The 72,089-nt window shown below is 38.5% G+C and overlaps 1 long non-coding RNA gene across 2 annotated transcripts; it reads right to left on the bottom strand.

The window, feature by feature from the left end:
• Positions 1 to 42,685: 42,685 nt before the first annotated feature.
• LOC142656518 (uncharacterized) lies at positions 42,686 to 52,874 on the bottom strand. 2 transcript variants are annotated; one of them, XR_012849706.1, is made up of 4 exons: positions 52,717 to 52,874; positions 48,093 to 48,296; positions 44,652 to 44,837; positions 42,686 to 43,914 (listed from the first exon to the last, which is right to left on the bottom strand). It is a non-coding gene; the product is annotated as an uncharacterized LOC142656518 (long non-coding RNA). The 2 variants fall into 2 exon arrangements; XR_012849707.1 differs by lacking the exon at positions 52,717 to 52,874 and adding an exon at positions 49,471 to 49,572.
• Between the last annotated feature and the right edge of the window lie 19,215 nt (positions 52,875 to 72,089).

Genomic DNA, 72,089 nt, shown 5'->3' with positions numbered 1-72,089 from the left:
TACCTGAACTAGTCCAGACTGTAGATGTGGCTTCAGCACGGATGGAGGTCGGTGTAGCAGGTTGCGCCAGACGTGGCAGACCATACAAGACGTGGCAGACGACACTGGACGTGGCAGAAGACACTGGACGGGGCAGAAGACACTGGATGTGGCAAACGATACTGGACGGGGCAAACGACAGCAGGTGTAGTAGGGAACGACTCCAACACTAAGAGGCTCAGAAACGAGGACACAGCATGGGATACAGGATACGGGTAAAAGGGCACGGGTAACAACTGGAACGGGAACTGAAAGGATCAGGCAAGGATCAGAAGGGCAGAGCCCTTATTATAGTCCAGGAAATCATGTGTAGTTGATGATGATTATTGTTCACATGTGCCCGATATTAAAGGGCCAGCGCGCACACAGCGGATTGGAAGTGAGCGCTGGCGTCTCCTAGGAAGGAGATGAGAGCCAGCGCTCACTGATCCATGGCTGCGGGCGTTGGGAGGTGAGTAAGCCCGACGGCCCACGGCCATGGACACTACAGTATCCCCCACTCTTACGCCCCCTCCTCTTGAGGCCAGAGCGAGAGAGAAACTTCCTAATGAGAGCAGGGGCACTAAGGTTCTCTTCCGGCTCCCAGGACCTCTCCTCAGGACAAAACCCTCTCCAGTCCGCCAAATAGAAAGTCCTTCCTCCTACCCTTTTGCAGTCCAGGATCTCCCTCACCTCAAACACATCAGAAGAACCACTGGGAGCAACTGTGGAACTGGAAGTCTTACTGTAGCGGTTCAGGACCACTGGTTTCAGGAGGGACACATGAAAGGAGTTGGGGATTCTGAGGGTAGGAGGCAGCCGCAGCCTAAAGGAGACAGGGTTTATCTGTTGCAGAATCTCAAAAGGTCAGAGGAACCTGGGAGCAAACTTGTATGAAGGCACCTTCAAACGAATGTTCCGAGAGGATAGCCAGACTTTGGTACATGGAAGATCTTCTCCTTGTATCCGCTTTTCGCTTCATGCGATCGACTGCCAGCAAAAAAGAGGACCGGGTCTTTTGCCAGATTTGCAGAAAGTCCTCAAAAGCAGAGTCAGTAGCGGGTACCTGAGATGTAGTTGACACAGGAAAAGGGACTCTAGGATGCTGACTGTACACAATTAAAAACGGAGTGGAAGTGGTGGACTCGCTTGTGTGGTTGTTATACGAGAACTCGGCCCATGTTAGAAGCTGTACCCAATTATCATGCTGCAAGGAGATGAAGTGGTGGAGATAATTCTCCATAATCTGGTTGATCCTCTCGACTTGCCCATTGGGATAGTCCCATGGCGGACAGTACAAGACTTGGCAGACGACACTGAACGTGGCAGAAGACACTGGACGTGGCAGAAGACACTGGACGTGGAAGAAGACACTGGACGTGTCAAATGACAGCAGGTGCATTAGGGCACGACTCCAACACTAAGAGGCTCAGAAACTAGAACACAGAACGAGATACAGGATACGGGTAACAACTGGAACGGGAAAACACTAAGGGACCATTTGCAAGACAGACTTGGGATACACTAACAACGCTCAGGCAAGGATCAGAAGGGCAGAGCCCTTCTTATAGTCCAGGAAATCATGTGTAGTTGATGATGATTGTTCACATGTGCGCACGCTGGCCCTTTAAGATCGGGCACGAGTGTATGCGCGCACCCCACGGGACACGGTGGATCGGAGCGGCAGTGAGCGTTGGCATCTCCTAGGAAGGAGATGAGAGCTAGCGCTCACTGATCCATGGCGGCAGGCGCCGGGATGTTAGTAAACCCGAGGGCCCGCGGCTATGGACGCTACAGGGCCCACCAGAGATAAGATTCTGATGGCCCATTCTTCGTTCCAGCAGAATAGAACAAAGACATGTCCCAACACATTTTCTGCTGATGGGTCCTGTTGTAGCTGGGCCCACGTGAGGATCCTCTGGTGGGTACACCTTACCCTGTGGTTGGGTATTGAATAAGCTGGTTTGGTTAAAAATAGTAATCAGCAATACTGAGGGACAAACAAAGGGTCAAAGGAAGAAATTGGTGAAAAATTTTAGAGATACTTGCACTGTGAGTGCTATGCAGGGCCGCCATCAGGAATTTCAGGGCCCCCTACAGCTAAATTTTCTGGGCCCCCCTACCGTGGCACCGCCTGTTAACGGTACTCCGTCCAGCACTATATCATGGTACCCAGGGCCGCCATCAGCGGGGGTATTATGGGTACTGATGTGAGAGGCCCGGCCAAACCTAATTGAAAGGGGGGCCCGGCAACTGCCGCGACTTGCCTTTGGTAGAAAAGAAAAACAAACCCCTGCAATGGGGCTTGTTTTTTTCACCAAAAGAATGTCGTGAGCTGCGGGCCCCCCTTTCAATTAGGTTTGGCCGGGCCTCTCACATCAGTACCCATAATACCCCCCCTGATGGCGGCCCTGGGTAGCATGGGGGTCGTCATGGGGGCCGTCAAACACTGCCGCCCGTGCGACCGATCGCGCGCACCCGCAAACTCCCGCGCATGCCCACCTGCGACCGCCTGGAACCGCGCACCGAATTTTGAGGCAGATTTTGACCTGCCCACACTATCTTGCTGCGTTTTTTGTCCGCGGCGATTGAGGACAGCAGACAAAAAACGCAGGGAAAAATGCATTTTCTACCTCCCATTGATTTCGATGGGAGGTCAGAGGCGGAACCGCGGCAAGAAAGGACGTGCTGCTTTTTCTTTTTGCCGCGACTGGCTCCCATTGATTTCAGATTAAATCAATGGGAGGCGGTATTGGAAGTTCTTTGGTGCTGATTCTGACGCAGTGTCCGAGTCAATATCAAGGCCCAAAAACTCTGTGAACTGGGCCTTATTGCTAGGGCTTATTCAGACGAACGTGTAATACGTCCGTGCAATGCGCGTGATTTTCACGCGCCTCGCACGGACCTATGTTACTCTATGGGGCCGTGCGGACTGTCAGTGATTTTCACGCAGAGTGTGTCCGTGTGTCCGCTGCGTAAAACTCACGACATGTCCGATATTTGTGCATTGTTCGCGCATCACGCACCCATTGAAGTCAATGGGTGCGTGAAAATCACGCCCAGCACTTCCGCAGCCGTATAAACTATGAATGAAAACAGAAAAGCACCGCATGCTACAAACATACAAACAGAGTGTCATAATGATGGCGGCTGCGCGAAAACCACGCAGCCGCGCATCATACGCTGCTGACACACGGAGCTGTTATGGACCTTTTGCATGCGCAAAACGCCACGTTTTTGCGCACGCAAAAACCACACACTCGTGTAAATCCGGCCTTAGGGTAGGAACACACTAGGCATGAACACTGCGGATTTTATGCAACACATTTTATTGTGGAAAATCCGCAGCGTATTACAGTCGCAGCAGAGTGAAAATCACTGACAGTCTGCACGGCCCCATAGAGTAACATAGGTCCGTGCGAGGCGCGTGAAAATCACGCGCGTTGCACGGATGTATTACACGTTCGTCTGAATAAGCCCCAACAATAAGGCCCAGTTCACAGTTTTTGGGCCTTGATATTGACTCGGACACTGCGTCAGAATCAGCACCAAAAAACTTCCAAAACCGCCTCCCATTGATTTAATCTGAAATCAATGGGAGCCAGTCGCGGAAAAAAGGAAAAGCAGCACGTCCTTTCTTGCCGCGGTTCCGCCTCTGACTTCCCATCTAAATCAATGGGAGGCAGAAAATGCATTTTTCCCTGCGTTTTTTGTCTGCTGTCCTCAATCGCAGCGGGCAAAAAACGCAGCAAAAAACGCGGCAAGATAGTGTGTGCAGGTCAAAATCTGACTCAAAATTCTTTAAGGAATTTTGAGGCAGATTTTTTCGGCCTGCAAAATACTCTGTGTGAACAGGGCCATACATAAACAGCACTTTGAGACACTTTACTCACCGTGTCAGAAGAGCTGCTCCCACTCCAGTCCTCTTCAGGCGATGTCTTCGGTCCAGATGTCGTCCTTGACCTCCAGGCTCCAGAAAATGGCGGGGATCGTAGAACTCCTGCCGCCGCGCAACAACTAGACTCCTCCCCCTCTCCTTACGCAGCTACGCTCTGGAGAAGGAGGACGAGGCGGAGTCGGACGAGGAGGACGATGAGGAGGCGGAGTCGGACGAGGAGGCGGAGTTGGAGGCGGGCCAGCAGGTAAGTAAACTGTGCGCCGCTGTCCCGGTGTGGCTGTCCTTCCCCGTAGATCGGACTTGTGTTGCGGGCGCACCGCCTCCCTCTCGGCGGCGCGCCTGGTCGTTCGCGCGTGGGCGCGCGCTTGCGGTCATGCGCGCGCGTGCAAGCGGTGTTTCGCGGCGGTGATGAGAGGGGGGCCCGCAGCTCACGGCGGTGTTTGACGAGAGGGGGGTCCGCAGCTCACGACATTGTTTTGGTGAAAAGAACAGGCCCCATTGCAGGGGCCTGTGTTTTTCTACCAAAGGCAAGTCGCGGCAGTTGCCGGACCCCCCTTTCAATTAAGTTTGGCCGTGCCCCCTACACTAGTACCCCTAATACCCCCCTGATGGCGGCCCTGTGTAGCGCGAATCACGCGCGTCACCCGGAAGTGCTTCCGTGTGCCGTGCACGATTTGCACGCACCCAATGACTTCAATGGGTGTGTGCTGCGCGAAACACGGGCAAGTATATGACATGTCGTGAGTTTTACACAGCGCACACACGCTGCGTGAAATTCACTGACAGTCTGAACGGCCCCATTCACTAACATAAGTCCGTGCGACGTAATAAGTATCACGGACGTATAACACGTTCGTGTGAATAAGGCCTTATATTGTCATTTGTAGTGAATTTTCAGTGCACAATCCGCACCAAAAATAGGAGGCAAGTAAGTGGCTTATTCAGATGTCCATGTTCGGTCTGTGATATACGGAGCGTGTATCGGCCATATTTCCCGGACCGACCACAGTTCAGGGAGCCGGGTTTCTAGCATCACAGTTATCTATGATCATAGTCCCTCCCTTCCCGTGGGAATACTGTCCCCGGTCCCGTACTGAAAGCATCATTACAGTATGGGACAGTATTCCCGCAGAGAGGCAGGGACTTCCAGAAACACTGATAACTATGATGCTAGGAGTGCGGCTCCATCAAGCTCCGTATGTCACGGACCGAATGCGGCCGTCTGAATAAGGCCTTAGTCTAGTTACACAGTGCGGTGAAATCCAATTTTTTTGCCACAATTTTTGCAAAAAAACGTGACTTGACCGCACTGTGAGAATATAGCCTAACAGCACTTTTCATGTTTTGTATCTTTTTTTTATGCAATTTTCGTAATTGCGGCACAAATCACGCGGTTTTGCCGCGATTTTTATATAATCGCGGCAAAACTGCGCCATTTTTGCCGCGATTATGAAAATCGCGGCAAAAAAGCGCTAGGAAAACGAAAAAATACCAAAAAACTTTTTAAACAACTTTATACAATCTACAAATGGGGTCAGGGGGATGGGAATCAGAATGGATAGGGGAACATACTCACCAGCCTGCAGGTCCGGTCGGCAGTGTAGAGGAGCTGGGGGGCGGGATCTCCACACGCAGCTTCAGCACATGCTGCATCTTCCTCTCCAGTGAAGCTACAACAGGTATGCAGGGGCTGCCGCGAGTGTTGCTAGGGGAGTGTCATAGGGGGGTGACGCTAGGGGGGTGCCGCGGGCGTTGCGAGGGGGGCCCGTGAGCGTTGCGAGGGGGGGGCCCGTGAGCGTTGCGAGGGGGGGGGCAAAAGTCCGAAGGGGGGGGTGCGACGGCAGCCCGGCGGGCCCCTTTTACTTCATTCATGTGGCCGGGCCCCTGACGGGAGTACCAGTAATACCCCCCTGATGGCGGCCCTGGTGCTATGCATAGAAAATATTTCCACAAATCTTAGAGACATATTTCAGCTTTTTCTGTAAGACATAAAGGAAGACACTGAGATGAAACAGTACGAATGCGTCACAAGAAATATCTGAGAGAAATATTTCCTTAAAGGCAGATGCCCAGGAAAATGAGTAAACTCTGAATGTCTAGCCTTACATCGAGTGGCGACAAAGTATTGTGTAAGTTTTAGCTTGAAAGGGTTTACTGGAAATTAAAGCACAAGAGTTACAAATTGTAAATTTACAAAAGAGAAACACATTGTCTTGAGATTATGGAAACAACACTGATTATAGGCTTCTATAGATGGTAAAACATACACCCATCTTTCCTGTCCCCAACACCGCAGGGCTCCAATTATTGCTATAAAAATGCTGTGCAGATTAATTTCTTAATGTATCTTTATAGCGGTCAGATCTTCATATTTCAAATACAGAACTACAAATCCTCTGTATAGCCATAAAGTTAAATGATAAAGTTCTAGCTGTCTGCAGTCACCACTAGGGGGAGATTACTGCATACTATTAATACATAGAACTCAATAATAACACAGTATGCAGCAAGCTTACAAGCTCCCCCTAGGGGGGACTGCAGGCAGATGGAATTTTATCATTTATGTCTGTGTAGGGGCTTTGGAACTCTATATCATAAAAATGGAGCTCTCATGTCTAAAAAGATATATTAAGACATAAATCAACACAGAATGTTGAAACTGAAAATAATAAAGTGTTAAAAGGCTGATGTATCCTGCTCACAAATGGATCATGGTCAAATGGATTCTTCCCCCTAGCTTAGTCTTAGGCTTCGTTCACATCTGCGTTGGGACTCCATTCATGGGTTCCGTCTGTCCTTTCCGTCAGGGGAACCGCTGAACGGAATCCAAACTGTAACAAACGAAAACCATAGGTTTCTGTTTGCATCACCATTGATTTCAATGGTGACGGATACGGTGCGAATGGTTTCCATTTGTCACAGTTGTTTAAGGTTTCCGTTGTTTTGACGGAATCAATACCGTAGTCGACTATGCTATTCATTCCGTCAAAACGACAGAACCGTTACACAACGGGGACAAACTTTTTGGAGGGAACGGGACAAAGGTTCTAGAATTAACCCAACTATGTTTTCTCAGGCTTACCAGACTGTGTGAGCCCTAGACAACCATCATAGGTTCTTCTTACTAGACCTGCACCAACCTTTCCCATATTCAAGGCTGGTATATGTTATGCAAATCTTGGTAAATTTATTAAAAGGCGCATACCACTTAATAAATTTGGCACATTTTGAATCTGACAGTCAGAAGTTAAAATCTATGCCTGCTATGAGCAGCTGTGGATTTTCGTCATTTTACTCTATTTTTCTTAATAAATGCACCCTAAACTATTTCTCCTTGGAGACCACACACACATTTCGGGGAGAAAAGTCGAAATGTTAAAATGTTTACTGTTTGTGACTTTTTTTTGGCGCAGTTCACACCAAAACCTGGAGTAAACTACATAATAGAGGTGGACCATTCTGTATTGTTACATATTTATCTCTATGCCAGAGTATAATCTCACACCAGGACTACTGTTGTCAGAAGGAATTATCTTTCAATACTGAACATGTTAAACCAATGCGCATAATCTTCTGGACAGAGAATTTTGAGGCACTATAATATGTTGCCCACTGCGGTAGGTTGTAGACCGGGAGATCGAAACAAAATAAAGGGAAGATCCATCTTTGATGAACATTAGCAATATAGTCAGTAGATGTAGGATTAACCCTCTTTAATATTTGTTCATTATTGTTTTCCATTTTTATTTTGTTTACTCTAATGCCTCATGCACACGACCGTAGCCGTGTGAACGGCCCGAGATTGCGACACGGCCGCCGCGGAGTGTCATCCGCAAGCCCCTCGCAAATCACTGACCGTGTATCCATTGATTTCAATGAGCCCAGACTGCAAATGTGGCCCGTATATTGACATGTCCTATCTTTTTGCAGTCTGGGTTCCCGGCCAATGCACAGAATGCACGTGTGCATGGGCCCATAGAAATAAATAGGTCCTCAATTCACCCGCAGATTTGCTGGTGAATTGCGGCCGCAAAGACACGTTCGTCTGCATAAGGCCTAAGAAAAGTTCTCATGTTGCTATCTAGAACTGTCAACAATCTACTGTTGATGAATCTTTTTATTTTTTATTTTGTTGCTGTACTGTTATCAAATATAAAGTCCTGGAATATATTTATTAAAGAAACAGTCCGGACAAAACTTTTATACTGTATTATGCCTAGAGCAGGGGCTGTGGGAGCGGGGCATGACACAGGTTTCCAAAGAACACCACAGAGAGAATCCATGTATCATTCACCAGCCACTTGGCGCATTGAAAGTCATTATGCCCCTTTCCGACAAGTCATGCCGTTCCCTGCTAACCCAAGCACCATTTGAAAAAGTGTCTAGTGAGGTGCAAACATCAAAAGTGAGCCAAACTACGACAATTTGTGCCAATATTTGGCACATGTTTCGGCACTTTCTAGATCCAGACACACAGTAAATCTGCCCAGTGTATCAGTTTTGGCTGGAGTGTTCTAGTGCTGCTAGCTAGAAACTGTCGACAAGCTACTATTGACGGATCTTTTATTTGTATTATGTGGCTGGATAGTCAGCAAAGGTTTTTGTGATTTATTTTCAGTATTTTATCATTTAGTTTTAGCAAATAAATCACTGGGGTAGGACTGGAGTTGAAAAAATAACTTTTACTAGTATCATATTTAAAAATGTGTAGACATAAATACATGAAAAAAATACTTTCTCACTGTTGCAAGAACAATAAATGAGACTGTTCAGTCTTTACCGTGTTGGTCAAGTATGCAATCAGTAGATGTTATTGTACATCAAACCCTTGAATTGGTACACAAGGTATGTGAATGCTCCAAAAGATAAACAATATAAATTTATATAAACCGAAAGGTGTTTCCTATTTCGCTCGTGGTTTGGTATATACAGCTTTTTCTGGGGCCATTAACTCCACTACCCGTTCCGTAGTACAGCAGTAAGGGGACTGGGAAACCTTTTTATCTGATTTGGAAAGCGATATTTTCTTTCTCTCTATGAGTTTCGTTACATCCGAAATTCATCAGGGGAGATATGGCCAAAGTAGCCTGAACAAGAAGTCAGGCTTTGCAAACTGTGCTGGAGCAGCACATATTAGCATTCAGAATTTCTGCAGTGGCAGAGGGTTTTGACAGCACATATTTCTCCCGTGCTGGTATGAGCGCCGGTGGTGGCGTCTGACGTTATCGCCCATCTAGGCTTCATCCGTCCTATTTGACTTAGTCTTCCCTCCAAATCTGTACACACCTCAAAACGATATCATGTCGTTTTAGAAATTATTTTTCTAGAAATGGTCAACAAGCTGCTGTTGATGGACCTTTAATATTTATTCCTATAATATCAATGATATGGTACCCAGCTGTTAAGGGGCCGTAAGTTTGATTGGCTCATTAACACCTACCTATTTTCTCTAGCTCATTAACACATAAATATTCATTATAAGTATTAGGTATGCATATGTTAGTCAGAATATTTGGTTGTACCTGTATTAATGAGGAATTAAGATAGAAATAGATTTTGAAGATTTGGTTTTTCAGAGCTTGTTGTAAACAATTAAAAGGTTGAAGGTCGAACAGTGTGAGAAAAAGGCATTCTAGCAAATAGGTGCAGCACAAGAGAAGTCCTATAGTCGTATATGGAAGGAGGTTATGATAGAAGATGAGTGAATAAATTCTGTTTGTGATTTTGCAAAACTCTTCTTTGCTACAAATCTTGAGTATGGTGAATCGATTCTATGATCTCTAGTAGCAAGTCTACCCAAAATTGTAATGATTCAGTAACTAGCAACAGGGTAATATAAAATAGGCTCATCTGAATCTAATGTACACTTGCCTATTACACTGCCTAGCCCCTGTCAATCAATTAAAGAAAGGAGAGAGGGTTGGACTGGGAAAAGAAGACATAGCATTTTGGAGCAATGGTGACACCCTCGTTGCTCCAGAATGCTTATTTGCATATACTGCATAAAATTATTTTCTCTGCAAAGGAGGCGCCCATGTGAAAAAGGTAATAAATGTTAGATTCAGGTTAGCCTACTCTATATTACCCTGTTGCTAGTTTTATAGGTACATTTCTGGTGACAGACTCCCTTTAATAGTTACACCTAAGAACTACACAATAATCTCAAAAGTATTCAAGGGTTGGGTCATTTCTTAAGACATAAAAAACTTTTTAGCCAATAGCGGTATTTCACCACATTCAGTTATAACACTTATTTTACGCTGCCTTTAGTGGCCTGGATTGATCTATGTTGTTAATTATTCTTAAAAGGGGGTGTTAGGCTAATAAAAATAATATATATATATATTTATTTTATTTTTTATTTTATTTTTTAATGTCAATTTTTTTAAAAAGATACATATTTGACCTATTTAAAAATATTTTTAATTATTCGGGGTCTCTTCCCACAAAGTAGTAAATTCCTTAATTTGGATCACAAATTTCCACCGCGATTGGCTTACACAACTCAACATTTATCGGAGAATTCAATATTTGGACTTTAGAAAACACCAATTCTCACTGTCTGGAGTGGACATTTACCAATGAACATAACCCCTCTCAAAGGGGATATTCACTTTTGACATTCTCTTTTTGGTTGAAGGGTCACCCTAACAATAAGCTGATCTCCAAGTGTCTCATTGGTGGAATCCCCAATTATCAGTTGTAATCTGCGTAGGAAACTATTTCCCTACAACACCACCACAAGAAAAATGAAACATTGCATGGCGCCCATTGAAATGAATGGCATGACCAAATTGGGTATTTACAATTGGGTTTTCTAAACCAGACAACCCTTTAAATGCAGAGTAATGCTGATGAGGTCCAACAATAGTAAAACAGTAACTTATTCCACCAGTTTAGATTAATTTGTATATTGGGGAATAAATAAATATGTTTTTCTGGGTTTCGCCTTTAAAAATAATGTTAAGGTCAGATAATAACCTCTGTGTGCCTCTAACAGGCTTTTTTTAATTTTGCAATGTTTTTGTGAGGTATGGCTATTTTCTTCTGTTTCACGTTTGGTTTTTTTTCAATCCAAAAACTTTCCAATTAACTTAATCTTCATATTAATGTTCAAGCAATTTTATATAATTTTACAAGAATTTTCTGTAGTCCGACCGTTTGCATAGTTTCCAGTGCCATATAATAATTAGAAATTATGGGGGCAAAAATGTTGTGTAGAAACTGCATGAATACAATGTAACTCTAATGTGCTCATTTTGAATGGATTCACAAAGTATGATACTATTAATATAATAATAATAATATAAATATTAAAAATAAATAATAGTAGTAGCAATACTAGTTATAGTAAAACATAAAATAATAATAAAATAAATCATAGTAGTAATAATCCTAATAATAAAAAAAAGGTATAATTTAAAAAAAATCATAATAATAAAATAAATAATAGTAACAATAATAGTTATAATGAATCTTAAAATAATAGAATTAAAAATTCAGTAATAGTAACAATATTAAATATCACAGATAAAAAAGTAATAATAATAAAAAAAATTGTAATAATAATTAAAAAAACAACAATAATAAAAATTTTATACGTTTCCAGAACTCAGTATATAAAAAATGAAAGTAAAATTATATAATAAATAAGTACCCACTCCTCATTGTCTGGAATGCAGGACTTCACTTTGTTCAAGTGACCCTTTATTTGAACCCCTCGGGTACTGGGTTGGGACACTGATTTGTACCTAAGGCCAGAGAATGTCCTCTGATGTGTCTTACGGACACATGCATGGAATGCAATGACACACAGAACAGCCTCTATATGGGCTGGGTCCTTTGACTGCTGTCCAAATAGCTGGCAGCATAACTCACCTGTAAACCTGAGACTTAAGACAGCCTATAAGTACTGCTTTACACCTGAGCCTCTCACCAGTGTCCACCTTATGGTTCCAAGGACAGGTGCATACAGCTGACACAGACAGTAAGTGATCTGGAATTGGCCTTTCATGTATTAGTGGAGACAATTTTTGTCTATATACATAGTTAAATGAATCCTACACCAAATAGATGGATTATTATTATTAAGCAATTTTATGTGGCATACTTTCATAAGATTCTTAATTTTTAGTTTAATTTCAGTTAAAAATTGATTTATTTATTTTTTTAAAAACGTTACATTTTTATTTTTGAAAAAAATTAACATTGCGATAATATTTGAAGAATAATACAGTTGCAATTAGATCATTTGAATTGTATTTTTTATATATGCTAATATGGTATGTATACAAAGTGATAGGCTGATACTATGTATCAATGGGAGAAAATTAAATTAATTCGATGAATATGTTAGTGTCCAAATAATTTATTTAAAATAATTTCGATTTTTACAATAGATAGCCTGGGCAGTACAAGAACTTAAAGACATCAAATCTTCATCTTACAGTATTTAAATAAGACATGATGATATTTTTGAAAGGGGGCACTCGCTTCTTTGCTTTGATATATATGGGTAAAAAATATATATACTACTGATTAGCGAATCACCTATATCTGAACTCTTGCATGGCTCTACCAAAGGCCCAATCTGAAAGTTTAACCCAAGAGTTGGCCCAGAACCAATTTCTTTAAATCTTCTAGTTTTATTATATACAATCCATCATAATAGGAACTATCTCTTGAAGGACCTTAGAATTAAACCCAATTAACTCTTGAGTGGCTATCTAAGGGAGGCACGTGGTCGCTGGGACTTACAGATAGAAGACTTGGGCACTACTACCCCACACTTAGGCTTGACATAACACCTTTATGGACTTGGTAGAGGTCTCATAATATGGGATACTACTGTAAATCCGTTTCTTTATGGTAACAGTCAATAGTGATGAAGAGAACTGGCCTTCGTTGGTTATTTGAGGGTCTCCTCATATGAATAAAATAGTCTTAATGTTAAACATGTCATGTTATTACCTTTACTGTTATGAGGACTTATAGTTCTAGTCCTAGTTTCCTGGAACTTCCTGTTCACTATTTCAGGTGCTTGCAAAAACATAAAAACTATTTTGGGTTTTGGATATCTGCCGGGCTTACTGCAGTTCCTTGGTTTATTTAGTTTTAGATTTCTACAGGTTGTTGTTTTTTAGTCATTTAGGTAACTATAGGGTTTAACGGATTATATTTATATTTAACTTACAGGAAGAACGGAACCAAAGTTTTAGCCGGACAGTCAGGTGTCTGGCATCATGGGGAGGGAAGGGGTGATATCAGTTTTGCTATTGATAGCAGGACTCCTGCTTACTGGTAAGTGTTCTCAATGTTTTTTGGAAAAATATTTTTGGTCTTGGGGCTTATAAGTGGACTGTATCAGAGATTATGTGCAAGAAAAAGTGTTACACTTTGATATATCCATAGTGCAGACATATGTGTATAATAGCTCTATATGTAACAGTAAGACCACATTCAGATGAGTGTGTCCGTTTTGCGTGTGTAAAAAACGCAGCATTTTTTCTACATTTCATATCAGTGTGCTTTGCGTGTGGCATGCGTTTTTAACGTCCATGCAAGCACTTACTTTTTTTTTTTCAATGTTATTGATGCGTCAAACACGGACAGCATACTGATGTGCGTCCGTGTGCTGTGCGTCTTTTTCACGCACGCATAGACTTCAATGGGCGACAGGGTGCGTGAAAATGCACCAATATGGGACATGCAGTGAGTTTCACGCTATGGTCATTCGCCGCGTGAAAACTCACGCATGTCTGAATGGCCCCAAATCAATGAGTCCGTGTGCTGTGCGTTGTTTTAACGCACAGCACACGGATAAGTATTACGCTCGTGTGAATGAGCCCTAAAAGCCATATGTACGATGTACAAGTGTAAAAGGGCCTGGCTATAAATGTAGAAGGTGAACTTATAGGCATTTACTGTAGAAATATTTTTTACATTGGAGCTGTTTAGGCATTACTATCTAAAATGTTTTTAGTCACATAGGAAATTATGCTTAAGCAACGGTAGGGTTAACATTTTTTAATAAAATAAATAAATTAAAAATTAAAAAAAGATTAATATCCTTGTTGTCATCTACTTTAGATCAAGGGGCAAAAGCACAGTCGACTGTAAGTATCAAGCCAACATGTACTTGTTTTCTAAAGATGTTTCTCAAATCAATTATCTATATTAGTTATCCTAGTTTCTATATGTGCCTAATAAATAGACACCCAAAAAAGCTAATAATATATGAAAGATTTTTTAAAAATTGACAAAAAAAAAATACATTGTAAAGTTCACATTCACATGAGGAACACTTGTACTAGTGATGTTAACGAGAGTTTGAGCAGAAGACGACATTCCACCATAAACATTGACCGAATGTCCTGGTATGGTCAACATTTTTGTCATGGTCTTTAGCTTTTTTCTTAATAAAACGTCCTATTCGTAGAGCTGTTAAACCAGGAAAAGACCATAACAATTTGGAGGAAAAGTAGAAAGATAGAAATTTAGTCAATTGGTCATAAAGTTGTCATTGATTGCCTGGAGTTCTGTTCTATAATATGGCTAAAGGGTCATTTCACCATCAAAAATTATTCATGTTGGACAGGTGTTCGTTTTTAAATACAATGACAGAGTAGAACAATGGCCATTCATACTCAACATGGCAGAGGATCCCACAAAGGATCGGAACCCACCAGAATTTTACTGGTAACATTAAAGAGCTTGAATTTATTACTAGGGGTTGTGCAGGATTAAAAAAAAACATGCTGCATTTTTTCAAAAACATTACAACATCTTTCCATTAGTAATGTGTGGTATTACAGCTCAGCACTAATTACTTCAATGGTACTCAGCTGCAATACAAGACATAACCCATGAATAAGTGCGGTGCTATTTCTGGATGAAAGCAGCCATTTTTTTTTCTAATCCTGGACAACCCCTTTAAATCCTTCCTTAATTTATTGGTACCCTAATCAATCAAAAATGTAAATAACATCGTGATAGAGCTGGGAAGCCCAATCACATAAATTGCTGGAAATGATCAACTTTTAGACAACAATAATTATACATTTTAAAAATAAAAAATATTAAAGGGTAACTAAACATTCAACAAATTTTGAAAGAAGTTTAGATTGGTGGGTGTCCGAGCAATGAGACCCCCACCAATCGCTAAAACGAAGCGGCAGAATCAATCGATGTAGCGGTTTACGGGCTCAATAGAAACTCTATTAGCCCGTACTCGGCTACATCGGCATTACGGAAAAAGCCAAACAGACATGAAGCGGCTCTGTGCTCACACGAGCGCTTCTGCCGCTTTGTTTTAGCGATTGGTGGGGGTCTCAGTGCTCGGATCCCGACCAATCAAAACTTCTGACATGTCACTATGACATGTTAGAAGTTTGTTGAATGTTTAGTTACACTTTAAAAAAAAATGAAAAATAAGAAAAAGAAAAAAGTAGAAAATTGTCAAAATAAAATAAAAAATTCCACTAAAAATAGGGCATATTCGAGGGTTGTTACCTTCCACCTATTAGACTGTGAATTGCCACAGGCGTCATACCAGAAAGACTTTACATTTTTTGGTATGTATAATTAATTGAAAAAAATGAAAAAATTTTGCCTTGGGGCTACAAGAGAAAAGCAAATTTGAAAGAATTTTCCACACCCTTTGTTTAAGTACTGCACAGTCATGAGAGGCTTATATGTATTCACACAATTGATAAAAAGAAGTTTTTTGTTTAACAAGCAGAGGAAGTATAAACATTACACCCAATTTTCTTTTTATGGGTTCACTATGTTGCATATTGGGATGTGCTAACATAGCAGCATCTATTAAAGTGACATTAGGAATTTTAATAAACAACCTTTCCATAAATTATAATATAATATACGGTACGTACTGCAGACCTATTATTTAATAAAGGTGCAGAATATTCTCCTACTGACCAATATAAAGTACAAACTATATTGTAACAGAATATTTAAAAAGGATGATTTGTAAAATAATAATAACAATAATAATATGAATATGAATAATAATAACAATAATGCTATTAATAATAATAATATTAATATTATTAATAATAATGTTATTATTAAACAAAATGTATCAGTGCCGTTATTTATCTTCCTTACTACAGAGTACTTCGGAACCCAAGACCACAACTTTAATATTTGAATCAACGACAACGTTGGGACTTGTAATGAGTAATGATGCTGTAAGGACCCTCATTCTCTTTCATACCTAATTTCTTAATTATGTTTAGGTCCATACAGAGCAGGATATTGTCTAACCTTAGTTCTACGTGGTCAAATTCCATATCTTTCAGAATAAGGTGCACCAAATAATATGAAACATGATAGAAGGATAGATAGAAAGATAGATAGATAGATAGATAGATAGATGGATAGAAGGATAGAAAGATAGATAGATAGATAGATAGATAGATAGATAGATAGATAGATAGATAGATAGATAGATAGATAGATAGATAGATAGATAGATAGATAGATAGATAGATAGATATGAAATAGATAGATAGATAGATAGATAGATAGATAGATAGATAGATAGATAGATAGATAGATAGATAGATGATAGATAGATAGATAGATAGATAGATAGATAGATAGATAGATAGATAGATAGATATGAGATAGATAGATGAGATAGATAGATATGAGATAGATAGATAGATATGAGATAGATAGATAGATAGATAGATAGATAGATAGATAGATAGATAGATAGATAGATAGATAGATAGATAGATAGATAGATAGATAGATAGATAGATAGATAGATATGAGATAGATATGAGATAGATAGATAGATAGATAGATAGATAGATAGATAGATAGATAGATAGATAGATAGATAGATAGATAGATAGATAGATAGATAGATAGGAGATAGATAGATAGATATGAGATAGATAGATAGATAGATAGATAGATAGATAGATAGATAGATAGATAGATAGATAGATAGATATGAGATAGATAGATAGATAGATAGATAGATAGATAGATAGATAGATAGATAGATAGATAGATAGATAGATAGATAGATAGATAGATAGATAGATAGATATGAGATAGATAGATAGATAGATAGATAGATGATAGATAGATAGATAGATAGATAGATAGATAGATAGATAGATAGATAGATAGATAGATAGATAGATAGATATGAGATAGATAGATAGATAGATAGATAGATAGATAGATAGATAGATAGATAGATAGATAGATAGATAGATAGATATGAGATAGATAGATATGAGATAGATAGATATGAGATAGATAGATAGATAGATAGATAGATAGATAGATAGATAGATTTTGGTAATCTTGTAACAGTTTCTTTATTTTTTTTATTTAGTGTCCATCATATACAGCAACTCGTGAGTATTCCTATCATTAATATAATCAAGATTTAGCTTTCAATACAGCAGTAATTAATTACCATATTTTCCTGTCCAACAGGTCAGAGTCTGTGTAGCTCAATAGTTGGAACGTGAGTATGTTATATATTTTATAAAGCAATGTTTCATTGATAAAGAGAAATAATTAAACATACAATGCCTCACGAAGACAAACAAAACAAAAAGTGAAGTTGTTCCCACAGCAACATATAACATCACTTCTGATCTCCTTGAAGAAATTATATTGTTTTTTATGTTCTTGTTCATTGATTTATGTTTTTGTTTTCTTTTTTTCTTTAGAAGTGATATAAATGCTTTTTTGGCTTCTGGTGATTTGACCGATGTTTGCCTCAATTCCATGTTACAGTATGGATGTGCATCAGTAAGTGTCATTATTATTTGTATATTTCTATGTTATTAAAGGCAATTCAATATTTGTATTGATGTGGCAGACATGAATTTCCCATTACATTTTTTATATATATACAAGAATATAACTACTATAATACTGCCTACTACATACAAGAATATAACTACCATAATACTGCCTCCTATATACAAGAATATAACTACTATAATACTGCTCCTATATACAAGAATATAACTACTATAATACTGCCCCCTATATACAAGAATATAACTACTATAATACTGCCCCCTATATACAAGAATATAACTACTATAATACTGCCCCCTATATACAAGAATATAACTACTATAATACTGCCCCCTATATACAAGAATATAACTACTATAATACTGCCCCCTATATACAAGAATATAACTACTATAATACTGCCCCCTATATACAAGAATATAACTACTATAATACTGCCCCCTATATACAAGAATATAACTACTATAATACTGCCCCTATATACAAGAATATAACTACTATAATACTGCCCCTATATACAAGAATATAACTACTATAATACTGCCCCTATATACAAGAATATAACTACTATAATACTGCCCCTATATACAAGAATATAACTACTATAATACTGCCCCCTATATACAAGAATATAACTACTATAATACTGCCCCCTATATACAAGAATATAACTACTATAATACTGCCCCCTATATACAAGAATATAACTACTATAATACTGCCCCTATATACAAGAATATAACTACTATAATACTGCCCCTATATACAAGAATATAACTACTATAATACTGCCTCCTATATACAAGAATATAACTACTATAATACCGCCCCTATGTACAAGAATGTAACTACTATAATACTGCCCCCTATATACAAGAATATAACTACTATAATACTGCCCCCTATATAAAAGAATATAACTACTATAATACTGCCCCTATGTACAAGAATGTAACTACTATAATACTGCTCCTATATACAAGAATATAACTACTATAATACTGCCCCCTATATACAAGAATATAACTACTATAATACTGCTCCTATATACAAGAATATAACTACTATAATACTGCACCTATGTACAAGAATATAACTACTATAATACTGCCCCTATATACAAGAATATAACTACTATAATACTGCCCCTATATACAAGAATATAACTACTATAATACTGCCCCTATATACATGAATATACCCACTATAATACTGCCCCATATATACAAGAATATAACTACTATAATATTGCCCACTATATACAAGAATATAACTACTATAATACTGCTCCTATATACAAGCATATAAATACTATAATACTGCTCCTATATACAAGAATATAACTACTATAATACTGCTCATATATACAAGAATATAACTACTATAATACTGCCTCTATATACAAGAATATAACTACTATAATACTACCCCCTATATACAAGAATGTAAGTACTATAATACTGCCCCCTATATACAAGAATATAACTACTATAATACTGCCCCTATATACAATAATATAACTACTATAATACTGTCCCCTATATACAAGAATATAACGACTATAATACATACTCTCCCCTATATACAAGAATATAACGACTATAATACATACTGTCCCCTATGGGCAAGAATTCTAACATTTAGAATTTAATCTTACAAAATAGTTTACAGTTTTTATAAAATGAGCTTTTCTTTGTTTTCTTGTCTACAGCTTGAAAACATCCCACCTGCCACCATTACGTCAATCCTTACCTGCTTCCTCAAAGATGTCAATGCTGTCACCTCACAGCAGTCCTTTTCCCTGATCATATCTCAAATCAGTATAGACAATCTTGGGGTAATCATTAACTCCATCAATAACATGGTAAGTGCAGTGATTGTTACTTATGCACCTATTTATCTCGGGTAGAGATGCAGCATATATCAACTATACATTGACCACTATAACACAGTGTCCTACAAATATCAAGACTTTCCAAAAATCCACATTGTCTTTCAATATTACCCCATTAATGGCAGTGGGATAATACAATGACAGGCCTAACATAGATCATAGGGTCAGCTGAATGGATGACTCCTGCCATCAAGCTTACATATGTTAGCTATGGATGCTGTTTGTGGGGTACCTACCATAGAGACAAGACACGGAATCGCTCTGTGGCCCGTTCTTTAGTAGGGGAAAAATTTGGTAATCTTAGGGATACTATTAAAGGTTATGATTTATACAGTGATTAGTATTGCTCTGTATTAATGCGTTCAATACTAGCTGTATAAATCTATACAGCGTTCGCTTCCCCTAGTGGCTATTTTATTATTTATCAAGTCAGAGCTTCCTTATACAAATATATTATAGAACTAATCAGCACAGAATTTTGGACATGAAAATTAAATAGGAGACATTAACTTTATTGAGGGCATATTGGAGATTTTTGGGGCCCTATAATTTCTGTGTATGTCCCTGGTTGCTGTATATCTTATTGTATAGTACCAGAAATGTGGGCGTTAGTAATAAGTTTCATGACGGTATAAAGACCAGGGGTCATAGGCTTTTCTACCTATCACCTATACCCAAGGTGTATCTTTATTTACCTGCATCTTTATCTTCCAGGTGCCTTCTGCTTCTATATCAGAAGTCAAGAAGACGTACCTGTTAAATTCTGTGTGGGAAAGACTGCATCAAAACCCGGAAATTTTGAGCCCAGGTTTCCTAGCTGCATGGTTCCAGGAAAAGCTGTACACAATTATTCCCACTATAAACTTGGATATCCTGAACTGCATGATTAGCCTGCCTTTGACATGTGATGGATTTGAAGCTGTGTAAGTATAGTAAGTCCATGTTGAGTGGACAACCTCATGAAATATGTCCTACTATTGTCAAGTTTTTAGTAAGTCGATAAGTTGACTTTTTATTATTGATGTATTGCTAATGCTTCAGATAAACACATGGCTGCCTTCATCAGGATGAAAAGAATATTGTTAAACTTTGATTATCTTTAATTTGACAGTGTCGGTGCCCTTGATGTAGCTTATTCCAAATTTGATATACTGAAACAAGAAGAGATTGCATCATGGATCACTCGATTCATCAAAGCACTTTGTGAGTTTCATAGTAATGTATCTGCATAGTGTTTACTCAGGGGTGGGGCCAGAGAACCTTGAGGGTGTGCCCATTTCTAGTCATGACAGTCGATAGCAGATACAAATAATTCAATCACATAGTCTTAATGTTACTATATTTTAATTTTATTAACCTTATTCTTGTTTGCCTTTCAAGCTTGCAGCAAAGCAACAACAGCAGAGTCCATCAATGCCTACTACAAGAGTTACGTGAAAAACATCAACGTTAATGACTTTTCTGTGGCTTGGGCCAATACAGATCTGGTAAGTTGCAAATGGAAGGGATCAAACCTCTTCTTGCTGGAGTGGACATAGATAGTAACGTAACATATGATTGGTCTGTTCATATCACAGGGATCAGCAATAGGAGCTTTCACGGACTTCCAACTGGCCCAATACATCAAAATTTCCGGCTCCTTTAACAGCTATGAAACAGCTTCACCTATTCTGACATTACTGGAGACCAAAGAATTTAGTTTCATCTTCAATTTCTTAAATACCTTAGAAGTGGGCAACTATAACCAAGAGATCTTGTACTCCCTGTTATACATCTCGCTGAGCAAGATCGATGCTTCCAATGATCCTCTTTGTAGACCAAAACTAAAGGCAATCTTCCAAGGAAACCTCAGCTACCTCTTTAAGGGCCTCAATAGTACTGTCTTCGATCTGATTGTCCCCGTGGATTGCTCAGATTTCCAGGATGTGTAAGTAAACCTTAGATGTGCACTTTCATCTTCTTGAACCTACAAACTTACACAACTAGCGTCTGACTGATTGTTTCCTAATTCGTGTACTATGTGGTAACCTGGATTTTGTCTGTAATCTGTTTTCCCGCAGTTACCAAGCCGTTGATGAAGTTTATTCAGATTTATCAGAAGAGGTCCACCAATTATTGTTTAACAAAAGATTAGATTTCTTAAATGGAGAATCACTCAAGTCAGGTAAAGATATTATTTTCTGTATACAAATAGAATTTTACAGAATTCCCATTAAAGGGATTGTTGGGTTTAGAAAATCCATTTTCAAATAGCCTATTTAAGAACTGTGAGTTTATAGGGGGGGGGGGGGGGTTGGTCTCTCCCGTTCAGAACCCTCATCCATTAGCCAAGAGCAGAGAACACTTTCAAAGAGAATATCTTGTTCTGGAGGACCCAACATTACCCATGTATTACACAGGTAGTGCATTGATTAGAATGGGCAATGTGCAATGCTTTATTTCCCTTGTGGTGGAACCGCAAAGAGGTATTATCCAAAGTGGACCACGCCAGCGTTGGTTCTCATTTTGTGATGCATATTGAGAACTATTTAATTCATTTAATCTCAATCCTATGTATAGTTGTGGAAGTAGAGGGAGTTTCTGCTTCCTTCCTCCTTTGGTCGCTAAGGTTGGGGTTTTCAAAGAATGGAAAGCCATATGCAGGGTGTAGCTTTCAGTAGGAAAGCAAGACAGGTGCAACTCCTAGATGGATTCCATTCAAGGATCTTTTAGCATCTGAAGGAACTGCCTCTATGAAGAGCAAAATGCAGAAATTTAAGGATGAACATTGTTTCATTTTTCTGTCGGTCTCTCTGAAGTTATGTCTTAATCTCTCTAGTACCTATGACCATAATAAATAATTTCCTATTTATGCAGGATCTGGATGCACATATGGTCTTTCAAGTGCACAGTGGTTGCAGATGAACTTTGGAATGTCTGCCGAGTTCCTTACTTATAGTCAAATGCTGATTCTCAATCCCAACTTCAACGGAGTAAGTTTTTCTTCTTGTATATGTGGCCAAACTTCAGAAACTATGCAGGAAACGGCAAAATCTTGTCTCTTGAAGAGAACCTCTGTCTATATGCCCTATTAAGGCATATGAACATCACATAGGGGATCCCCTGCACGGGTGCATTAACCATGTCTCCTTTTTCTTTATTCCCTAGTATGATGCTCTTGAACTACTCAGTTTAAACCAGACTCTGGATCTTATCATTGATTCCAATCTGCTCACTTCTGAATCTCCAAAAGACTTTGCGATACACATCTCAGCTCTCATCACCGTCTTAAGGGCCAGGGGCTTTGAATACTTAAAAGGATTCATGATACAATTAAGGATTATTCTAATCCAGGTGAGTGGTGTCCTACAGGATAACAAAAAAAAACAAACATATCCAATTGAAATTCAACTATCTTGAGGACTGCCTCTAATACGGTCTTTTTGTCTACTTTCTTCACAGCTGAGAATACAATTTATTGTCAACATTAATGTCCGATACTTATTTTTAGAAGGAGTTTGGGGAATATTGGAAAACCAGTTCATCATGTTCACTAATAATGACTTTTACACGTGGTACAATGAATACTTGTACATCTTCCTGCCATCAATTACCACCAAACAGCTTTCCATTCTGTCCAACACTGTGGTGAAAGATTGCTTCAATTTACAAACTATGTAGGTAGAATTTTTCTTGACCTGGAAATGTTTTATGTAACTGGTTGTAATAGGTTGCAATGGTATCAATGGTCTAAAACAAGGGCTATTATTTTTACTGAACACACCGGGCATAATTTCACATTAAAGCCAATTAAAGACTTGGTAAGGATGTTGTTCGGTATTAATTCCTCACGATTTTCAGGATCTCTGCTTTCTGTCAATCAAAAGGAACCTTTAATATTTAATCCCATTTGATACAAATCTGTCTCAGGTGACAATCACACAAGTGCATGGCTTGTAAGAAGACAGAGCTCTGTGTAGGTAAATGCAACGAGCCCTGCACCTGTGTGTCCATCACCTGACCAGGACATATTTTTGTGCTCTGGTAGTAAATGACTGCATCCAGAGATCTTGAAAACCGTGAAGAATTGTTATAGAAAGTATATTGGAAAATTGTATAACTTTTAATTATATTAAGAATAACTTTTTATAAAGCTAAAATCAGAATACGGACTTCTTGGAGGCCTATCGGGTACTAGGAATTTTATGAAGAGCAGGAAATGGATATTTTTTCTTGTGTTTCTTCTTTAGTGTCGGAGGATTTGACAATGGCTTTGAGTACATGAGCCAAGAAACTAAATCTGATGTTGCCAATTGGATCACAGACACCCTTAGGAATCATACAAGTAGTAAGTGCGCTGATTTTAGCAGACATGTATTTGTGTTACATCAAGTGACCTTAAATAAAACCAAGTTACAGGGAATACTTTATGTATGTAATGTTACTTTCTTTGGATGTCAGTCTGTAGAAGAGAAATTACATTTTTGTTCTCTTTTATCTAATTTTGTAGCTATTTTTTTTTATAATTTTTTTTTTTTAAATCGGCCCTAGGGCTGCGCATATTGGAGACTCACTCCTTTCCAGTACTGTCTGTGCAGCAGAATGTGTGTGCTTTATGGCAGCTGCAATGAATAAGACTTAATAGTCAGAATAGTGTCCAAAGATGAATAGAGTCTCCAAGAAGTCAGGGAATACAGCCCCCTCCCCAGAGACCGGGGAGTGACAGGGTAGCTGCATACAGGGCCTTATCTGTTTGTATAGTATTACTATTCTAGGCCTCCAGAAGTGCAATAGAAAAGGTCATTAAATCCCCAAATCTCCAATGATAATGAGATCACTCTGATTATTATGTCCCAATCTATACAACAAAGCGGAAAAAAAGGGCTACAGAAAGCAGGAAATGACAGCAGTATTTTTGTGTTGTTTTTTTTTATAACTACATACAAAATATATGTGTATAAAATATTTTTATGTTATTTTCTAATTTGTACATTTCCTTGAAATATTATGTGATCATACCTTGAATATCCTGTACTAAATAAAGTCATTTTTAATATTTATTTTTTTCTTTACAGAATGTCTGGGCGATAATTGGTTGACTGTGAACTTCAAACAGTTCAAGGCATTTGTTTCTATTACTGTGATCAAGGAATTGAATCCTAATTTCAGTCTGGTAAGGGTTTCTGACAGATAAAAAGTGTTCAATGACCGCATAATTTGCACAAAAAACTTTCAGGCTGTCTAAAGCTTTATAAAATAATATCAACAGTAAATATTTAAATACATTTTTTTTCAAGGCTTCCTACACTTACCAGAACCATCACTGTCAAATATCGGTCTCCTTTATTAAATTGTTGCCAAACAATTGGCCTTGTTACCTTTAAGAACAAATCAGAGCTTAGATTTTTTTTTTCTTAAACTCATCTGGAAATATATGAAAGCTGCACTGTGATTTTTCTGTTTTTGATTTTTGATAACGAAGGGCCTGTTCACATCAGCGTTGGCTTTCCGTTCCGTGGTTCCGTCTGAGGTTTCCGTCAGGTGAACCCCGCAACGGAAAGTCAAACTGAAACCACAGCTTCCGTTTCAGTCACCTTTAATATCAATGGTGATAGAAACATCGCTAATGGTTTCTGTTCATCACCATTCCGTCAGGTTTCCGTTTTAACGACGGAATCAATAGCGGAGTCAACTCCGCTATTGATTCAGTCAGAAAAACGGAAACCAAATGGAATGGTGATGAATGGAAAACATTAGCAATGTTTCCGTCACCATTGATACCAATAGGGACGGAAACGGAAGCTGTGGTTTCAGTTTGACTCTCCGTTGCGGGGGTTCACCCGACGGAAACCTCAGATGGAACCCCGGAACCAAATGATGTGAACAGGCCCTAAGGCCCATAACTATACACCGGCCATAGCTCAGTTAAATGTTTCCTTTGATCCTACATGGGGCACATTTAGATGACCCATATTTCCAGTTGCTCAGATTAAATGATTGGAGGATAACCACATAGGCAGCCTAGTATTCTGCCATTCCGTTGCCTTATAACATCAGCATATTTTTCATATTCACGCCTCAACGCATAATCACGTACAGTCATGGTGTGGAAAGGCAACCATTCGTGCGTTCTGCCATGCATGTGCGTGATTGAGATCGTGCGGGTACAAAAGATGTGCCGAAAAGATCACCATGGGAGTCCGGCTGTGAATGACAGCTGGGCACCCGTGGCATTGGTTAGGATTGGAGAAACCTCCAATCCTCATAAGTTTACCCCTTAAATGCGGGCTTTAATAGCGAATGCGACATTTAAGTGGTTTGACAGAGGGAGGGGACTACCTCTGTCACCCATCTGCAGCCCACAAACGCAATTGCCGGCGCTGACAGTTTGCCATGGCAGCCGGGGGCCTAACAAAGGCCCCCAGGCCTGCCCTGGCTATATGCCTATTAAGCCGTGCCAGAGGTATGCCGGTTTTACACTGACAGGCAATAATGCTTTGTATACCAAAACATTATATCTGCGATCAGAAAATCCTCTAGTGGGACTAAATAAAAAATTTAAAAATACAAATAAAACAGTTAAATAAAGTTTATTAAAAAAGAAAAAAAGTTTACAGTAAAAATGAAAATAAAGCCACATTTTCCATAAAAAAAAACAACAACACACATATTTGGTATTGCCGCGAGCATAACAACCCCAACAATAAAGTTAACACATTAATTAAACAGCGGGGTTAACGCCGCACAGAAAAACACAAAAAAACAATAGCAAAATTGTTTTACTTTTTCTATTCTGCCCCCCAAATTTTTTAATAAAAGTTAGTTAATAAGTCCCATGTACTCTAAAATAGTACCAATGAAAACTACGTCTCGTCAAGCAAAATACAAGCCCACATACAGCTACAACGACGGAAAAATAAAAAAGTTACGGCACTGGGAATGCGGCGATGCACAAACAAATAATTTTGGTTTCAAAAATTTGTAATTGTGCAAAAGCAGTAAAACAAAAATACATATTTAGCATCAGCGTAAACGTACCGACCCATAGAATACATTTAGCATGTTATTTACACCGCACAGAGAACGGCATAAATTTGAAACGCGAAAAAAAAATGCTGGAATAGCTGTTTTTTGTTTTCAATTCCATCCCAAATTTTTTTTTTATACAAGTTAATCAATATAATATATGCACCCAAAAATGGTGCAATTGAAAAATACAACTCGACCCAAAAAAAACAAAACCACTGTATGGCTATGTCGACATAGACATAAAAAGTTATGACTTTTGGAAGGCGGGGAGAAAAAAAATGAAAACGAATGCTTGGTCATTAAGGCCAAACTAGGCCTGGTCCTTAAGGGGTAGTCTTTCTATTAATGTGTTGTTTCTTTTTTTCTTCAACAGACTGAATCAATACTGGAACTTACTTCAGCCCAGATAGGACAAGCAGTGGTAACCGAAACATCAGCACTCAGCAATGTAACCTTCATAGAATATGTCTTTGAAGTCATCACAAATAGTACAAAGTCCATCGAGAATGTGGCAGCTTTCTGGGACGGTTTTAATATTGCATATGAGAAGGTAAAAATTTTAAGCCATTGTGTTATATGCTTTCCATTCAATTGTTCAAGTGCCATTTCAGAAAACCCGGGCAATCCTTTCTCTGTCCAAAACATTGGTAGTACCTGAAAGCTAGTGATGATAAGTGTGCAAATCATCGTGGGCGATTCCATCCTTTTAAATTGTAGATGTTTTGCTGGCCTTAGAAACCATACAAAACAACAATGGAAAAATATTACAGCAAGCACCCATATCACTATAACCGAGGAGATAGAGCTATAGGTTAGAATGTTGATCCACTATTGTAGCATATGCTGGGGTGCGACAGGTTTACTACAATTTGCCATCAAGCAAAATAACAAACACATCTATAGTTGACAAAAAAGAAAAATCCAAATACTCCCTTTTGATAGGAAAAAGGACTACATTTACAGACTCCCAAAAGGAGACGAAGGAGGTCTCTTTTCCAGGTAAGATGTGGTCTCATCAGCTATTGATCATCAGGTGTCACATGGGGCCCTAAGTTTCTCTTTATGTTCTTTTGCATTGTATCTACATTGGATTTACAGTGATACAATAGAGGGTATTTCTTATTTATACCTTTAGCCAGATTACTGTCATGTCATGTAAAAAGATTTCCTTCCAGCATGAGGGTAGCAGGGAAAAGGCTTGCTAATACCTATGGGCCGATGAGGACCCCATTGCGGTCCCTAAAAAAATCATATGATCTATTTTTTTGTGGATTGATTATTTATTTTCTTTGTATAAAAAAATGTTTGACAGTAACAACAATTATGATGCATATAAGAATATATATAAGGTATCTAGATCCTCAATCAGCCCTGCACCTTCTTGATGCCAAGGAATGTTTTACATATCTCAGATCTTAGCAATTCAAATATTCCAAACGTTTGATCTCACAATAATTATTGGTCAGCTTTTAATCAGTTATTGTTGGCAAACATGCTTTGGGATTGTGTCTTCCTCATAAACAAAGTAATTATCTTATGGAAAGACTAATTTGCAAATATTACAATCAACCTCTGAAAATCAATGCATGCATTATTTATATGGAGTAATCACGTCTTTCTAATAGTATAATTAGCTCTTACTGTCTAACCTGTTTGACTGGGTCTATTGCGGTTAACTTTACAACTAACTGGTATGCTGGGTTTTACTGGGGTTTCACTGGTGAAATATGTTTATAGAAGTATTTAAAACATCAAAACAACTTAATCAAATTAAACTGTATATCAGATATAGACAGAAAATAGCCCCTTAACACCAATCTCTGCGTCTAAGCATTGGTTTAACATTTAACACAAACTTGTCCTGTATTAATCATTAGCTACATAACAAACATGTATAATTTTTAACAAATCCTCATAGAGAAAAATACGTGTATAAACCCAATACATATATTATAGTAGCTTAAGAGGTGGTGGAGGTAAAGTGCCTAGTTCCTATATGGAAACCAAAGATGTAGACCTAAGCATTGAATCCAAAGTGTTCTTTACTGGCCTTCAACTTTCACAACACATACATGCTAACGTCTACATATCTGGTTTCCATACGGTAATAACTTGCAGTTGGACGAGCTTTGCATACAGCCTTCTGACCTTTTTAAAGGGTGAACTTTGATGCTGTTCCTATTTGTGTTTCATCTGTCCACTGCCCGAACTAGATCAGTAGAATATCATAGAAAATACATATGTAAAAAATGGGTTGTACCCTACAAAATAAAGTTTTGGACTTTTAAAAACTCCCCCCAATGGGTTGTCCCATGGGTCATGGCTCAGAAAGATTTACCAGTTGAGAAATGTCTAACTTTAGGGAGTTGCCTTGAAGGGGTTATATAAGATTAATAAAAAAAAAGGGTTCTACAATAAATGCTTGCTGCCATATTTTTCTCAGGCTCCAAACCAGAATATTATAATGTAGTATGCCATAAGTGTCCACTTCATTTTTTGTGATTTCCTGTAGATCCTAACATTGAAAACATCTAACGGGTTACATACAACTGTCCACTTTGCATGCAGTACTACCTATGGGCTCTTGGTGGAACTGGCTACTCTGACTTCTATATTGGCACACATAGATTTTTGAGAAAAATTATTTCTTATTGCCTTTTGATTGTAAAGAAAGGATTGTCTGAGTAACTATGAAAAGGCAGAATAGTCTACAGACTGAAGATGAATTCCCAACTCATGTTCTCTTAAGAAAATACGTATCTGATAAGATTGGAGTTATATAGATGTACACAAATGGACTAGAGTTGGGAATTTTTGTTACATTGTACCTAATAGGAGACCCTTTATAAATGAAGGCACTTGTGTTATGGTGGCTAATCCAATGCTTTTTTGCAAGCTGGCGAGGGGGTATTTCCCTATAAAAATTGGATTTTAACAGTAGCACATACAATATTGCAATGGATTCATTGAAGAGTAATGACATTTTAAAGACTGCTCATATGTGTTAACGCCAACTGAACAGCAACACACGGTGTATACACATATATACACACACACTCATATACTCACACTCATATACTCACACATACATATACACATATAGTAACATACACACATACATACATAGGTTCAAACATTAATACACTAATACTCATACACATGTATAAACACACATGCACACACAAATACATACGCACACACCCTTTTGCGCGCAAACATACCAACACACACATATACTTGCACACACACACATACGTACATATACTAACATATACACATACATACATACATACATACATATGTAGGTACAAACATTAAAACACATACATACACACATACAAATATACACACATACGCAAACACACACAAATACATACGTATATACACTTGTGCGCTCAACTAAACATACCCACAATCGTATACAGATACACACATACACTCACGCATACCTACACACATTTATACATACACTAATACTAACATACATATACACATACATACATATATACACACACAAATACATACCTATACACACTTGCGTGTTTAAACAAGCATACCCACACTCATATACACACGAATACCCACACACATTCATACATACACTAATACATACACACACATATGCACTCACATATACACATACCTACATACATTTTAAATGTGATCAGAAATGTTGTAGACAATCCAGAACATAATGGCTTCTATCTCATTTCTTCGGGAGTCACATGATTACACTTTAGTGAATCTACGCTTGTGTGTGGTTTAGCGTATATCTCGGTGAGACCCCAACCAGCTCATTTCTTAAATGACCAGACAAAATTTCTTATACTTTCAGGTTTGTGAAAAAAAAGAAGTATATTTCCCTCTAAAACATTTTCCCTCTTCTATTTAGGTTGGGGAGTTTACTGATGAGGTGAAATATACAATGTTACAATTGACGGTTGATGAGATCACAGTTGTATTCACCACATTTACGGCAGAAGATTACAAGATTTGGTTTGAGAATAGACTCAGACTGGTTACAACGGTGATTGACAGCACTATACTTGCAGAATTCCCATTGAATGCTGATTGTGACTCCTACAAAGCTTTGTAAGTGATACCTAATAGAAGCGATATCTTACTACTATAAGGATTTTTACGTCTACTACTCATCCTTCACTTATCCATATGTTACAGATCTATTATTGATCAAAAATAGGGAGTCAGGCATCAGAAACAAGATCAAACATTTTAGGAGATTAGTTGTTGCCAGAGTAATACACAAATGGGACAGCTGCCCATAGCACCAAAAACCAAAACGGAGTCCTCCTCTGGATACCGGTTCATTCCACTTCGCACATAAACCCAGTAACTGGAGAGTATTTTTTACTCCCCCATCCCTCAAGCCAAGTCTAATCTCTGCTACTTTCCAACATTGTAGTGACTGAGCGGATCTATGAAAATAAGCAATGTGGCCACCATGACCTGCGTCCCATAACAGTAGGACATACACCCTATGTAGCCACATATCTTATGAGAAGTTCTCACTTCAATATAAAATTTTGTATATGCGGCAGGAAAAGTGTTAGGATATAACGAGATGAATGCAAAAAAATTGGAAGTCACAGATGACTTGATATTGGTAAAGTAGAGTCCCCCGTAGCTAAAGAGGGTGCAGAGGTAGCAGTTGCACAAGGTCCCTGGTGCCTGAAGGATGCGATTGACATGTCAAGTATGAGTTGTGAATGAATTATTTTAAGGTGGATAAATACTTCCTGTCATCTTACAGTGTAAAAGCACTAAGCATAAACTATGAAGAAACTATTTTGACAAGCAAGGTAGATGTCTTCGATTTCTTGACCAACTTTTTGAAAAAAGGTAAGTTTCTCATACTATTCAATTTAAAAACACAAAAAAGGTTAACCCCATTTTCAATCATCCTCATCGTTGCGTTGGTGTTTTAAGATTAATATTTGTTTTCGGTGTATTGCTCCTAGGCACAAAATGCTCTGACACAGAGGTTAACACTGTGAGCTATATCGAGTCTTCCTTTGGAAATTACTCTGTTGATGCAACTTATGAAGAACTCATTGCCTACTACCCTGCATTCAACGCCGTAAGTGTTTATTTATAAGGCTAGCTAGGTTAGATTAAAAACAGTTCATGAGGGAATTCCAAAAATAATTTCCGAAATAAGTTTTTGCCAAAAAAATATGCTAAATCTAGACTTTTTGAATTTGTAAATGGACCTTCGGACTGAAAAAGTGTATATGTTGTAAATACATCAGTATTGCCCTTCCTTTTCAAATGTTTTAATTCTGGAAAAAGCTTCCATTTTATTGGACTTATGGGATATTGTTTCCTAATTTTTTATCTTTTAGTTTGAAGGTGGAGTCTTTGAAAAGTTGACCGATATTCAGATTGGAGACTTGTTGGTTGTGGCCAATGTATTTGAAAGTGAAGAAAACGCTGCTACAGTCTTTACCTACCTGCAGACCCTTTCAGTTGAGCGTGTAGATGTCTGTATGTCCAGGTTCACCGAAACTGCCACCAAGGTAAGTTTCACAACAATACCAGGCCCGGCCTAATATCGAATGGTGCCTTGTGCCGTACCTTCTATGGGTTCCCCCGATATAGTGTACAAATAACCATACCATACAGTGTCTTATTTTTAGTGCCATACAGTATGGTGACAAATACTAGTGCCAAACTTTGACCATATAACACTTACATACAGTTGTCTAAATTACAATTCTATACAGTTCTGCCACCACCATACACTGCAAAATATACTATACAGTGTATAAGTAGCAGTACCACGCAATGCTGAAGTGTATACCATAAGTAGATACAACCTTAAAGGTAGCCGGTCACCATTACTGGGCATCTCTGAGATGTCATATCAAAACTTAACTAACAGATGCCATTATGCCCATTAAATTGACCCCCAAGTAGTAATTGGAGGTTCTGAATAACAACCTCTGCTAGTAATAGGACTCTATATAGTCAGGGCTGCAAGAAAATATGTCACATGATCGATTCGGCTCTGATGAATGGCTGAGCATGAAATAGGGGAGGGGCAAGTAGAATATTTTTCAGCTCAATGACTCATATAGTGGGTACAATTGCGCCCTCTAGTTTTGCATTGATAAAGTATCTATATATGTCTTAATCAGGTCTCGAATATCAAGAATAAACCTAAACGTATGTTCTTCTTTGTTTTTTTACCCTAGAAAAATATTAATATTACCAATACCAAAGTGGGACTGTACATTCTTCAAAGTTATCTAAATATCATAAAGACCCGTATAACGACATACACCGTGACTGAAATCGTACAACTATTCCAATTCAGAATTTACTTTTTCATTAAGTTCTTCACTGTGCAAACTTTGGAAGTGTTTTTCATCAAGGATTGTGATACTCTGGTGGTCATGTAAGTAATTTTATGTGGTGTGGTTTGCCGGTTAGAACTCTTTTATAAAATGATAAAATGGTAACAAATAGAGAGAATAGTCTAATACAACTAGAGGATTGTATATGAAGTCATGTGACCCCACAATTATATTTGTAGTCCCATTAACAAACATATATACATCTCAATCATTACTATGAAACTTTTTTTTAGTCCCACACTACACATTAGTAGCAGATACTCGTCTTTTTTTCTTATTTACTTTTTCCTCAAGAACTCCATTGAGGTGGGACACCTCAAAATTACGTCTACCGTAGACTTGACATACATTGAAGGGAAATCAAAATCCAACACTAAAAGTGGATGAAAGGAGATAGCTATCATGAGGATAAAATGGCAATTGACACCATATTCTGGCTCCATCTGGAAGCTAGCTGGAATATTATTGTTGTATGGAGTTCCCAGAGGTTTTCACCCTGACCCATTAACTTGGCGGTGCTTTTGGGTGGAGTTCTTATTAAATCTAGAAGATATGATTTTAAAAACACTGTTATTTTGCTATTTGTGCATCTTTTTGACCCCTCTGTGATTTTTTTCATTCTTTTTAGTGTGTCTCAAATAAACAAAGGATTCTCTGGCATGTCTTTAGAAACCAAGAAGGAAATCGCATACTGGATTCTTGGTCTTCTCAAGAGCACAACATTGAATGGTAAATGTCATGTCGAACCGGCATGTTGTATTAGTGGAACATTCACAAATTTTATATCGGCTATAGAAACACCTTCCAGACTAATGATCATAAAGATACTATTTGCTCACTGTTTTGTTGATATCTTTCAGGATGTACAAGCATTTCATCGATTTCAAGCGTATGGGTGGAGAGAACATTCCAAAGCTTCTTTCCATTTGTTACCCTGAAGGAGGTGCAAGAAGTTTATACCACATTAGACATAGTAAGTCACTCCATTATAATAATAATAATAAATAGTATGAATATTAAGGGTTAGGTTCGCTTTGGACACCCCCTTAAAAGAGTCTCCCAATGATACATTGATCAGAGGTCACCCGGTGATCAGTTGTAATTTTAAGAGGAACCTGGCAGTAAGTGTCATATTCCTCTGCAATGAGGAATTACACGGTTCCCATTGAAATCGTTTGGCTGTCCATATTATGCATGGATCTCCTGGGTCACCCAGAGCAAGTTACACTCTTTGTAGTCACTCTGGCTAATATATGGGGGTCTAAACGAGGGAACCTCATTTTATAATTCAGAATACCCTAATAGAGTATTTGAAAATGTTTTTTAATTAAATGGGTTAATTGAGAATATGACTATTGAGTACATTATTTTACTCATAAGTGGGTCAATAAGCTTAGTCTACATAGATTTGGATCTGATGGGTATATATATTTAGGTAAAAAATGAATCAACTGAAAATATGATGTATCCTTATCTGATAGCTTACAATCATCAACAACACCAGCATCACCCAGAAGGTTGAGTATCTCATCAGCAACGAAACCGTTTTGCAAAGTGTTGAGAAAACAACAGTCGTGTTGGAATCGATATCTGGATCAGACAATGTTGTATCTGTCAGCGAGTTATACACATTTTTGGCAGAGTTTAATGTTGCTTATGGATCGGTAACTATTCTATTCTTTGCATCTAGTAACAAATTCACCATAAGACCATCATAATAAATGTCTTCCGGAGTAACACCAAGATCTTTCTTTTGTAGCTCAATGTCAAATACATGACATCTGAGGTGAGGCAGGAAGCCATGACTTTCCTCTTTACAAGCTTCATCACAAATCTGAACTTTTTGACAACGGAGGAGATTTCACAGTTTGAGACACAGTTCCAGTACTTCCTTTCGGGTATTAGTGTGGATGCCGTAAAAAAAATCCCATTGACCATTGGCTGCGATGTGTTTGAAGCAATGTGAGTATCAGTCAATATCTATATTATGGTTCTTTAGGTTAAGAAAATAGTCTTGCAAAATGAGTACCATCAGGGCAGGCTTTATGCTGGATGGTACTCTGCGTTACTTCCTGTCGGTGCCACCTATATGGCGTACATATAGGGGGTAAATTACCATACAGTGCCTAATTATAAGTGCCATGTGGTTAAGTGCCCAAATGACGGTGCCAAATAACAATTACATATAGTTGCCTGAATAACACTGCTAGATAGTGCCGCCAGCACCATGTACAATCCCTAAGTAGCACCATACAGTGCTCAGAGGATTCCCATTGCTTTTTTCTTCTACTGTTTTCCTACAACTTTTCACAACTGACTCTAAATTGTATAGATTTCTCAAGATTTGTGACATCTTTGAGGATATTCACTGCAAACACAGAAATTTAAGTTACGGGTAGAAGGGACAGAATGTTTTTGGCACTTTGTTTCAAAAATTGACCATTTAAATCAGCCTTGACTTGCTTGTCCAGATAAGTGAATGACGCCAAAACACATGAAGCAGTAGGTAAAATAATGGTACAACTCATTGTTTATCTTGTTCCTCAGCTTTTCGGCATTCAGCAGTGTTTTGAGCCAGTTGTCGGAGGAAGTCGCCAAGTTTATTTTTGAAACGATAATGAATTATCTACAAGCCCAATTCAACGGCTCATCAGGTGACTTAATCTAACTACACTATGAACTAAAATATCTGCTTGAATAAATACAAATATCTGAACTTAACAATTTTCTTCATGATCCTATAGATGTCTGCGGAGGCCTGTACACCGACAGCACAACCTATGTGCAGAATGTGTTCTTCGGCTTCTTGAAATATGCAAAATCCTATCAGATCGAACTATATTATAAAGAATTCAATGTGGTAGGTCTACTATCTAACTCTACATATATAGAACATACCTGAGCTCATCATTATTCATTTGGCTCCAACAGCCTCAAATTGTAGCCTTCGATTAACATAACGCCGTAATTGATGTCAATTCAGTGGCCAGCGTGGATTATTAAATTGTGAATTTTATCTTCCAATTCTTGTGTCTACCAGTATGACGTCCTACACCTGCTTAGTGGTCAACAACTGGGTAACCTGTTCATAAACAGCACGGCTATAACTAAACAGTTAGAAGCAGGCCAGATTCTGGTGGAACTTGGGAAACGTGAATACTCAGATGTCTCTACCTTCATGTCTGAGTGTACAATGGTGGCCAAAGAGGTAAGATTTTATATATAATTGTGGTATAGGTCAAATATCATTTCAGTGCCTGACTGAACGATTAAAATAATCTTTACTGGTATAATACATAAAATTGGTCTCTATAGCCAACTATCCCTTTCAGGCTGAGATAGGGTGGTCAAAGAATAGAATAGGGTTGAAGAAATTAGCCTTGACGCTATTTGCTTTATGTCTGTTCATACATTATGTAAATGTACCAGACATATGAGGTCTCCTATCACTAGTATTGTTAAACATCCAGTGAAACCTCTTTGAGACAGACACTCAAAATTGCAGTGAAATAAGATCTTCAAGAGGGATGGTCTTCTCAAAGAAGAAAACCAAGGTTCCAAATTTACCCGTCAAAGAAAAATCTGGACTCAATCAGAAGTCGTTTTCTAAACGTAGAAGGTCGATATACATAGGATACAAGGGAAATGAAACCCGTCTCAGAAAACTCTGGTCTTGATCAGTGAGGGTCTTTTCAAGGAAGGGGGCAATGTACATAGGATAAAAGAAAGATTAAAAAAAAAAAACGCCACTATCAGTGGTGGTCTTCGTAAAGATTTTGGAACGGTTTCACTTTATATATTACATTACTATATAGCTCAACACTTGGAAAACCTGCTTGTCCCTTCCTGTGTCTCTTTAGCAGATATACCATAAAACAACATAATATTCTTTTCTTTTTTGCTATTTCTTCTCTAGAAAAACATTGCGACATTGCCAAATGCAAACATCGAGTCTTTGTTATATCAGACAGTCTGGGAAATAGTAGTTACAAATCTGAAATCTGAAAAAGACTACTCATTCTGGTTTGGCGAAAACTTACAACTTATTATCTCCAGCGTGTCTACTTCCGATATTTCTGCCCTCTCAGTCAATATTGACTGCAGTTCTCAAAGCTTCGTGTAAGTTTTTGCCACTGTCTACACTACATGAAATACATTTTGTATAATTCAATATTCAGGAATTCAATTAGACAATACACAACGTGTATACTTCTTTAGAGAATAGTCCAAAACTGGACTTAAAGGACATTTTTGATTATGCATTATAAGGATGTTTGTTTTTCCTTATGTAGGGTTAAGTCTTTTAGTAAAGAATTTGATAAACTGGACGATGACCAAAAGAACTCTGTGTTTGGAAGAATTCAAGATTTTAATAAAGGAGTGAAAAATAGCCAAGGTAATATATTAAAATCACGCAGTTAATACGCATTTTACATTGGAACCAGCTGCCATTTCCCCATGACGGTCAATGGTTTCGGCCAACGTACCCACAATTGGAATAAAATCTATCCATAATAGAACTGTTTCCTGTACTCCAGGAGGCAGGACATTATATTTAGAACCATGTTACACTACACACCTTCCTTAAAGTGTAACCAAACCTTCAACAAACTTGTCGATGTACTGAGACCCCCACCGATCGCTAGAACGAAGCAGCAGAAGCGGTCGGTTGGGAGCTGAGCCGCTTAGTTTCTAGTATTTTTTTTTTTGGAAAGCAGATGCAGCGGTGTACGGGACAATAGACTTTCTATTGAGTTCGTACACTGTTACCTCGGCTTTCCGAGAAAAGCAAATCAGTAACCAAGCAGCTGAGCGCTCACACGGGCAGTTATGTCGCTTCGTTCTAGCGATTGGTGGGGGTCTCCGTGCTCGGACCCCCACCAATCAAAAAAGCTTCTGACATGTTACTATGACATGTCAGAAGTTTGTTGAAAGTTTAGTTACACTTTAAACAACATTTTTTAAAAAATTTGCAAATTTCCTGCTACTTAGAATTTCTTGAAAAATATATTTCTCAGGATCTGCTTGTGGGACAGAATCTGGAAGCAGCAGTGAATGGGTAGAGGTATTCTATGGACCTTTCGTTGGGTACGCTACACTTGCGGAATTACAGGAAGTCAATGCCAACTTCAGTGCGGTAAAGGCCTTTATATTTATGTAATGCATAAAATAATTGTGGTCTATTCCAAAATTGCTGTTTTTTTTCTAACTGTACCAAGACCCCTTTCTAACCCCTTTAGATGTGGCTATATATAATTTCAATGAAGCTGAACACCGTCAAATAACAATACATGTATTAATATGATTTGTACTTTAGTCCGCAGCTCTTAATGTAATATCTGGTGCGCAAGTTGCAGACTTCGCTATTAGTTCAGGAGCACTGAAGAGTGAGGAGGAAATTCTTACCATCTATGAAAGCCTGGTGACAACAGTGAAAGTGCAAGCGTTTTTGGAGCAACTAAATGCAGTCGCTGAGGTAGGTTTTTAAAAAACCAAAATAATTCAGGAAACCAGATATTAGAAATGACTGATGAACGATGCAAAAAAAAAAAAAACAAACCATAGAAAGTTGAGTTCAATTAGTTGAATTAAAGAGGATGTCCACTTTTCACAATACCTCTTTGTTAAAGGGGCCACAATAAACTGATTACAGGATGTCCCACTGCTTAGACCCTCAGTGTTCAGATGTAATCTGTGGGGTAATCTGGCGGCAAATGTTCAATTTCCCTGCAGCACCACCATAGGGAATGTGAAGTATTGCATCGTTCATGTTAAATTTGCACGGTCTTTTGATTATGGTGGAGTTAGTTTGGTAGGTTCCAAAATGACCCATGTGGTGAGGTGACAACACCATGAAATATTTTATTGGGTGTCCTAAGTTTTCTACAATCATGTTCATCGTATTGCAGGTGGAGCTGAAAACCAGTTCAGTTGTGGAAGTGATCACATCAAAAACTTTTGAGATAATCTCCAAAGACTTCAGCACTTTCCAACAAGAGGATTGGAGAATATGGACCCAGGTGACATTGAGGAATATCCTCTATGCGGTCAATGAAACCGAAATCAATCTTATTCCATTCCCATTGTCCTGTGCATCTTATGAGGAAGTGTGAGTATCTATTAATCGTCACTGTTAAATATATTTAAAAAGTTCCAGAGAAATTCGGCTTTTGAGAAGGTTCTTTTTTTTACCACTGTCTATAATCATCGATTCGTCTTAAATAGAATCAAAAATTAATATTTCATTCGAGGAAATCAAGGAATAGTTAAAGGGGTTGTATGAGGTTAGAAGAAAGGGTCTATTTTTACCCATAGAAACAGCACCACTCTTGCCCATAGGCTGTATCTGGTATTGTAACTCATTCAAGTCAATGGAGTTGAGTTGCAATACCAGATAAAGCCTTTAGCCAAGGGGGTGCTATTTCTGGTACAAAAAGTAAAAGTAGACCCTTTTTCTAACCATTTACAACCCCTTTATGGATAACGTAGCTGCTGTACTTTCCTTTGACTTCTTATGTCTGGAAATTATGCTAAAACTTCAGAATAAATCAATATTGTAATTAACCATGTGGAAAAAGTAAACTTAGGACGCCAAATACCTAATTCCCATGATTAGCTGTTTTGTAGTTTGCATTAATCCTTTTATGTTGTTTTCAACAGGTAAATTATTACATTTTGTTTTTTTCTCACAGAGTAAAGGGCTTCAATAACGCCTTTGATGACATGAAAGAGGAAACACGAAAAGCCGTATACAACAACTGTATGAAAAGTCAGTTCAGTAGTGCTCCCGCTCAGTCTGGTGAGTCTATGGGCCATTCTATGATACAATGTTATTTCTCTAGTCTACAATGTTGCAATTTGCAGCTATGGACTATAAAGGTAAAAACACATCATAGGGCCTGTTCACATCAGCGTTCGCTTTCCGTTGATGGGATCCGTGGAAGATTTCCGTCGGAGGAACCCATCAACGGAAAGGCAAACGGAAACCATTAGCAAAGGAAGCATCAATGGTAATGCAAACAGAAGCTATGGTTTCCGTTTGCCTTTCCGTTGATGGGTTCCTCCGACGGAAAGCTCAGACGGAGGAACCCATCAACAGAGAGTGAACGCTGATGTGAACAACGCCTATCATGTGTGATGTCACATAACCTCACTCCTCTAGAATCCCCCAATTTAGGATAGATAGATAGATAGATAGATAGATAGATAGATAGATAGATAGATAGATAGATAGATAGATAGATAGATAGATAGATAGATAGATAGATAGATAGATAGATAGACCATAGTAGATAGATAGATAGATAGATAGATAGATAGATAGATAGATAGATAGATAGATAGATATGAGATAGATAGATAGATAGATAGATAGATAGATAGATAGATAGATAGATAGATAGATAGATAGATAGATAGATAGATAGATAGATAGATAGATAGATAGATAGATAGACCATAGTAGATAGATAGACCATAGTAGATAGATAGATAGATAGATAGATAGAGATAGATAGATAGATAGATAGATAGATAGATAGATAGATAGATAGATAGATAGATAGATAGATAGATAGATAGATAGATAGATAGATAGATAGATAGATAGATAGAAATTGAAAAATGGCTGCTCATTTTTCGATTTGTATGTACCTGGAACTTGGTCTGTTCCTCAGAGCTTGCACCCACACGCTGCCACTGCTGCCTGACTCTGTATATGCCTAGATAGATAGATAGATAGATATGAGATAGATGGATAGATAGATAGATAGATAGATAGATAGATAGATAGATAGATAGATAGATAGATAGATAGATAGATAGATAGATAGATAGACCATAGTAGATAGATAGATAGATAGATAGATAGATAGATAGATAGATAGATAGATAGATAGATAGATAGATAGATAGATAGATAGATAGATAGATAGATAGATAGATAGATAGATAGTAGATAGATAGATATGAGATAGATAGATAGATAGATAGATAGATAGATAGATAGATAGATAGATAGATAGATAGATAGATAGATAGATAGATAGATAGATAGATAGATAGACCATAGTAGATAGATAGACCATAGTAGATAGATAGATAGATAGATAGATAGATAGATAGAGAGAGAGAGAGAGAGAGAGATAGATAGATAGATAGATAGATAGATAGATAGATAGATAGATAGATAGATAGATAGATAGATAGATAGATAGATAGATAGATAGAAATTGAAAAATGGCTGCTCATTTTTCGATTTGTATGTACCTGGAACTTGGTCTGTTCCTCAGAGCTTGCACCCACACGATGCCACTGCTGCCTGACTCTGTATATGCCTAGATAGATAGATAGATATGAGATAGATGGATAGATAGATAGATAGATAGATAGATAGATAGATAGATAGATAGATAGATAGATAGATAGATAGATAGATAGATAGATAGATAGATAGATCGATCGATCGATCGATACATAAATAAATCATAGAAACACCTCCACCATTATAACTTGGCATTAATGCATTATACGTGATTGAAATGATATGTTTCAGGTGTGCGTTGTGGGACTCAAACACAGAGATCTCAGGAATGGTTGGATATCAACTTTGGCAAGTTTTCCATATATGGAGATATTACTGAATTTGCAGAATGGAATATAAACTTTAAGAGTGTAAGTCCGTTTCGTCAGCAACCCGTCTACCTACCTCACATTCTCACGTGTCTATTAGATGCTATAAGTTGCTCTTACCTTCTTCTAGACGGAAGTAATTGAAACTTTGAACCCTGGCCAACTGGCAGAAGTAGCTGTAGCGTTCATCGAGAAAGAAGAAGTGGCTTGCCAGATTGCGGGCAGAGTGCAGACGTTTCAGGTTGAAGAAGCATACTCCTTCCTTGACAATTTCTACGTGTCCTTTCAGAAGGTAAAATGATCTTTATTATCTTGAAGAACCTTAAAAAACATCTCTCCTGAGACACATCCTAATCGATTCTTCAGTTGAGCCAGCTGATTTCCATGACATGTTATACAAGGTGTTGTGTCTTTTAACACTTACTTGTTGTTTATGCGTTGCAGACAAGCAAGACAAAGATTTCAAACATAGAAATTGGCTACAAGTTGCTTTCTGCATCAATCACCGCTATCAAGTCTGCGTTTGCCTCCTACACCACCAGTGATTGGGAAGCTCTGTTCTTAAAGCTACAACCTTTCATGTTCAGCATTGATGACGCACAACTGACGAACCTCTTGGCTTCTGCTGACTGCAATGCTTATCCTGTTGTGTAAGTAAGAACTAAACCTGTTAATTGAGGACACTAAATGATACATCTAGACTCCTTTACCAATGGCTTTACCATAAAATTGCATTATTTCTAAAAAAAACAAAAAAACAGCCAACAAACCCAATGACTCCATTGGGTGGTTAAAGTCTTTGTTCAACATTTTCTACTTTGTGACGTATACATTTTCCTACTTTGTAACATATATACAATCATATTACATGTAGAGAATAGAAAGTTGTCCTGTGGAGTGAACCCAAGGTTACCTCCTACGATAGATACCAGAAGGACAACGTATGCCACCACGCACATGTTTTCACTAAACTGTATAGACCATATTATGTAGAATTTCTCATTCTAGAGTGGTATAAAATTAGGGAACTACCCCAATATCTCAACCCAAAATTAGATTGGGGATTCATCAAACAAGGCAAATAAAAAATTGGAAAGGTGTAATTTTCAGCTTAATGCTGGAGCTCCACAAAGATTTGGCCGCCCGTGGTAAAATCATGGCACTAACGTTGTACACAACCTCAAGGTTACAATTTGAGAGAAAAGTTGTAGACGACTGAAAGAATTCCGACCACGTGTGGCAATTGCCAGAACATTGAGGTCACACGTGACTCGTAGTAATGCCATAATTGTACCACGATTTGAAGGCAACCATCTGCCCGAGCCTGTTGGTATTCATGGTGTATATGTATCTTCTTAATTTCTGTGCCTGGAATTAGTTCTTTATTTTATATTTTTTATATTTTTAATTTAGCGTTACAAATCTGAACTCGGTATTTGATGATCTTTCCACCGACACCCGTCAGAGCCTATATGGAGTCTTACAAGGCTTCCTCAAGAAGCAGTCATCATCCGCAGGTAAGGTTTATGTGAAACTGAAGCAAAAATTCAGTACACTGCCCTAGCCCTGAATCTAAATAACCAAGGCAGAGTGGCACCTCCAAGCACTCATGCGCCGCCAGACCCCACCAGCTACGCCCCTGAAGTATACATATAGACTGTAAATGATTAACTTCAAATAACAAACTATCCCACATTTACAGGTGCCTGCCCCGTGAGTGGAGAAAGCAGCACTGCCAGCGTTTCCAGACTTTTTGGAAGATTCACATCATTTGTATCTTATGCAGATTTATCTAGCTCAATTGTCAACTTCGATGGGGTAAGTTTACTTTGCTTTTTTGCAAAGTTGCCATCTTTTATTTTATAGAAATTATTCTTAGTATCCTTTTAGAAAAGTATTTAAAGTAACAAATGTATGGCTCATAGACAGTGGAGGGAGGGTGCTTAATCTGGTAGGAGGAGCTGAGCACACTTAGTCTTCAACTGCAGACAGAGCAGTGGTGGAGGGCTCTTGATGCAGCCAGTTGCCTTACAGCCAGACCAAGGTTTGTGAGAAGGGGGAGGGGGAGAAATGACTGATCTTTTGGGACTCATTTCGAGGAGTTCCTTATATTTTTCTCGCAGTACAATTGAAATGAGTCAGGATCAGTGAACAGGAGGAAATTAAGGGAGGACTTGCTGGTAGTAGCTAGAAGAAGGAGGCCTCACCTAAGGTTGACCCATAGCTCCTTCTTTATAGGCACATGGTGTAAGGGGCCAAGGGTCTTCTCTCTAAGGGATGAGAACAGAGGGATAGTAGGGTTAAGAATACCAGACTCTCCTCTCTAGTAGTGGCATTAAACTTTTTGGACAAAATTTGGCATAAACTGAGATATTCCAAGACCCTTAGGTTACTTTGCCATCTTTCTCTACGGTACCCAGAGATGGAAAATTCTTCAATTCTGTGATGTTTTATCTGTTTGCAGCTGTCAGCAATTAATTTACTGTCACCTGACCAGAAAGCCAACCTTGCTTTTACTGGAGACATACTCACTGATGCCACCAAAGCCCAAGTTGTCATCGACAGTGTAAACACTTTGTCATTTAGCCAGTTAGATATTTTCCTGTCCAGTTTCCAGGCCATCGGAGAACAGGTAAGGACTTAGCATTATGTCATATCAATCAATTTCAAATATATATCTGTCTTTCTAATATATTTTTATCTATCTATCTATCTATCTATCTATCTATCTCATATCTATCTATCTATCTATCTATCTATCTATCTATCTATCTATCTATCTATCTATCTATCTATCTATCTATCTATCTATCTATCTATCTATCTATCTATCTCATATCTATCTATCTATCTATCTATCTATCTATCTATCTATCTATCTATCTATCTATCTATCTAACTAACTAAATTATTTGTGTAGAATGTATAAATAATATTCACTAATTTTTACATGTAATTCTCAATAGTTTTTTCTTTTTCTTTCTACAGAAAAACATAGCCTCCTTACCGAATGCCGGAATCCAAAGCTCTATGTTCAGTGCTATTTATGGAATAGTCTCGAAGCAGTTTTCTTCATTTTCTAATGAGCAATGGAGCAATTACTGGAAGTTCAAATTCAACCTCTTCTTATCGAGAATCACTCAAAGCCAAATTCTTCTGATACCTGAGAACATTAACTGTAACGCCTTCCAATCTGTGTAAGAAAAATATATATATATTGTCTACCACATTTTATACAGTGAAAATATACAGTGAAAATTCTCCTAAAGACCACCTAAAAATCACCTCCATTTATATTCGCCCTCTTCTTTTAGAGGACCACCCCTAAGAAGGGTGCAATTTTGGGTGGTCGTCTCAAAAAGTCTTAACTGTATAAGCAACTTACCGTCATGCTAAATGCTTAAACAGTTAACTAATGTACTAGAACATACAATTACCCTATAATTGTAGGCAAGTTGGTCTTATATCTTTGGTTTCACATGTACAAAATGGCTTTAGAAACTCCGCCACTCTTGTCCATGGGCTGTCAATGGTATTGCAGCTAAGCCCTATTTAGGTGATTGGGACTAAGCTGCAATACCAGAAACAGACTATGGACAGCAGTGGTGCTGTAAAGCAGACCCGTTATTGTAAGGCTTCGTTCACATCTGTGTCAGAGCTCCGCTCATGGGTTCTGTCGGACCTTTCCGTCAAGGGAACTTATGAACGGAAACCCAAACTGAAATAAACGAAAACCATAGCTTTCCGTTTGGATTAACCTAATTTCAATGGTAACGAATTTGTTGCAAATGGTTTCTGTTTGTCACCGTTCTGCAAGGTTTCCGTTGTTTTGAAGGAATCAATAGCGTACCATTGAAATTAGTATAACGATCCTCAGTCCTATGGAAAGCCATAGATAACACATTGTATATGTGACATCTTATATGGAATTGTCTGGTTATTGATGTTAGAAATGTATTTGCTTCTTCTTCCCATATGCAGAATTTCCGGCTGTAGCGGCCATTACAACAGCCTATCTGAACCTGTGCAAAGATCAATCTATGAGAAAGCAAAGTCCTACCTCACTAGTAACCAACCAATCAGTGGTAAGAAGTCGTATAGTCCCCTATATGTTTTCACACCATTTGTCCACCTAGGTGATTTCTTAAAACTTACTTTATTTCTATATTCTTAGGACCAGCATGTCCTGCAAGTTCAGCAAACAGCGGTGGATGGCTTGATGCCAATTTTGGGTTATTTAGTGAATTTGCCAGCGTTGATGAGATTAAAGCCCTATTCCCAGGCTTTAGTTTTGTAAGTATCTTTTAGACTATGACATATGACATAAATAGATACATATGAGATGGACACATAGATAGATAAAAATAGATAAAAATAGATAGCTAGACATGAGGTAAATATAAAGATATATATAATATAGGTAGATAGATAGATAGATAGATAGATAGATAGATAGATAGATAGATAGATAGATAGATAGATAGATAGATAGATAGATAGATAGATAGACAAAAATAGATGGATAGATAGATAGATAGATAGATAGATAGATAGATAGATAGATAGATAGATAGATAGATAGATAGATAGATAGATAGATAGATAGATAGATAGATAGATAGATAGATAGATAGATAGATAGATAGATAGACAAAAATAGATGGTAGATAGATAGATAGATAGATAGATAGATAGATAGATAGATAGATAGATAGATAGATAGATAGATAGATAGATAGATAGATAGATAGATAGATAGATATGAGATAGATAGATAGATAGATAGATAGATAGATAGACAAAAATAGATGGATAGATGATAGATAGATAGATAGATAGATAGATAGATAGATAGATAGATAGATAGATAGATAGATAGATAGATAGATAGATAGATAGATAGATAGATAGATAGATAAAAATAGATGGCTAGATAGATAGATAGATAGATAGAAGTTTCTTATTTACACTAACGAGAAAATATATTACTTCCGTTCCTATTTAGACTGATGCAGTCTCGTTCCTTACTGCTGATCAGCTGGGTTACTATGTGGCCACTGTTGAAGTCCTGTCAGACAAGGACAAGATTTCAAAGGTCATGAGTGGAATAACTGGCGCGAATATTGGAGAATTTATTGATGCATTTAATCTCGGAGCCACCAAGGTAAACAGGATTTTTTTTTAAATAATGTATCTTCCTACTGTAGGTTCCCCGAGCAACATTTGTTATTCTTTGCATATAAAACTATGAAGGAATGACTGTAAGGTAATAGCTTCTGTCTCCTGGTTTTCTTTTACAGCTTGGAATCACACAAATTAGCAACATACAGGTCAAAAAATTCTTTTTGGGAGAAATTTTCTGTAAGCTCGGGTCCATCTTGTCAACATTTACAGCCACTGATTATGCCACCTGGTTCCAAGGAAGACTCACACTTTTTATCTCCTCAATTGATGCCAAAAGCCTTGGATTCATATCAACTGATATCACCTGTGACTCTCTCGCAGCCATGTAAGAAGAAAACTTCCTTTAATTCTAATTGTGCCTTTTTGTATAACATGCAGCAAGCTGACCTGTCTTCTGTACCCAACAGCATGGGGCCTTTAATTCAAGCCCAAAACCCTGAGAACCCCGAGGCTATATACAGCTTTGCCGAATCGGTTCTAGAGACTCAAAAAACATCCACAGGTGAGTCAAAATGTTCAATGACTGTTTTCCTATAGCAACGATCTCAACCTGTGGCTCTACAGCCATTGCAAGACTACAACTCCCAACGTGCCCTGACAGTCCCAGAGAGTTGTAGTCTACCAACCGCAGGTTGGAGACCACTGGTCTAAAGTATATAACTAGTCAGTAAGGTTTCAGTTTCTTAATCTCTTCAGAATATTTTTGAAATATTGTTTTCTGTCCTTTCAGACCTTTTCTTGATCTGATATATAAAACAAAACCCTTAACTAAAGTGATGTTTAATTATTGTGACTAGGTGTTGCCTGCACAAGTGCTGATCTGACCTCAAAGTCATGGACAATGAAATACCTCGGGCAGTACATTTCTCAAGCATCATGGAGCAAGATTACTTATTTGTACCCAGGCTTCCAAGCGGTGAGTAATGGTTTTTCTGACTTGAGTTCCTTTTCAATACTTAACCTCAGCCTCCTGCGGATGTATTATTTCACTCCACTCTATGGTCTTTCGTATTGGTCCCCTCATTAGTCTTCTCCTTCTCTTCAATCTCTCCCCTTCTGCTACTTGCTCTATACTTTCTCAGCTCTATCCTATCAGCCGGCCATACACAGAAAGACTTTACAGAAAATGTTACAAAAATGTTACAAAAATTTTACAAAAATTTTACAAAAATGTTACATCGAGAGCCACAGGTTGGAGACCATTACTCCCTACTTTACTTCTTGCTACATTCTCGTCTGGTAGACATTAACCACAAATTCCTACCTAGGTAATGCATTGGGTAAGATGTCTCCTGAACAAATGAATGTCTTCAAATAATTTTATTTTTGTTTTCTTTTTCTAGGTGGAAGTTGTCGATCTATTGACTGATACACAGTTGGCCGCTGCATCTTCCAGTAACATTCAGAATTCCGGAGTAATAAGTTCTTTGGTGTTCTCATACAGTGGCAACTTGGACGGTCTCTTAGTCTACATGGGCACAATAAAAAACACCTATTTAACGGTAAGATTCAAAACACAACAATAACACAATTATCAAAAATGTGCTTTCATCTTTGGTTCAGCAATGCAGCCATTTCACGTTTCAATCGGGGAATCATGAGATCCACACACCTGGTATTACATTAACGGCTTATTCACACAAATGTTGTATAAGTCCGTGTGATGGCCGTTAAAACGACGGCTGTCACACAGACACATGTATTTCAATGGGGCCATTCAGACGGCCGTTGTGTGAAGATTCCGTTGAAAAATAGGGCATGTCTTATTCTCTTCCGTTTTCACGGAACCCTCGATAGACTCAAGTCTATGAGGGACCCATGAAACTGGTCTGACACGTGTGCAACTCGGACGTGAGAAACTGATGTTTCTCCGGCCTAAGAGATATTCCAACTACCATTGGTGACAACTACTCTGAATTATAGGACGAATGGGAAAATGGGGGATGCAGCTGCAGCAATATCGTTCCCTAAGTGCCTGTGTGCTGTGAGAGGGGAAGGAGGAGCAATAGGGGGAGACATCTGATTGGTCATCGCACAAAGCACAGCTCTTATTTAACACCAAGAAGATCCCACCCACTCAGCAGGGATTTACATTTAAATAAACCAGCAGAGGGAAGGACAAAAAGCTAAAATCTGCAGGTTACCCACAACATTTCTGGTTGTACTACATCTAACACATATCTAGAATTTTCTAAGGAGGGATTTGAATTTATTTTTTTAAAGGATAGATATGTTTTAAGGAATAATGTTATCAAGGTCCTTTTTTAAGTGATTAATCAAATACCAAGATGAGGATAGAGAAATAGACTATTACCCCTCCCCCACTATTATGTTTTAGTTTATTATGAGTATTAGATTATCTTCAATATTTTATTTTGTTTTCTTAAACCTTTTCAGAATCCAGCAATTTTTTCAAACTCCAAACTGAAAGAAAGCTTTCTGATGAGCATTGCAAGTATTGTATTTCCGAATTTCGTTACTTTCAACTTGCAACTGACGGGAGAGTGGCTGACAACAATGGATTTTCTGCTTCCAAGCGTCAATGCCACCATTTTGGAGCTAATTCCACTGGAAATCTCATGTGAACAATATCAAGAAATGTAAGTAGAGGAACACACTGTATCTCCACCTATGTCTTTTACCTAAAAACGGATATCACATGAGGCCAGGGACATGATGCTTAATAACTTTTCCAAGATTGTATAATGGGGGCTGTAGTTCCCATCCATGCAGATATTCTATCTCCTGGGGTCCATAAAGCTGCTTTGGTTAGTTGAATAACATAGTAAGGTTGAAAACGACCATATGGTTAAACTTACTATTCTACAGTGTTAATCCAGAAGAAGTCGAAACTATCCTTGATAAGGGATTGGCCAATTGTCCTCATCAACAAATTAAACTAAAACTCATTAATTTAAATGAATGCAACCAGAAAGGGGTCTACACAGAAATCATAGGGCACCATAGCAAAACTCAGACTTGGCCCCTCCACCTACTGAGAGCTCCTCCAAAATTACTTTGCCATTTATTAAAGTCAATATCCACTATCTAATAATGAAATTCGATCAGTAATTTCAGAATATTTCTGTATAGGGGAGCTCTCTTTCTTTCTAACTTAATAAATTATATAATTCTGGGTGCTTGCAGCCACCACTAGGGGTCGCTAGCTGCCTATGAATTTATACAAACTGGTATTGAACTCAATGGGAGTTGTGTAACTCTGTATGCAGTGAACTGCCCCTAGTGGAGGCTGCAAGTAGCTGCTATGACACCATCACAGCAAGCAAAGGGAGCAGTTCAGTGTCGGGAACCCTCACTTCATGGGCTTTATAACAGTAGAGCCATCTGCCTCTATGGTAGCTATATTATAATCTAGATACGATTAATTAACCATAAGATCATCCATAGTGTGACTGTTTTTACAGTAAAGAAGCATTGCTAGACCTGATCATAGCGCTAGACTATCTGGAGTAGGCTTCGTGGATTTAGCACCACCCAGACTCTATTGTTTATGCCAAAGGGAGGGTGAAACTGAAGAGAATTAAAAGGGAATCTAATAAAGGATACAATACAGTATTAGTTAAGATCTAGGAATAATCCGCTGGTGAAAAAAGTGCATAATAGGGTCTTGAAAACAGTCGCTGTTGGTGGACGCCATATTTATGTAGCAGTTGCTTCGTTTTTACAATATGGTGATTATTATATTTTCTAACACTATGTCTTGTCTTGCAGTGTGACCAGCTTTGATTCTGTATTTACTCTTCTAACATCTGCAAAGAAGCAAGATATTGGAGTCTTCCAGAAAAGCTTTTTGTTGAATCAATATACAAAATATAGTAAGTAGCACTTGGTAACATATGAAGGCGAGCGCTATTCCGTACTAAAGTCAGCAAGATAGAGCAGACTTTCAAGGGATTGTCTCGTCAAAGACATCACCTTTGAGAATGGAAACCGCTGTGGTGATACACTGATTGCCAAGGGTCCGGCTTCTGGCACCCCCAGCGAACCAGGGCGTGTACTATTTCATGCTCGAGTCCACCAGATTGGGAGCTGCTCTAACAGAGCGGCTGTCTGTTCCAGCTCAAAGAGGTGGATCCGAGCATAGGAAACCCCCTTTATGACATTTAAAAGCCCCATTATAAGACAAGTGGAATTGATTTACAGTGCAAGAGCCACTTCTTAGTTTTCATCATATCCAAGGTGTTTTGTTGGGGGATGGGTGAACTTAAGAGAGTTAAAGAGGTTTTCCGGTTTCAGGAAATTAATGTTATTTTTCGTATAATTAAAAGTTGTACAATTTTGCAAATATACTTTCTCTATGAATTCCTCACGGTTTTCAAGATCTCTGCTTGTTGTCATTCAATAGGAGCAGTCAGTGTTTACTTCCAGTTGATCAAATTCTGTATATGGTCATGTGATGGACACACAGGTGCTGGGATTGTTAGTAGACACAGCTCTGATACACATAATGTGACTGTAATGAGCTGTTCTCCTGTGTGTCCATCCCATAACCCTGGACCGATTTGTATCCACTGGAAGTAAACAATGAATTGATTTGCTGAAACCGGTATTGTCCCCCTTAAGAATAATTAATACTTCCCAAAAGGCACTGATTCCCCTTGCGGAGAGCAGGCCTGTAGGCATTCTGTAGAGCAATGCTCCTTGGGAAAAAAATATGTAAATCGCTTTCCTGTCTTCGAAGAAAACTCTAGGTGGCTATCCTGTAAGTCAATGTCCGACCTAAAAAGGTTAAAAAGCCTTGTTGCTATTTAATAGAAGTATCACAGGGTCGTGGCTTGTTAGTGGATGGCACAAAATTTCCAAAATTGCTATGAAGATTCTAGTTCTTTCTGACTTCAGCCAATAAGGCTAGTATTTTGCAAAGTTTGGCAAGATACTACTATACTTCCTGTATAATTTCCTCTTGTTTTTCAAGACCTCTGCTTACTGTCAGTGAGCAATCCTGGTTTTGTGACAGACACACACACACACACACACACACACACACAGGTGCACAGCTGGTTACAGGAGAGCTCTGATACACGGTAACAAGTTGTGAACCTGTGTGAGCATCACATCATTGGAACAGATTTTTGGCAATGTACACTATTGAATGTTTTTTTAATTCATTATTATATCAATGTTTTTTATTTTTTTAAGAACTTTTTAAATGTACTTTTAATACTATTTTTTTTTTTACTTTTTACGATACAGCAAGTAGGCATCTTGTATACATAGAAGCTGTATCATTCTCTCCTAACCAATTCCATCAGTTCAGCTGAACTGACGGCTCGGCTGAAGGATCACAGGATCCACCTAGTATCGATCACTTGTAAGTTCATCGACTTTGATTGATATTAGCTGGATCCTGTGTGTCAGAGGCAGGCAGGACCCGCTCTCAGCCGACCGATGGAATCGGCTGAGAGAACGATACAGCTTCTACGTATACAGAATACATAGAAGCTGTATCGTAAACATTGAAAAAAACTTTTTTAATAAGAGTCAATTAAAAAAGTGCTTAAAAGCCACAAAATAATGCAAAAGTGTATATAGCCTTTAAAGTCTCTGGAAGTCAGCAATGGCTGCAAGCAGAGATCTTGAAAATCATGAGGAATTGCTACACAAAGTGTATTAGAAAGTTTCATAGATCTTAGATCTTGATGACCATGCCACACTCCCGTGCTTAACAATCATTGCCATCTTTTGGAAGAAAGGTTAACGTTTTAAGATTGGTGTCTGTGTACCCGGTCATAACATTTCTTGTGTTTGTTTTTTTTTTACCAGCCGACGGATGTTCCTTTGGAATCCCAAATACAATTTCATACATACAGAAGAACATTGGATATTTCTGTAAACAATTCACACCCGAAGAAATCAAACAATTTTACCCTGAATTAGTAGACGTAAGTTTTACGCAGTATTGCAATCTGTCCTAAGGAACAGAGATGAAAGGTCTTAACTGGAAGATTGTGTATGATTCCTCTTCTAATTCCGACTGTCCTTCCCGCCAACGCTGTATGGGTTTTCTCTGTTGTCCTGTATTTTAATAACTATATTCCTGGACTTTCTGTTATTTTGATGGGAAATAAGACGTGAAAATTTGTGGTTACCAATTCAGTAGCTGGAAAATCTCAATCAGGACAAATAACCTTTAATCAGACGATCATCCCTCGTCATACTCGATCACACTGACAACTCCTCCATAGAAATACTTCACCAAGGCAATGTATTATTTACTATTCATTTTTAGCTACCACTACCGTTCCCAATGGTCTGACAATTGTAATACTATCCATTTAGAACATCTTGAAGGCCGACATACTGTCACCAAAGTAGAACTACCAGAACATTTACAATATCAATGATTTCGTTTGAGTCTTCCTGTGAGAAGAGCTTTTCTATCGGTGTACCCATGACAACACATCTTGTCCCTGTGCTGTGGCAGTTCAGTATTATTCTAGGGACACTGAGCCTCATAACAACCAATCAGAATCTAACTCTCCTTTGTGTAGGACAGGGAAGAGATCTATTGGTTATAAAAGATAAAAAGAAGAGATTTAATTGGTTGTAATAATGTCCAATGTCCTGATGATAACAATAAGCTGCCAGGACGCTGTGACAGGCAGTGTTGTCATGGGGACACAGTCAGAGAAAGCTCTTCTCACAGGTGGCCTGTAACTTTAACCTTTGATAACCTAATATAATGATTAAGATATAAACATTTGGAAACAACCAAAGGGTTTGAAAAATTTCACTTGTCGTTAACTGACCATTTTTGCCTTTTGCAAGAATTGTATTGACCATTTCCAATTATATTTATTGCCATTTGACTTTATCACTAAGTCATTTCTTTTATTTTTGCCGATGAAGCCAATTTGTTATCCCCAGAACAATAACGGGTGCAGAGGTGACAGGCCCTGCAGCCTGAAGCAGCCCAAAAGGTCCCTTAGCTCCATATGAGGAGACTATTAATATAAATCATGTGTGATATATGGGGGTCCGGCTCAAGATTTTGCATTGGGGCTTACGAGCTTCACGTTACGCCTCTGCTTAAGATCAATTTTCTGGCCTGGGACATCATATCAATAATTTAGACTGCCACAACCTGGGCCAATAGTTGGAGATTTCAAAAATGAATTTGTCACATTTACCAGATTGACTAAGCAAATTAATAGTCCATCCATTTGCTAGTCAATAGTAATGTGATGCCTACCAGAGTAGACTGCCTTGGGTGTATATGGAGGTTTCGGACCATCCTGCAATGTCCTGTCTCTCGAATGTTTAGTTTGATCAGTAGCAAAGCCTTTTCTTGTAAAATCGCAACTTTTCCTGCTACCTCACTCCAACTGAATGTGTAACCTCTAATACCACTAAGAAGACCACTCCTCAGCTTCCAGCCAAGACGGAGATTATACCCTTAGATGCATATACAATACTTTCTCTATAGTGACATCCATTACCGCTGCTGGCCTAGACATTATTATTTTTACGTGGGACAACTCGGTTATTGCACTTCTCAAGAAGACCTTTCCTGTATTTTCTATATTCTCAGTGTAAATAAATCAACCAGTGCAAATTAAATGTCGGATTAAAACACAAATATATCTCCCACAAAACAGTTGTGTAATGAATTGTATTAATGTTTGAACTATTGATATTGTCAACGCAACTGAGGTGCTGTTTTATACAATTTCATCATTTTTGTCATTTTAAAGATGAGCCATTCACGGCATTGGTTGTTCATTGACTGTATACCCTATACGACATTGCCAGCAACTCTTTTCGTCTTTGCCTTGTCTCTGTAGCTATTTGCTTATAATAAATATTCATTGAAAAAATAAAAAACGCCTTGGTATATCTTTCATGGTGTTTTAGCAGAGTGGTTCGGTATCTCCTTGTTGTGTTAAGGTTTGTGTGTCTAATCCAACTAACCCTGTTGCTACTGGTTAAACTAAACTTTGAGTAGGACAATAACTAAGAGTAGGACATGTACAAACTAACCTTGGTTGGGGAAATGGGTGCTCATAACCTGGTAACCATAGTAGAGATGACGGTGGACTACTCATGGCTTATTCGGGACTGTGTCTAAATATATTGTGTTGTGGTGGTGGCAAGATAGTATTACTTTTTGGTTATTGTAATTTCTATTTTTTTTATTTCATTTTAACATTCTTTCCTCTTCTGTGGTCTATAGCATGGGTCACTTATTCGTTCTTGTATGAGTCGTGAATATGTGTTGGATGTGGGTGTTACGATTACATAGGGTACTATTTAATAGGTACTCACGAAATAATCACAGAATACAATGAGATGGTAATGAACTTCTCTGTCAAGTATCAAGAGGTCGAAAACAAAAAAAATCTTACACGGAAAAAAGAAAGCGTGTGGTCAACACGAACTTAAAGATAAAAAGGCCTCATGCATACGACCGTAAGGGTTTTTACTGTCCGCAAATACGCATACGACGGCTACCGATACACATCTATAGATAGTCCGTGCTGCAACTGCGTACAAGAATAGGACATGTTATATAATTTGCAGATCATTTCTACGGCCCGGACACACGTCCGTAAATATATGGAAAGGTGTCCGTGGACAATAGAAATGAATGGGTCCAGATTTTCATCTGTAACTACAAATTCTGAAACTACAGATAAAAATTACGGTCACGTGCATGGGGCCTTAAAGGGAGGCCATGTCATACACACATTACTTACTGAATAGACATTGCAGGTACATTTAGTGGAGGTAGAAAGTAAAACTTGAATTCGGCTCTTCTAAAAAAAATATTTTTAGACATTGTTCCCACTCATTTGAGTGGTTAATTCAGTTCAACTGTGTAGTAATGCGTCTCCAAAGATTTGCAAACAAGTTGATTTGGATTTACCAAAACTGCGCATATATACGTAGCATGACCTACATGAATGAAATACTTAAGAGATATCTATATACATAGAAACCCTTAAAGGGGGGTTCCAACACCTAAAAATAAAATTCAAATGCCTGAAAATTGTAAATATATATATATATATATATATATATATATATATATATATATATATAAAAATAGCTCTCATCCAGAAGTAATAAATGTGTCCTTCTAGTGCCACTTGTTTTACTAAATTGTAAGTCAATGTCCACCCCCCCTTACGAGCCTTGGAACAGTTCTTGGGTTATCAGCCCAACCAGAGACACCCATTTGTGAAGGTAGCTAGCTATAGGAGGCCCTAGAGAGATTCAGTACTTTTCGTCCTCCTGGAGAAAAGCTTTTTTGGATACTTTTCCCAGGGGCATTGCCTTAAAGACTCCCTACAATTTGCTGGATCTCATCAGGAAGAATCAGTACTCTATGTAAGAATGGGGAAAAAAATGCTAATACCTGTAAGGCTGGTTTCAGATGGCTGTATTTTAGAATCCATATTTTGGTCGCAACATCCGAACTGCCTACGGTTCTACCAAACCAACTTTGATCACCATAGAGTTACATTATAATACATCCCCATATCTAGTTATTACGAAGATGTTAATTAAATTTCAACAAAATATACACCATATATATCATATTAAGCTACTGCCCAAAGCCCAGTCCCCACTGAATGTGTGTAAAATTATAAATGCTATTAAAACCTCTACATAAAAAGGGTGGGGGGGGGCAAACACCAGGCAGTCCTGTTCCGAGATAGGGATGTGTAATGACATAAACTAGCACCAGCAAGGGGTACCATTCTGTCTTGTTACTATATGGCCTTCATTCTCTGTATACTACTCTAAAGTATGAGTTAAAGTCTATCTCCATCCAAAATGTAACCCCTGTAACTCCAATTTGGTAATCCAAATTGGCCGGTGGCAGACAAAAAATGGAGAAGGGGAGAGTCCACTAGAGTTCATGAGCGCCTCTACCCATTAAAGGGGTTATGTGGGGACCAAAAATTATTATCAGTGTACTCGCTAATATACATTCTCCGTCGTGCTGATTCTGAGATTTTCATAGATTTTTATAGCGCTGCCGGGGGACCGGAAGTCTAGTTGCACAGTCTCCTTTGATGACATTAAGAGTTTTCGTCACGTGACCGGCCCCACTATAATCTATGCAATCGATGTACATGCCGGGGTCACATGATGAAGAGTTGTATCGTTCTCAAAGAAGACTATGTAACTAGACTTCCGTTCCCCCGGCAGCGCTATTAAAATCTCTGAATCAGCGCGACACAGGTCCAAAATGTATATTAGCGAGTGTATCAAATACTTCAGTGATAACACTAATAATATTTTTGGTCCCCACATAACCCCTTTAAGTTCATGGGAGTTATGGAAACAGCTGGGCACAGGGGGTTGGTTGTTCCCGTAACGCCCATAGAGTGTCATGGAGATCCTATACTCGCGGCTGTTGACATTCACTTCGTATTGCTGAACAGGATTCTACCATAACTATCTAAGGTCACCATACCCCTTTAATTGTCTCTGAGCTTAATATAAAGGGGACAAGTTTTTAAGTCATTAATTTATTTCCCCAACAAACTAAACAGTAACTCTAATAGTAGATAAATAGAGTAATCCACGCTGGAAAGATTGTTTTTAATTGCAGTAATTAAATTCATGGGTTCGAACCAGGCCGCTTGATAATCCGGTCTGGTTGGAACTTGTCTTGGCATATAGAGAAATAGAAAAAAGGAAGAAAGACCTGCGCCTGATAGTGTAGTAGTTTATGCAATTAGTCAGATAAAGAATCAGTACTTACACGATAATACGTGGGAAAAACAGCTCGTGTGGTTCTTCTGGACCTGGCTGGTTCACCCTCTCCCCTAGGTGTGGTGGAGATGACTAGAAAGAAATCCCAATTTTCTCAATAGCAAATTAAAAAGTTTTTGTTTTTTTTAAAGGGCTTTACTTTTCACAATACACAGACTGTTTCCTCAGGAGTCTGACCACAATTTGAAATGGTGGTCCCTTAAAGAGAACCTTTCACCTGCCCATACATGTGTAGCTGAGTGCACCACAGACATTGTCACAGCTAGAGCTGGAGAGAGAAGAGCGTGTGTGCGCACGCACACACAGCTCCGCCTCCAATACTGAACAGAAGAGGAGAAGAAGAATATGAATTCTTCTTCTTCTGTTCCGTGGCGGCGGGAGTATCGTCAGCAGCGGCGTAGGAGCTGTGCGCGCACACTCTCACTCTTCAGCTCACGGCAGACAAGAACGACAAGACTGTGTGATCCCTCGCGAGAGACCACACAGTCTTGTCGTCCTTGTCTGCCAAGAACTGAGGACACCACTGCTGACATTACTCCCGCCACAACAGAGCAGAAGAAGAAGCATTCACGCGCTCTCCTCTCTCCAGCTCTTGCTGTGACACTGTCCGTAGCTGATTGGACAGTGTCACAACGATAGTAACCCCCTTGCCAAATACACGCTACATTGAAAGTTCAGGGGGTTATTCAAATATCTGGCGCCAAATATAATGGCACCGATATCTAAATAACGGAGGAGGATAGCAAAAACATTTAAAGTGCTCCAGGATTTGTGCAGCACTCCTTATTACATGGTGGACTCAACTGCACATATATGGGCAGGTGAAATGTTCTCTTTAAATAATACAAAGGAAAAGAGGGAGGAGTTAACATAAGCCCACCTTATTTTTGCATATAAACCTTATAAAACACTATAAAGCACTATAAAAAGCATAAAACCATCATATGTCAGAAATATAGGTATAGTCCTCTCTGTATAGTCCTCTTGTACTTTATAAGAGACCACCATTTCAACTTGTGGTCAGACTCCTGAGGAAACGGTCAGTGTATTGTGAAACGCCAAGATCTTTTATATCTTTTAAATACCTTTAAATAATTTAAAATAAAAACTTTTTAATTTGCTATGAAGAAACTTGAGATTTCTTTCTGGTAATCTCCATCACACCCAGAGGAGAAGGTGAACCAGTGAGGTCCAGGAGAACCAGATTGGCTGTTTTTCACATATGGGATTGTGGAAGTACTGACTTTATCTGACTAATTGCATAAACTACTACACTAGCTGGCGCCGGTCTTTCCTCCTTTTTTTCTATTTCTCTATAAAAATGAACTCTACAGGGTTAAAAAAAATAAAAATATAATATTGACTTGGCAATGTGCTATTCAAAAACTTCAACAAAAATATTCAAGGAACTTCACTAGTGACCATAGTGTTCCCTCCATGTTCATGTCATGTTCAGCGTAAAGCAGCTCTCCAGTGTGGGGACCCTGGTCATGAATATTCAAATTTTGGATGGATATAGACTTTAACACACCCCTAGATTGGTATACATAGAGTTAAGGCGTCCCCATAGCAAAAAAATAAAATAAAAATGGGACCCCCTGCCTGGCTCTATATAGTACTTGGCAGTTCCATATGGTTTTCTACAAGACACTTACACTTTTAGGCCATATAGGATCTAAGATATGATCTGATTATTATTAACCCACGCTCAAAGAGGATGGAATGGCACCTATACCCTCCAACTGCACGTAATTAGATGGCGCAATAACATTTCTATAGGATTATGGGGAAATATGCCTACAACCTACACCGAAAATTAAACATTACACTTCTTATATAGTCATGCACCTATATACATCACCCAAATACAGACAGGGCAGTTTAGAACACTAGTTAATGCCATTACAAGTCTCCATCTTGGACCAGGACTAAACAGTAGTTATTGTCTTCTCCAACTCTTTACCCATCTCTTGTAGGAGAGAAGAGTTACAATACCCTCCAGCCATATACCCTCAGTTTATGGTAATATTGCTGTTATAGTGGAAAGGGGGAGCCGTATACAGGTTCACAAATCCCATAAGAAAATGAGGTAGTGGGATTATGTGGGGACCATAAATTATTATCAGTGTAGTCCCTGCAGTATGTGAGTACACGCGCTAATATACATTCCGGGCCCCCGTCGCGCTGATTCTGAGATTTTCATACATTTTTATAGCGCTGATGGGGGACCAGAAGTCTAGTTGCAGAGTCTTCTTTGATGACGATACCATTGTTTGTCATGTGACCGGCCCCTGCTGTACTCTATGTAATTGGTGTACTACTGCTACTGCTTATACAGTGGGGCCGGTCATATGACGAAGAGTCGACTGTATCATCATCAAAGAAGTCTGTGCAACTAGACTTCCGGTCCCCCGCCAGCGCTATAAAAATCTATTAAAATCTCAGAATCAGTGTGACGGGGGAACTGGAATGTATATTAGCGAGTGTATCACATACTGCAGGGACTACACTGATAATAATTTTTGGTCCAGATGTAACACCTTTAATTTGAGCTGCCTCCTACTTCTTATGGTTTCCAGAGCACCTACATGGGTTGTCTATAGTATGTATACCCTTGGTCCCTTACTATGAGTCTATAATTCAATCAAAATCGAAAAATACTAATAAAAAACAAAGGCGATATATAGATCAATGTATGATATTTTAAATTTTTTGCCCATTTCCTACCCTAAACATGGCAAGTGTACAGACGCCAGGTCTAAACATGACAAGGGTACAAGTTTGAGCCTAGAAAATGGTACTTTTTACATATGTGCTATTTTTCCCTTTTATCACACATAAAGAGGAAAAATTAAAACATTTTGGTGAAATAAAAATAATCTAAGCAAACCATAGTGTGGTTGGATTTATCTTTTAGATACCCAGAAGACTAAGGTCAACTTCATTTTACAAACTTTATCACTGCGAGTCATTACTAAACAGGTTGAATGTAAAGGTGGCCAAACACATTAGATTAAAGGGGTTTTCCCATCAGGGACATTTATGACATATCCACACGACATGCCATATATGTCAGATAGATGCAGGTCCCACCTCTGGGACCCGCACATATCTCTAGAACGAGGCCCCATAAACCCTGTTCTATTGCTCTGTGTTCTAGCTGAAGCGTGTGATTCCTGACTATACAGAAAAAAAGAGCGTATCTCGCTGAGCTACGCTGTTTCCGTAACTGCAATTCACTACTATGGGAGTTACGGAAACAGCGTAGCTCAGCCAGCTACGCTGTTTTAATCTTCATGGTCGGAAATCACAAGCCTCAGCTTGAACACAGAGTGGTAGAACAGGGTTTAGGGGGCCCCGTTCTAGAGACAGGTGCGGGTCCCAGAGGTGGGATCTATCTGACATGTATGGCATGTCCTGTGGATATGTCATAAATGTCCCTGATAGGAAAACCCCTTTAATGTCTGCCGACCCTGCCTGAATTTCAGTAGGATCGGTCAACCATTTATTGTGTATGATGGCCTCTCGGGGGTCCCCCGTCGAGACAAGGATCAAGCAGTTGGATTTCAACATGCCCGATACTTTTGTACTCAGGGGAGATAATCCACCAACAGAGGTGTCTGGCAGCGGCTTACTCCCTTCTCCCATTCAGAATACATGCACACTTGGCCAAGCCTAGCATGCATGTGTATGGAGGGGATCGAGAAGAATAGCTGTCGGCCAAACTAGCGTTCGGCCAACAGGTATCTAATGTGTATGGCCCTCCTTTGATTTGACCAGTTTACACCTGATTATGACCAACTCACTCCCATCAAAACTATTACCTCTATAACGATACTTACATAGTAATCATGCACTCATACACACCACGTCAACTAGACTGATATCCACATGACAATAGTTATAACTAAAGTTGAATGACATACATACATTCCAAGCGTCCAGAGGGGGATACCTAGGAGAATCGATCTGTTCTATGCAGATCCCTTACTAGAATCAATAGGGCCCAAGTCAGGAAAGAGCCTTGTTGGGTCAGTTGTAATGCACATGGCACCAGAACTGCATTGATTTGAGCAGTAACCAAGAGATGGACAGAAGTATCATATCTCAGATCTTCGACGCAAATGAGAAACTATATAGAAGAACTAGACAACACAAAGTCACAACCATTTCCTTTCCCCACAAAAAGGAACTTGAGGGACCCCTCAACCTCTGGGCCTTCCAATAATACACCTTCTCATATAACAAGTAGAACACAGACACTAATTTTGGGTTATTGACTAAAAGTTAGTAGACAGATCATTTTTGGCGCATAATGAACATTTCTCAAGTCATAGAGTCACATATTATGAGCGTATGTGGAAGTATCCAATAATAAATACTCTGCCATATACTCCTGCGTGGGTTTATTTTATCAGTCCTGCACCCACCCCATTCCTGTTTCTCAAGACCTAGTAGGTGAAACCCATAGTACCCATTAACATGATTCTGCACACATAAAACAACCCACAATTGTCATTTTTGATGCAGCAGGAGTCATGATCTGGATGACACTTAAAAAGAATGTCCACCCTTGAACACCAATTTTGTTAAATCTAGAGGAAATAGGCCTACCTTTCTGTGTAGATTCGTTTATTAATACAACATTGTATGGGTCAAAACTCAGTTTTCTGATACAGAACTCCAAATCCCCTACATAAACATAGATCGTAAATGATACAATTCTGACTACCTGCAGCCACCACTAGAGGGAGCTTAGGAGCTTATAACATACTGTTTATATTAGACTCGATAATAACACAGTCGGCAGTAAGCTCCTAAGCTCCCCCTAGTGGTGGCTGCAGGCAGACAGAATTTTATCATTTATCTCCATGGCCATGCAGGGAATTTGGAGCTCTGCATCAGAAAAACTGAGCTCTGACCACTATAAAGATATAAAAAGAAATGAATCAGTACATAATATTGGACCTAAAAATAACATAGAGTTAAATATGGAGATTCACATTAAGTTTTGGTAGAAGGACAAAGTATCTTCCTGTCTGTATAATCTGATGTGACAAATGGTGTGTTATACTACAATCTGGTCATTTAGGCAAGAGGAGACACTAGACTAAGGTGGAGACATATAGCTGGTGGTTGCAATCTGTGTTTAGTAGTAAAGCTTAATACAAACAGTGAGGGGAAAAATTTGCGTTTACCTTTTGTAAAGTGAATCCAGCTAATTGATTAGGACCTGACCTTATCATTGCCTACAAATCTTCTACCACTCAGTACTTACACCGGAAATCTAGAATACGCGTCCCATGCCTTAGAAGATGCAGGTCTTTGAATTACAATAACCAATCCAATATAAAAGCACTAACACTGTAAATGGGGTAATAAATATCATGAGTATACTGTAATCCTTTTAGTCGAGAAGCAGAACAGTTTACATCTACCCAATGTAGAAAACGAGGGGATATTATTACTAATAATAGGTTCCAAAGCTGTATGTACCATACAGGCAGCAGTGTCTGCTATGGACTGATGGACCTCTCACTATGGGTGGTGCACACCTGTTCAGGGCTCCCTCTGTCCACAGGTACCCCAACATTGGCAAAGAAGGGAACAAGAAAGCAGGCCTAGGGTCCCACCCTCCACGTCTGTCCTGCAAGGAACAGAAAGGGAGGAAATATAAGCATAGATGTCATGGCGCCTTGGTCTTTACCAGCACCCGTCAGTGTTACCAACTGTCCATAAATTCACAGACAATCCATAAAAGTACGCTGTCCGTAAAAAAGAATTAAAAAATAGGCCCGACTCTGATTATTTTTAAGCTATTGGGTGTTAGTGTGTTTATTATTATTATTATTATTATTATCATTTTACAGTTCACTGTAATGACTGCTGATGTGTTCATATCTGACTATAGACACATATCACTTATTATCTTCATGTATAGTTTTTGATTTTCCATTTGGTTTGTAACAATGTTGTCTCTTCAGGATTTTATACACAAAAAACAAAACAGAAATGAAGGTTGCCAACCCTGGTACCAATTGGTTTCCCATTTTAATTCTTCCTGAAGACAAACCCTGTCTATATGTCCTATTAGGGCATATGAACATTATGGGGTGGGGTCCCATGCTTGGGATCACCCTATATGAGCCAGAGTAGGGAGCTATTAAGTAAGAAGGGTGGACCCGGCCCATCCTCATAATACATGGTTGGCCATTTAAATGATATATAATAATACATACCTTGTGTAGAGGCCAAGCTTCCCCTGGCAATAACAGATGATCGCCGGGGTTGCAGGAGCTGGACCCACGGATTCAGCGGATGCTGGGGTGGCAATCTTTCGAGAAGGGGTTGTATTCATTGGACAACCCCTTCAAGACACGTTTTGTTTCTGCTCTCCAGTCTTAGAGTTGTCTGTTACTTCTTATACAATCTTTATTATGTGTGTAAGGCTATGTTCACATCTGAATCTAAGCCTCCGTTGCAAATTTCTATAAATTTGATGGAAAAAATAATGCTGCATGCAGGTCTACTGTTCCTATCACAATGATGGAAATGTAAGTCAATGGGGTCCATCGGGCACCGCTGGTGTCTGCCAAAGGATGGATCTGGCACTGTGGCATGGCTTCTGTTAGAAACGCAAGCCACGACACAAACGTGAACAGAACCTTAGCGGTTTATAGGACATTATAAGACCATCAAGAAACTAACCCACTCTATAATCTTCACAGCTTCAGGCGATATATTTTCTGGCACCCGAAGAGCTGGCCAAGCTAACAGTGAGGCTGACCCTTAACAGCACATACAATACTACCCTGATACTGGTACTTCTAGAAAATGCTCCGTACAGCAATTTAACTGCGTATGCCAGGCAATTTAATATCGCCGTCCATGAGGTAAGACGGTAATTTAAGACTATTCATTAAACTAATATAAGTTATAAATTCATAAATGCTCTTGAATGGCTCAATAAACTAATAACCGTTCACATACAACCATTTATGCCATTGGTTCCCGAATAAAAACTTTTTGATTTCTTTTTGTTTGTATTTTCTTTTTGTTTTAGGCAAACTTGACAGTCCTGCCTAACCCTGAAGTCCGAGATGCCATTTTATCCATTTTTCTGGGCAGGCTGAAGCCTTATTTTAAATACTTTCCACAGCAACTATGGGGTGAATGGTTTGACGGGTATTTACCATTGCTTCTGCCAGGAATAAATGAAACAGACATTGCATCACTTGCTACAGACGTCTCTTGTGTTACCTATCAATCAGTGTAAGTATCTCTCAATATCGTATCTTCTTCTCAACCAATGACAAAACAATTGTATGTCCTGACGGCCAATTGTCTAAATATGGGTCAGCCAATGGGCCCAAAACGCACAGGGGTCCAGCTCTTTTTATTTACCTCCTCATTCATCCAATTTAGCCCAAAAGGCTATTCCTATTATTGAATGGGGTTGTTCTGAAGTTCCCTGCACAGTGGTGGGATGGGAGCACCATTGGATAGGAAGAAAACGTGAAGGGTCGCAACGCTAAATGTATCGGCGGGAGTCTTAGCAGTCAGATCCCCACCAATCAGATATTCTAGCGATATGCCATCCATTTCTGTGATGAAAAAACCCCTGTAGATTCTCTATAAAGAACTTACATGTCCATCTGTGCAACAATGTTTATCATTCCAATGTATCTAAAATAAAGCAAAAGGCAGCAACTTTGCATAGTGTATACAGCTCCTATGCAGACCCATGTATCACTATTACTATAGACTTCAAACAAACCTGATGATGCAGTCATGTGTTGTTCTACTCCCTCTGCCCTTTCTTCTACTGTCTGTTGGTTATAAAAAGGAGTGGGCAGAGGGATAGGAGCTGTATACACAAAACGGTAGGAGATCTTTAAACAAGACTATTTGCAAAGTTGCTTTGTTTCTTCTTTCTGATGCACTGGGTCAGTAAACATTGCTCCAAAGTGTTAATTCTAGGATTAATTTATGCATTACATCTAGTTTAATCCATTCTTCTGAACACTGGATCACATAATAACTGATAATAACATAATAATAAATATAGATAAAAAGTAAAGAAGTGATACAAAATAATGCAATTTTTTTCTATTTTTGAAACCAGGATAAGCGGATTTAACCAGGCCTATGAATATTTACCGCGTCCCACAAGACTAAGTTTTTACAACATCTACATTAAGTCATTCTGGAATAACAAAGCTCTTGTTCACGGTAATCTTAGAACTATACAATGTATAATCTACTGATATTTAATACAGAACCACAGTCGTATAATAATTTCCTGAATTTTGATCTTTATAGATGGGTGTAACTATACTGATCCCATACAGTGGGTGAGAGACAACCTGGGAAGTTTCACAAATCAAGCCACTTTACAGGATTTATTGGCCTTCAATGGAAACCTTACCAAGGTCAGTACTTACCCCACAGTTAAAGTGTAAATTGGGGAATGGCCGCCATCAAGGGTCAGGGACCCTGGAAAATAAGGGGCAAAAACTCCCCCATGGCCGGCCATCTAGGCACTAGTCGATTATTGGAAGCTATAAAACTTCACTCAAAGAAGGAAAAAGTACTATTTAATAAGCAATGAGGTACAAACCTTGTTCCCAACATGGTGTTTTTAATTTCAAGTAAATGTGTAATCTTGAATTCGTATTCTCCCCATAGACCCACATTTCAAAATCATCAGTCTTCTGTAGGTGCCCACCAAATGTATGCAACATGAGTTCAGGGTTCCTGACCATTTGTACAAATGGGGGACCAGATATTTCTGTAGACAGCCCTGCTTGAGGACCATCCTGTATAAACGTACAGGGTCTCAAAAATTATTTCCTACTCTAATTTAAAATGATTGTAACTAAAAGGCTTAAAGGGGTTATGTGGGGACCAAAAATTATTATCAGTGTAGTCCCTGCAGTATGTGAGTACACTCGTTAATATATATTCCGCTCCCCCATCGCACTGATTCAGAGATTTTCATAGATTTTTATAGCGCTGCCGGGGGACATATTGTATTCAATGTATATACAGCATGCAGTAAACTCCTCAACATCCCCTTGTGGTAACGGCTCTGTATCAGAAAAACGGAGATCCAACTGCTGTAAAAGCATATCAAAGAGGACCTATCACTAGGTCATATACATTGAACTGGTTTATTGACCTGAATAGCGCTGTGTCCCCTGATTCCAGCGCTGTTTTTTTTTTTCTTCCTGGACCCCCCGTTCCAGAAATATGGCCCACTGTTGTGTTGGCTCCATATATGCTAATTTGCTGCAGTTAGGAAACCAACATAAAAGTGGGCAATATCTCTGGAACGGGGGACCAGGAAAGAAAGAAAAACAGCGCTGGGATCAGAGAAACAGCTCTAACTAGGTCAGATAACCAGTTCAATGTATATGACCTAGTGACAGGTCCTCTTTAAGAAATTAATCAACACATTTCAATGCAGTCGATATATTGATGATATTTTCAAAAAGATCGCTAGTCAATATAATTGTCAGTGGAAATCTCAAGAGATTTATCTATATTGGCAATGTCATATGTAGCCATATAGTACAAACAAGGCATCCTGAAACAACATCATCAGCTCATCGGTTAATTGTTGTTTTTTATTTGCAGGTGGTTGACAGTGCACTCCTAACCACAAAAGAACTGGCAGATTTCACCGTAATATCAGACAGCTTGTGTAATGCTACATTATTAAACTCTGTGTTATTCCAAGTTACTGCATTGGAGTCCTTTGAGGATATCCAGGAATATCTAGAATATCTACAAGACAGCCTAGTGCCGGTAAGATGACATCTTACGATCAGATACAATTATTTTTTTTTTTTAAAGTCAGTGATTAAAGGGGTTCTCCTCTTTGGACAATACCTACTTGGGTTCCTTGAGAATAAGCTGTAACAGTGTCACGTTGCTAGAACTCCCAGCACTCTGCTGTAATCTGTGTGGAAACCTGACAGTGTTCAATTTCCCTGCAGCACTACCACAGGGGAGATTAGGTATTACACAGTGCCCATTCATATCAATGTGTTGTCTGTGTAATGCAGGACAGGACAGGTGAGAGAGAGAGAGAGAGAGAGAGAGAGACACTCTTTGTAACAGATCTCCACTCTTGCCAAGTGATGAGGATCCTGAACAGAGGACCCCCTTCCATTCATTTCAAATTCCCTAATAGGGAGTATGACAATGGGTTTTCTAAACTGGGCAACCCCTTTAATGTCAATGACTGATCTTTGAGGTATAGAAATACTGAAATCTTACAGAAAAAATTAATTATATTTATTATAATTGTGTTCTAATTGAATATCTCACAGTCTTCCATAGAAGACAAAAGCACAATTATCTGTAAGTGCAAGTGAACCATGTAGCCTGTAATTAACTTTTTTGATCCCTTTCGTACCCTATAAATGTATGTTTACGTAGCATACATTTGTTAATGTATTGTAGATGTCAACCCCGGGTCTGGCTTGGTGTAGTGAGCAAAGACTTTTAGGCCAGCTAAGTGGAGAAACCCAGCAAGAAATCATCACAAGTGTCCTTAAAGTTCTGGACAAGGAATGGTCTCTGAGCAATATGTCACGGTGGATAATAACATTTGGTTATCTTCTGGAGAACTTCCCTGAGGCCTTCAATGAGTCTCATATTTCAAGCTTTAGCCTCAATATATCCTGTGAAAGCTATCAACAATTGTAAGTAATTTCTAAATTTGAGGAACCTAAAAAAAACATCTAGTGAGTGGTAATTGATTTTTTTAATCTTTTTGGTATATACCAGAATAAAGGCACTGGATCAAGTGTATCTGAGGCTAAATAAAGCACAGAGGAACTATGTCTATCTCTACAGCAAATCATATCTCACTCAACAGTTACAGTACACGGGTAAGTATAGTTATACCTGTATTATAAGTTCATTATAAATCTATTTTTACACTTAGCATTTGTAATTGTTTTAGGGTGAAGAACTTTGGATTTGGGTTAGTAACCTAGGATAAGGGTAACTGTTGAAAGAGTTACCACTGCATTGCTAAAGTGCAATTGGTTTAATTAAAGGGATTGTCCAGGATTTGAAAAACATGGTTACTTTCTTCTAAAAACAGTGCCACACCTGGGTTGTTTCTGGTATTGTATCTCAGCTGCATTAAACTGAGTGCCAACACTACACACAACCTGTGGACGAGTTGGGCACTGTTTTTGGAAGAAAGCAGCCATGTTATACAATACCTGAGCAATCCCTTTAAGAGTTACATAATATGATTTACAGTATCAAAGTGTGGCTTAATGTATATATATATATTTTTTTTATTTTTTTTTATTTTTTTTTCTTTATTTATTTTTTTCTTTTAAGGATTTGCTTGCACACAAGACACAAATGATACCGAAAAATGGATCACTTTGAATTTTGGAAAATATTATCCTGCAGCCAATATCACTGAACTCATTGACTTGTACCCAAATCTTAATATAGTAAGTGGGATTGTGTCATGATCATCACGTTTTTAGTCTGTTCTTCCTAAATAAAAAATGTTTGTAAACTGAAAGTTTTTGAAATATAATTGAACATTAAAGATTGAAGATTTGTTTAAGAATTGACAACATTTGAATAAAGGGTCTGCTTTTTTATTTGTTCCAAACACTGCGCCAACTTGTCTATGGTCTCTGCTAAAAAAACAATACAAAAAAGCAGTACTCATACAACAACTTTAAGGTAGACATTTACTGAAGAGAATCTCAGTAATGTGCATTTCAATGACATTTCCAACACTGTAGACTAAATAGAAGATTTTGCAATTACCCTTTCAATTATAATATATAGAGATGATAATGGGAACCACAAAGGTGTATACCACCAGTATTGTACAAGTATTGATTAGGGAAAGGGAAAGAGAAGGAAAGACTTGTGGTTCGAATGAACAAAATGGATATAATAAAATAATAAACTTTATTAACAGACTTACAAACAATTAATGTGAATTATTAAAATTATCCAACGCAGGCTAATTTTGTTTCTGTTTACAGGGAAATGTAAACATGTGCAAATGGACATGTGCATTGGATTTTAAAAAGCTATACACCGAGAGGGAGGCGGGTGTATAGCTTTCTAAAAATCCAATGCACATGTCCATCCCGCTATTTAATTAAATTAAATAAGGGTCTGAGCACGATTTACTTTAGATTGACATAATAGGGAGACATTCAGACACAAACACTGTCTTCCCTTGCAAACCGCACTGATACTCCTGGTAGCAATATTTATGAGTTGTTCTACATTATGATCGCTGCCAGATAGCAACATTGAATAGTAAACAATTTACAAGGCAAATTGTGTCCTTTTATAGTGTAGGATTGGGGGTCATCTGCACTAAAATCAATTCTGAGTTAATAGAGGGGGTCCTACTCTCTACATCCTTATTCATTAGCCTCTCACACTGGAGGATGCGGCACATCCATGCCTTACATGGTTATCCCATTGACTTAAATGGAAATTGTGTAATGCTTTTATTTTCCCTCTGGTGGCGCTGCAGGGGAATTGAACATTTGGTGCTGGGATCCTACATGAGATTACTGCTGATCGTTGGAGGTTACCTGTGATCAGCCTAAGATTGGAGAATCTTCTAACAAAAAGGGATTGCCCAAATTTTACACGTGGCACTTTATCTTTTGTGATGTTTTATTATATGTTATAACTAACAACCTTGTCTAATTTTACAGGCTGTTCTTTTTAAAATGTTAAACCCTGAAGAGTTGGCAGAAATGTTTCTTAAAAAAGACGTCCTGAATAATTACATCCTCATGAGTACGATCCTGGGATATATTGAGCTGAAAGACGTTACGGAATATGTGTCGGCTATTACAGGGAGAGCATATGAGGTATTACGTTATACACTATAAAGTACAAATTATCCTGATGTAAAAATGCATGAAGTGATGTGCTGAAGTAAAATAATACAATATTAAAACATTGTGAGTGCGTACAGCCCAAACCGAGAAGACTGGTGGGGTTAATAGGGGCACTCTGGTTGTTTGGTTAATCTGTTTGGTGTTAATTTTCTTAACATTCATTGTACTCTACAGGCAAATATATCAGTGTCAGAATTAACATTGGTGAAGCAGTCTCTGTTGGCCATTAAGCTTCTTGAACAGCAACAGAATTTCTCTACTTATGCCACACAAGACTGGACGCTCTTGTTTGATAATTACCTGTATTTCCTGCTCCCATATTTCAACCAAACTCTTCTCAAACTTATTCCAGTTGACATCACCTGCTCTTCCTACCAAGCAATGTAAGTGCATCCTAATCCTTTCTAGATAATAACAGGACCTCAGTGGTCACTAGGGCCTCGGTAGTCACTTTATAGCATACGTTTCCATTGATCAAATGTTAGAATTTTATTGCAAAGATTTAATGAAGAGTCATCAACTCAATCACTCTGCAAATTCTCCTAAACCTCCTGCACTTTTACGACAAAGAGATAGGAACTGTTGTTGAGAACAACGGGTTAATTGTCAATGATTGGCTAAAAGAGACTACAAAAAAGTGGGGGCCATTTTATTCCTGGGCGGGCCATGCCTGGTGTGGAGCAAGAGAGCTGTGTTGTGTTCTCTGACCACTCACATTTCTCACCCTGCTGCTCCTCCTCCCCTCTCACAGCATGAGTCTAACAGATAGACTGAAGCAATAGAGACAGCCGCATTCCCCTCCTCCCCTTCTTCTTTGTCCTCAGTTACTATGACTGAAGACAAACTTTTAGTTGACCGTGGGGATTTTTTAACATTTACAGAGAACCTGAAGGCAGGAAAAGTAGGGATACAGGCTGCTAGAAGGCGAGGAAGATACCACATTTCCTTAATACTATATAATACATTTGGGGGAGCAGGGTGTTACTCGTTTTATTACTTGATCAACCTTTGAAATTTGTATCAATTACCCGGTCAAAATAAATTAACATATTTTTTGATTTAATTAAACAGATTGAAAGAATTCTCGTTACCATATATGTATTCATCACTGACAACTCAGACAAAGAATGACATTTACACAGTGTTCATTAAGAGATACATGGTCCAACAATCTTCTGCTGCAGGTGAGTCCTACAGAGATTTGGTTTGATAATCTTATAAGTGATCTGGGTTGAGCTTCTCACAAGTTACCCTAGATAGATGCCCGGGGCTCTATAGGATTAGAAGGGTATAAACGTAGTCAGCTTCTGTATTGATGTAGACTTCACTATGCGTACAATCAGCCCTACTAGTATAAGCTGAGGACCATCGGTTGTATACTCTTTTAGAAGCATAAAATAAGTTGCATGTATATTGAACTCTAAAACTTATGTCGTCTTCTTCTTAATAGACGTTGTGTGTGATTCGGGTGATCTCCGAAGCTGGGTGAAACTCAACTTTTATAACTATATACGAGAATCAACATTCGAAGATCTTTCGTTATTCAATAAGAACCTTACAAAGGTAAAAAAATAGGGTCCTTATTACAACAG

This window comes from Rhinoderma darwinii, chromosome 6 (assembly GCF_050947455.1).
Source record: "Rhinoderma darwinii isolate aRhiDar2 chromosome 6, aRhiDar2.hap1, whole genome shotgun sequence".
NCBI lineage: Eukaryota > Metazoa > Chordata > Amphibia > Anura > Rhinodermatidae > Rhinoderma > Rhinoderma darwinii.
The sequence above is the reverse complement of the archived record's forward strand: the minus strand, read 5'-3'. Positions and strand labels throughout refer to the sequence as shown.